The sequence below is a fragment of the Homarus americanus genome, unplaced genomic scaffold (genome assembly GCF_018991925.1).
Source record: "Homarus americanus isolate GMGI-L3 unplaced genomic scaffold, GMGI_Hamer_2.0 scaffold33176, whole genome shotgun sequence".
NCBI lineage: Eukaryota > Metazoa > Arthropoda > Malacostraca > Decapoda > Nephropidae > Homarus > Homarus americanus.
Genome location: NW_024747148.1, coordinates 30,252 through 102,340, shown reverse-complemented (window position 1 = coordinate 102,340; position 72,089 = coordinate 30,252). Strand labels below are relative to the sequence as shown.

Sequence of the window (72,089 nt, the reverse complement as noted above, 5' to 3'; positions counted from 1 at the left end):
CCAGCCTTGACCTCCTAATCCTCACAACCTTGACCTCTTCCTCCCAGCCTTGACCTTTTAATCCTCACAACGTTGACCTCTTCCCTCCCAGCCTTGACCTCTAATCCTCACAACCTTGACCTCTATGCTACAGGTAAACAAGTTAATGAGCTCGTTCAATCACCAGGTGTTCCTCAAATATACATGAAAGTTTGACTCACTTTACTTCTCTTTCATCAATGTATGTATGTATGTATGTATGTATGTATGATTTGTTTGGTTTAGTTTGATTTAGTTTGGTTAGAGTTTAAGAAAGGTTAGGTTAGGTTAGGTTAGGTTAAGATTCCTTTTCATTTTAAGTTATTTATACTATAATATTATGGTCAAATTACGTGATTCTCCAGATAAACATAACATCTGGTTTTCCTTTTTTTTTTTGGTGTTAATGAACTTGGTTGAGGATTCACGGCCTTGTATATGATGGATCACCTGTTGGTATGTCCTCATTAAATTCATTAACACAGCTAGTCTATTAAAAGTTATCTAGTAAATGATAGAGTTCTTTCTCCTGTCGGTTCTGTGTGTGTGTGTGTGTGTGTGTGTGTGTGTGTGTGTGTGTGTGTGTGTGTGTGTTGTAGCCTTCACCCAAACAAAATGATACTCTCCTTAACCTATACAACACTCTAGGTCCTTCCACTAACAGGAATAACTCTTATGAATCACTCAATATAAAATACGACTAAAATAAGTATTACCAAAACACAATCTTGAGAATAATCTTATTTTTCCTCTATGGTTTATATCAATCAAACAGAGTACCATTAAAACTGTAAGTAGAATTTTAGTTAATATTAATCTGCGTGACGCCATCAATTGTGACCTTCAGGTGACTCGTTAATTAGGTACCTGAGTGAGAATTTACTTCCGATTTACACACATTATGTTATAAACGTATTGTTCCTCTCTCTCTCTCTCTCTCTCTCTCTCTCTCTCTCTCTCTCTTTTCTCTTCATCGTCATCATACAACATGTAAACAAACTCACTAAAACACCTGAGTCTTCGTGTTATATATTACCTAATTAGTTATTGTAATGTATATAATTATGCAAAATTACCTTCGTTATCATCATCATCATCTCATCACCATCATCACCATCATCATCATCATCATCACCATCATCATCCATCATCACCACCATCATCATCATCACCATCATCATCATCACCATCATCACCATCAATATCATCGTCATCCTCATCATCATCACCATCATCATCCCCACCATCATATCACCACCTCATCATCATCCATCATATCATCATCATCATCATCCATCCATCATCACCATCATCATCATCATCATCATCATCACCATCATCATCATCACCATCATCATCATCACCACCATCATCATCACTCATCATCATCACCACCATCATCATCATCCATCACATATCATCATACCATCATCATTATCATCATCACCATCATCATCATCACCATCATCATCACCATCCATCATCATCATCATCATCATCATCACCACCATCCATCATCATCACCATCACCATCATCATCACCATCATCATACCATCATCATCATCATCATCACCATCACCATCATCATCTCATCATCATCACCATCATCACCATCATCATCATCCATCATCATCACCACCATCATCATCATCACCATCATCATCACCATCATCACCATCATCATCATCACATCATCATCACCACCATCATCATATCACCACCATCACCATCAATCATCACCATCACCATCATCACCATCATCATCACGACCATCATCATCATCACCACCATCATCACCACCATCATCATCACCATCATCATCACCATCATCTCATCTACCATCATCATCATCACCACCATCACCATCATCATCATCACCATCATCATCATCACCACCATCATCATCATACCACCATCATCATCACCATCATCATCATCATCATCATCACCATCATCATCATCATCATCATCACCATCATCATCATCACCATCATCATCATCATCATCATCATCATCATCATCATCACCACCATCATCATCACCATCACCATCATCATCACCATCATCACCATCATCATCATCATACCATCATCATCCATCATCATCATCATCATCATCTGTAATCATCATCATCAATATCACCATCATCACCATCATCATCACCACCATCATCATAATACTATGAGCAACTACATGTTTCTGGTGCGTCTTGTGTTGCTGAACCATTTAGTAAGCTGATGACGGGTGGGGAGGCGAGGGATGTTGGGGGAGCAAGGTGGGGAGGCGGGGATGTTGGGGGAGGAAGGGATGTTGGGGGAGGCAGAGGGTGGGGGAGGCAGGATGTTGGGGGAGGAGAAGGTGGGGAGGCAGGAGATGTTGGGGAGGCAGAGAGGGGGTGGGGGAGGCAGGGATGTTGGGAGGCAAAGTGGGGAGGAGGATGGGAGTTAGAGGTAGTTGGGAGGTGGGTAAGGCTGGGAGGTGGGAGGCAGCCTTCAGTGCTGACACGCTCTCTGCCTTCGTGTGCTCTGTGTGTGTGTGTGTGTGTGTGTGTGTGTGTGTGTGTGTGCCTCTGTGTGTGTGTGTGTGTGTGTGTGTGTGTGTGTGTGTGTGTGTGTGTGTGTGTGTGTGTGTGTGCCTCTGTGTGTGTGTGTGTGTGTGTGTGTGTGTGTGTGTGTGTGTGTGTGTGTGTGCCTCTGTGTGTGTGTGACCGATTTTTTGCCGCGACTGACCGAGTGGCAGAGTTTAGTCGGACAAAACCTGAAGTCTTGAACCTGTAGGGTGACACTGACGCCGACCTGCCTCCTCCCCTACTATGGATCTCCTCTCATGGTCTCCATACCACTGTGGTCCCAGGTCCTCACTGGTCCGCGTCTTTGAATGGACAGATCTACCGTCACTGGTCTACCCGGTGTTAGTGTGACGGGCCAGATGAATCCCCCCACCCGTCACTGGTCTACCCCGGTGTTAGTGTGACGGGCGGACAGTCCCCACCCGTCACTGGTCTACCGGGTGTTAGTGTGACGGGCCCGATCCCCCCACCGTCACTGGTCTACCCCGGTGTTAGTGTGACGGGCGGACAGTCCCCCACCCGTCACTGGTCTGCGGTGTTAGTGTGACGGCCCGGACAGTCCGTCCCCCCACCCGTGCTGGTCTACCCTGGTGTTAGTGTGACGGCCCGGACAATCCCCGTCACTGGTTGGTGGTGGACAGGCCTGGACAGTCCCACGCACTGCTGGTCTACGGTGTTGGTGTGACGGGCCGGACAGTCCCCGTCCCCCACCCGTCACTGGTCTACCCCGGTGTTAGTGTGATGACGGGCCTGGACAGTCCGTCCCCCACCGTCACTGGTCTACCCTGGTGTTAGTGTGACGGGCGGAAATCCCCGCACCGTCACTGGTCTACCCGGTGTTAGTGTGAGGGCCTGGACAGTCCCCCATCCGTCACTGGTCTTCCCCGGTGTTAGTGTGACGGGCCGGACAGTCCCCCACCCCGTCACTGGTCTACCCCGGTGTTAGTGTGACGGGCCGGGTCAATCCCCGACCCGTCACTGGTCTACCCGGTGTTGGTGTGACGGGCGGACAGTCCTCCCGCACCGTCACTGGTCCACCCCGGTGTTAGTGTGACGGGCGGATGATCCCCGCACCCGTCACTGGTCTACCCCGGGTGTTAGTGTGACGGGCCGGATAGTCCCCCCGACCCGTCACTGGTCTACCCCGGTGTTAGTGTGACGGGCGGACGATCCCCCTCGCACCGTCACTGGTCTACCCCGGTGTTAGTGTGACGGGCCTGGACAGTCCCCGTCCACCGTCACTGGTCTACCCCGGTGTTAGTGTGACGGGCCGGACAGTCCCCCACGTCACGGTCCCGGTGTTAGTGTGACGGGCCTGGACAGTCCCCCCGCATCCGTCACTGGTCTTCCCCGGTGTTGATGTGACGGGCCGGACAGTCCCCCGCGTCACTGGTCTACCCCGGTGTTAGTGTGACGGGCCGGACAGTCCCCCCGACCCGTCACTGGTCTACCCCGGTGTTAGTGTGACGGGCGGACAATCCTCCCCGCACCCGTCACTGGTCCAGTGTTAGTGTGACGGGCCGATAGTCCCCGCACCCGTCACTGGTCTACCGTGTTAGTGTGACGGGCGGACAATCCCCTCCCCGCACCCGTCACTGGTCTACCCCGGTGTTAGTGTGACGGGCTGATAATCCCCCCACCCGTCACTGGTCTACCCCGGTGTTAGATGTGACGGTTATTCAGGTGTTGTACGAATGGTCTTTGAGACTTAACAGGAAAGTGGTTCTCTCCTCCTCCCTCTTATTTCTTCTTCTTTCTTCTCCAACTCTTCTTCCTCCTCCTCCCCTCCTTTTCCTTCTCCTTCTCCCCCTCCTTCCTTCTTCCTCTTTCTCCTCCTCCCCATACCGGACCAGGCAGGGTCTAGTAATTAACCTGATGAGATTATTTCAACTCTGGTACTAATGACGTTCGGGAATGTATCGCGTGTCCGATTTACCGGAGAATTATCTTACCGAGTTTATATATAGCCCTGTCTATGCGAGTGCCAGGCTAGGTTAGGTACAGTGTTAGGTTAGGTTAGGTTAGGTACAGTGTTAGGTTAGGTTAGGTTAGGTACAGTGTTATACGACGGTGCTGCTACTGACGAAGGAGGACCCATACTTCACTACTCACGTCATCAGGAAAAGTCATTCATTAATATATGTTAAAATAGAGGAGGAATGATCACCTTACACAAGCAACCTGGCTCGGAGGTAAAGTCCCCCCCCTGCAGCTGCGGTAAAAGTCACACCTGTTCCAATACTTCATAAATGACCACACTTTTATTTATCCGCAAATAACCTCAGTCTAGCCACCGCCACTTATCCCCGGTTGGTGGAGCGAACCTAACCTAACCTAACCTAACTAGTACAACGTCACTTAGACATTGACCTCTTGGGAACGATGACTTAAACCCTTGAAGACGATGTCTTAACCCCCTGAGATGATGTCTTAACCCCTTGAGGATGATGGCTTAACCCCTACAGGATGATGGCTTAACCCCCTGAGATGATGTCTTAACCCCTTGAGGATGATGGCTTAACCCCTACAGGATGATGGCTTAACCCCTAGAGAATGATGTCTTAACCCCCTGAGATGATGTCTTAACCCCCTGAGATGATGTCTTAACCCCTAGAGAATGATGGCTTCACCCCTAGAGAATGATGTCTTAACCCCCTGAGATGATGTCTTAACCCCCTGAGATGATGTCTTAACTCCCTGAGATGATGTCTTAACCCCTTGAGGATGATGGCTTAACCCCTAGAGGATGATGTCTTAACCCCTTGAGGATGATGGCTTAACCCCTAGAAAATGATGGCTTAACCCCTAGAGAATGATGTCTTAACCCCTTGAGATAATGTCTTAACCCCTTGAAAATAATGACTTAACCTCTTGAGGACGATGACTTAACCCCCTGAGGACGATGACTTAACCCCCTGAGGACGATGACTTAACCCCCTGAGGACGATGACTTAACCCCCTGAGGACGATGACTTAACCCCCTGAGGACGATGACTTAACCCCTGAGGACGATCACCTAATCGCTTGAGTATGATTACAACCACTTTATTACCAACAGTTTCCCACATCAGTTATCTCTACGGGCCCCACCCTCTCTCTCTCTCTCTCTCTCTTCTCACGCCCCCTCTCTCACGCCCCTCTCTTCTTATGACGGCCCCTCTCTCTTCACACGGCCCTCTCTCACACGGTCTCTCACACGGCCCCCTTCCCCCCACACACGGCTCCTCTCTCTCTCACACGGCCCCTCTCTTTCACACGGGCCCTCTCTCTCACACGGCCCCTCTCTCTCTCACACGGCCCCTCTCTCACACACACGGCCCCTCTCTTCACACACCTCTCTGACACGGCCCCTCTCTCACACGGCCCCTCTCTCACACGGGCCCCTCTCTTTCACACGGGCCCTCTCACACGGCCCCTCTCTCTCACACGGCCCCTCTCTCTCACACGGCCCCTCTCTCTCACACGGCCCTCTCTCTCTCTCACACCAGTTATTTCCTCGTTATTCTGTAAGGTTGCTCTAGTACCTCTAACTCTATACACCCAATACCAAAAGACAGACAGATAGACAGAAGTAGGGAGAGAGACAGACAGAGATAGAGAGAGATAGACGGAGATAGAGAGAGACAGAGAGAGATAGACAGAGATAGAGAGATAGAGACAGACAGAGATAGAGAGATAGAGACAGAGATAGAGAGAGATAGACAGAGATAGAGAGATAGAGACAGACAGAGATAGAGAGATAGAGACAGACAGAGATAGAGAGATAGAGACAGAGATAGAGAGAGATAGACAGAGATAGAGAGATAGAGACAGACAGAGATAGAGAGATAGAGACAGACAGAGATAGAGAGATAGAGACAGAGATAGAGAGATAGAGACAGACAGAGATAGAGAGAGATAGACAGAGATAGAGAGATAGAGACAGACAGAGATAGAGAGATAGAGACAGACAGAGATAGAGACAGAGATAGAGAGAGACAATACACCCACCCATTGACATAACTATTACGCTGGAATACTCGAAAAGTAGATATACCTGAGGACCTGTCGAGCGTCCACAGCAGCGGGGCACAGACACACAGTACACGGAACACCTTGCCTTGGGTACATCTGGGACCCCCTCACCACCAGCCCTCTCTCTACACACACACACATCTATCACTCTCTCACCCAGTTGTACAGGGTTTATCATGCAACGAAATTACATGTTAAGAGAATATTGGGAAGGGGTAAATGACCTAGTTACTTTATGTACTCATGCACGTGCACGTGTGTGTGTGCGTGTATGTGTGTGTGTGTGTGTGTGTGTGTGTGTGTGTGTGTGTGTGTGTGTGTGTGTGTGTGTGTGTGTGTGTGTGTGTGTGTGTGTGTGTGTGTGTATGTGTGTGTGTACCTAGGTAGTAGGTAGTAGACAGCTACCAAACAGGGAGGTCCTACCGCCTGGGAAGATATTGGCAGCATAATGTGTTGTCTAATGGTAGACCCTGCTGCCATATGGCATCACGAAAATTGTGACCAAGTCCCAGGTTGCTGATGTGACTTTCTGCCTCATTTACACACAGTTGCAGGGTCTCACTTGTTTCTCTTACCATCGTCAACACAACACACTGTACTGTACATACATCGTTTCTTACTATCGATTTTTATTATTTTATGGTTCTTTATTTTTATTACACTGTTATTATTATTATTATTATTATTATCATTATTTTTTATAAAAACAAATGTATTTTTATTAAAAAAATATTTACTATGAATTATTTTTATTTTATTTTTAATTTTGCACTTTATTTTAAATTTTACTTACTATGAATTATTATTATTATAATTATTATTATTATTATTATTATTATTATTATTATTATTATTATTGTTATTGTTATTATTATTATTGTTATTGTTATTATTGTTATTGTTATTATTGTTATTGTTATTATTGTTATTATTATTATTATTATTATTATTATTATTACATCTTCGCCCCCCAGGCCCCGATGTGGGTCAGTGACCTGTGCTCTGGTGGGCTGGTCCCTGTAAAAAAAAAAAAAAAATGTACAGCTGTAGTCTGCCAATATCATCTTGTACACAAACAGAAGCAGTGTACATCGTGACGTCACTTTAACATGTACATGAAGAGTGTACACAACCAGTGACTCAGTACCAGTGTATGTACTGTACGCAACCAGCCAGCTATACCGACCAGCATAGGACTTGTCGTGTGGTTCAGGGGTGCCGGCACATGAAACAGGGATGACGCAAAAATGAAGCAAATATGAAGCAAGTATGAAGCAAGTATGACGCAAGCATGACGCAACACTGAAGTTAGGAAAATGCAAGTACGATGTAAGAATAAAGCAAGGATGATGCAAGGTGTAGCGTGAAGATGAAGCGAGGGTGACTCAAGGTTGATTCATGAATAATAAGGTGATGTAATGATAATCCCTCATCTCTCCACTCCCCCTTCCTCACACCTCTCCCCTCACACCTCTCCCCACCTCTCACCCCACCCACACCCACACTCACCCACATCACGCCCTCGCCCTACTTAAACATAGCACATTCTTCTCCCCTCCAGGTCTTGTCTGGTGATCTGACCAGGTGGGAGAGAACACTCCCCCCTCTCTCCTTCCCCTCCTCCTCCTCCTCTTCTCCCTCTTCCCTCCTCCTTCCTCCTCTTCCTTCCTGTTGCCTCCTTCCCACCCCCTCCTCCTAATATACAATCAATATAACTTAGAAATTATACTTATCAAGAATTGACCTAACCTAACGTAACCAACCTAACCTAACTTAACCTAACTAATTAACCTAACTAATCTAAGCTAACCTAACAAACCTAAAATAACTTACCGAATTAACCTTACCTAACCAATCTCTCTCTCTCTCTCTCAACGAGGAGTAACGGGAGGGAATGTTGTCACCTGGATCAGTTCAACGAGGAGGCAACTTAATACGCATTAATTATCTCGTTACACACTCAGCGGAACACCCACTCAGGTAGAACACACCTGACGGACGGACGGACGGGTGGAGGGGCTGGTGAGGGGCTGACGAAGGGGCTGACGAAGGGACTAACAGAGGAGTTGACGGGGGTAGAATGAGGAGCAAACGGATAGGGGGGGTGGGGGTGGGGGGACGGAGGGGAACTGACAGAGGGGGACATAGGAGCTGACGGAGTGGGACAGAGAGGCTGAAGGAGGGGGGGAGCTACAGAGGGGGACATAGGAGCTGACGGAGTGGCTGAGAGGCTGAAGGAGGGGGGGGACATAGGAGCTGGTGACGGACAGAGAGGATGAAGGAGGAAGAGCTGACAGAGGGGGACATAGGAGCTGACGAGTGGCTGACAGAGAGGCTGAAGGAAGGGGGAGCTGACAGAGGGGGACATAGAGCTGACGGAGTGGCTGACAGAGAGGCTGAAGGAGGGGAGAGCTGACAGAGGGACATAGGAGCTGACAGGTGGATGACAGAGGGGAAGGACGACAGAGGGACATGGACTGACAGAGAAGGAGGATGGACAAATCAGGTAGGGGTGAGCAAGAGGCAATTATGACAGGTCGTTAATTGTTAAGGAGGTGGAGGCGTAGGTGGGGGGGGGTGTAGGGGTGGGTGGGGTGGTGTGTGGTGGGGGTGTAGGTGGTGTGGGTGTAGGTGTAGGGTGGGGTGAAGGCAAGGGTGGGGGGTGAAGGCAGGTGGGGGTGGGTGGGGGTGTAGGTAGGGTGGGGGGGGTAGGGTGGGGTGTGTAGGTGTAGGGTGGGGGTGTAGGTGTAGGGGTAGGGGTGGGCAGGGTGGGGTGCAGGTGTAGGGTGGGGGGTGCAGGGTGGTGTGGCAGGGGGGTGTGGGGTGTGGGAGTGGGGGTGTAGGGTGGGGTGAGGTGTAGGGTGGGGTGTTGGTGGGTGTAGCTGGGCTGTATGGAGGGTGGTGGGGTAGTGTGTGTGGTGATGGGTAGTGTGGGGGTGATGGGTGTAGTATGGAGGGTGGGTGTAGGTGTGTGTATGGTAGTGATGGGTGTGTGTGGGTGATGGGTGTGGTGGTGGGGTGATGGGTGTAGTGTGGGGTGATGGGTGTAGTGTGGAGTGATGGGTGTAGTGTGGGGTGATGGGTGTAGTGTGGGGTGATGGGTGTAGTGTGGGGTGATGGGTGTAGTGTGGAGTGATGGGTGTAGTGTGGGGTGATGGGTGTAGTGTGGGGTGATGGGTGTAGTGTGGGGTGATGGGTGTAGTGTGGAGTGATGGGTGTAGTTACCGAGAAACAGCACTACAAGGCAGCCTGGGCGGAGATAGAATCAATATGTCATCTCTCCATTCTAGTCAACCAAACCTAACCTAACCTAATCTAATTTAATCTAACCTAACCAAACTGAACCTAACCTAATCTAATGTAACCTAACCTAACCTAATCTAATTTAATCGAACCTAACCTAACCAAACCTCACGTGTCCGAACTTAAAGTTAGGGTTTAGGTTTAAGTAAGATTAGTTCAGGGAGATTAAAGAAAAACAATGGTATTTTGCCATGATAAAACCTTCCTGACGATGATGGTTTAATCTCTAAAGTAGGATGGTTTAGGATGTTAAACCACCATCCTTAAAGAGTTCAACCGTCATTCTCTGTGTAAAACTATAAACCATCGTTCTCCAAGGGTTAAACCTTCGTCGTCAAAAAGTTAAACCATCGTCCCCAAAGGGTTAAACCATCGTCCTAAAAGTGTTAAACCATCACACTCAAAGAGGTAACTCATCGTCCTCAAAGTGTTAAACCATCGTCCTCAAAGTGTAAACCATCATACTCAAATTGTTAAGCCACGGTCCTTAAAAAGTTAAACCATCGTCCCCAAAGGGTTAAACCATCATCCTAAAAGCGTTAAACCATCACACTCATAGAGGTAACTCATCGTCCTCAAAATGTTAAACCATCGTCCTCTAGTACTTAGGAAATTATGCTTTGAGGACGATGGTTTAAGCGATTAGCTCTTGAAGGATAATGATTTACGTTATAATCCTCAAAGAGTTAAACCATGGTTCCTAAAGAGTTAAACCATCGTCCTTAATGAGTTACACCATCGTCCTCAAAATGTTAAGCAATCGTCCTCAAAATGTTAAACCATCATCCTTAAAGAGTTAAACCATCGTCCTCAAAGAGTTAAACCATCGTTCTTAAAGAGTTAAACCATCGTCCTCAAAGAGTTAAACCATCGTCCTCAAAGAGTTAAACCATCGTCCTCAAAGAGTTAAACCATCGTTCTTAAAGAGTTAAACCATCGTTCTCAAAATGTTAGACCATCGCCCTCAAAGAGTTAAACCATCGTCCTCAAAGAGTTAAACCATCGTTCTTAAAGAGTTAAACCATCGTTCTCAAAATGTTAGACCATCGCCCTCAAAATGTTAAACCATCGTCCTTAAAGAGTTAAACCATCCTTCCTTAAAGAGTTAAACCATCGTCCTCAAAGAGTTAAACCATCGTCCTCAAAGAGTTAAACCATCGTCCTCAAAGAGTTAAACCATCGTTCTTAAAGAGTTAAACCATCGTTCTCAAAATGTTAGACCATCGCCCTCAAAGAGTTAAACCATCGTCCTCAAAGAGTTAAACCATCGTTCTTAAAGAGTTAAACCATCGTTCTCAAAATGTTAGACCATCGCCCTCAAAATGTTAAACCATCGTCCTTAAAGAGTTAAACCATCCTTCCTTAAAGAGTTAAACCATCCTTCCTTAAAGAGTTAAACCATCGTCCTCAAAGAGTTAAACCATCTTCCTCAAAGAGTTAATTAAACCATCGTCCTCGCAGTATAAACCTATCATCCTGGAAGAGTCAAGTCACAGTCAAGTTGGTCGTGATGGTGATGCCTCGCTGCTGTGCTTGCTGGCAGACCACAATCTGTCGCGTGTGTGTGTGTGTGTGTGTGTATCTGGTGGTTCAGGTGACGACACACAAGCACGAGTGTGTGTGTGTCTGTGTGTGTGAATATAACATTGTATGGCGGGTCGCAGTTCACCTCCCGAGGCTGGCGTCCGTCACGTCTGAATTGAAATGATATGTGAATATTGTGATTATCTGACACCCTCTGTGGCAGTCAATATCCTCTCTCTCTCTCTCTCTTTTAATTAAGTCCAAAAGCTGGTGAGTCGTGCCCTGGCAGCCTTGACTCCGCCTCTGATGAATTCTAGTTTATCACCGTGGGCCACGGAGACCAGCCACTTCATTTAGGGACGAGTATGTCAGCTGAAATGTCAAACATCGGCCACAAAACAATGTACTTTGTAACTCAATACACAGCTATTTGCATTCCAGAGTGCGACCGTGGCCAGTTGGTGGCTGCGGCGGGAAGCGGTGGTGACACGCGGGCACCGCCTCCCGGAGATGGTAAACCCGGGGACCTGTCCGACTCCGCCCACTCCGCGCTCTATTGGCGGACTACACTACTGTTAACAAATGAGCGCCGAGCGAGTAGCAGGGGCGGGGGAGCCGTGCACACCGCCACCAATGACCGCGCGGTCTCCAGTAAGGCCGGTGTGCAGCGCGAAGCTCCGCCCCACGTCACAGCTCCTCTCTCTACCTCACCGGGACTCCATTACTACCGCGAGAGGCGCGACAGCAACACGGTGAGCAGACTCTCGCAAGGACAGAAGCTGCTGCGCGTTGAGCATGACCACAGTAGTTACTGTTTAGTGAGTGTGGCGGTGAACTGCCGTGTAATTTGCAGTGGTGTAACGCAGTTGAGTGTGTGAGACACACAATGGTGCTCGGACTTGCAGCAAATGTTAGTGCTTCCTCAGGGAGCAGCGTAGGAGGCTCTGGCGGCCCTGTAGTACCCACTCCGATAGTGGCGCTACCCTCACTCTCCTTCACCGCCGCCCAGGTGGCCGCCGTCTGCGAAACTTTGGAAGAGAGTGGCGACATGGAGCGCCTTGGACGCTTCTTGTGGTCACTGCCGGTGGCTCACCCTCACCTTCACGACCTCAACAAGCACGAGGCGGTGCTACGAGCGCGGGCTCTTGTCTCCTTCCACGTGGGAAACTTCCGCGAGCTCTACGCTATCATGGAGTCACACAGATTTTCCAAACCTTCTCACGCGCGGCTGCAGGCGCTGTGGCTGGAGGCGCACTACCAAGAGGCAGAGCGTCTCCGCGGCCGCCCGCTTGGGCCCGTCGACAAGTACCGCGTCCGTAAGAAGTTCCCCTTCCCGAGGACCATCTGGGATGGCGAACAGAAGACCCACTGCTTCAAGGAACGCACAAGATCGCTGTTGAGAGAATGGTACCTGCAGGACCCTTACCCTAACCCCAGCAAGAAGAGGGAGTTGGCCTCGGCCACGGGTCTCACCCCCACACAGGTCGGCAACTGGTTCAAGAACCGTCGACAGCGTGACAGAGCAGCAGCCGCTAAGAACAGGTAAGCCAAGTTGTAAATTTGAAAGTAACTGCGGCGACCCGCCGGGTGTAGGGGCGAGAGTCCAGACCCAGCCGCGGGGAGGCGTCAGAGGGCAGCGCCATCCTGTCCGTTTCACTATAATCAGGCTCCTACGACCCTCAGGAGGTTCACCACAATTATGGACATCACCAAGAGTGTGACCAGCGGTAAATATTTGATCATAGCCGTAAAACAGCGGGTAAGGACAAGCGCCTTTATTGAAATGAGTAATTATCGGGTGTGGCCACAAATTAGACGTGCTGCAACACCGTGCTGAAGGAGCGTCTCATCGCTCATGGTTGTAACGAGACATAATGACTCGGGGCAGCCCAGTTAAAACTAACACGAGGGGCTGCGAGGCCCTTGATCAATACACTCCCCTAACACGAGAGATGACCCGGAAAATCCTCCTCACCCAACCCCGAGTTAATAACGGACGAGGTACGGTAATCCCTGTTAATGCTGCCCTACACAGTTGTGTGCACCTTCATGCCAAACACACGCTGATATTAAACATGAATATTAGCTGAATATTATTTTACACATCCCAATAATCCATTATAATTAAAAAAAATTAAATGGCGATATAGTTTCTGGTGATAACTTAACAGACAAACTGTGTAGAAGCACAAGTATAATAAATAAGACCCGTGTTCCCTTGTTACGGCTGTTGTCCCACCTCAGTCTCACACACTGCTCCGTCCCCTTCTGTAAGTACCTGAGTGTACCAACACCTCCTCATATGTATTTACACTTTTCAGAGTACATCCTTACCTTTACATTCTTCTTAGAGTACACCATTAAATCCCCCTGCGTATATGTACACTTGCAAGAGTACACCTTCATCACCAGCTCCCCTTATGTACAAGAGCGAAGCCTAAGTAACACACACACACACACACACACACACATCTCCGGGCCCCTCATTACGGGCCATATTGAATCGTTCAGCAAGAACAATAGCTGATTAGCGCTAAACACTCACCACCACCGCTTTTGTTCAACGCCCCGGCGCCAGAGAAACAACGCCGGCGGAGCGTTCATCAAGATCCCTGTCTGCGTTTCTGCGTTTATTCAGCCATCTTTTTTTTTATTTATTCTATTGCTCCTTATCCGATATTAATTATCCGGTCTACCAGTATGATGTGCGTGTGTGTATGGATGTATGTATGTGTGTATGTGTGTGTATGTATGTATGTATGTATGTGTGTGCATATACTAGCCATGTTTGAAGTATGAGCAAAGGATGAGCCCAATAGGTTATCTTTGAGCTCAGTCCTGATGGCTCCCAAGCGCTAATATGCTTACCAAACGACACACGATACTTGGCTCCTCAGCTCACTATACAGAGCTCACCAAACTTACTCTGCAGGGAAATGATCGCTAATCTCAGCCATATAAGCGTCATAAGCGGCGTGTACCAACGAGATTAATAATAGTGCGTCACAGTTGAGCTCAGAATATATCACTTAAGCTCGATCTCACTATGTCATTGATTAAACTGAGACTAACACCACCGATCACAAAGTATATTTCACTAAACTCATTCTCCAACTCACAGACAACACACTGAGCTCAATCTTGTCTCACACGGCACAGATACTAAGACCAGAAGCCATCGATGGACGCGGCCTGAGAGTATGAAATAAGAGAACTGCCTTACCCATATACTGTACACAAACCATACAATAATGAGACATCTACACCTTGCCGTCCCTATGCTTAAGTTAACAGGTGGCAAGAATTGTTATATACCTGTGATTATAACTAAAGACTCACCTGAGAGTTAGTTTACTGTTTATTTTTTGATGTGAATTAAGTTATTTATTTATTAATGTTATTCACTGTGTGTAATATAAATGATAATATTTATATTATATTATTATAATTATTGTTATTATTATTATTATTATTATTATTATTATTACCGTTAGAACTAATAGTAATAGTAATAAATCTACTAAAATAATAAACATAATAATATAGAAATAATAATAATTATAATATATTAATAATAACAATTATAATATTATAATAGTAATAATTATAATATAATGAGTGATAATAATAATAAAAATAATAATACCAGTAATGATATTGATTAAATTAATATTTTATTAGTAGTACTGTAGTAGTCGTATAAAAAATATTATCATTATTATTGTATCATCATGATGGCAACATAATTGTTAACAACACTTCATTAGTAGTATCATTATTACCAATATACCAAGACTCAGTATTTTCTTAAATAAAATTCAATAATATTTTTCGACATACAAAACCACATCCGTATATGACCTACAATTTCCGCTCTTCTCTAAAATAAATTATATGAACAATTATATATTATCGTTTGGTATAATCTTTGGCTACTGTGTACTAACGACCCTATAATTTATCGCTATTTTATATTCTTAAAAATAAACCAGGAAACACACTCTGGGAGGTTCTTACACGCACACTAATAATTAACATAATCACTTTATTATCTTGTTTAAGTGGTAGTTATAGTGTTATTACGTCTTGGTATTTGTGTGTTATTGATGGTCGGGTTATAGTAGATATCTTTATCATTTGTCTGTCGTTATGTCGTCGAGGTGTGTGTGTGTGATTCCATCGATAAATCGTTGTCTAGAAGTCTCTTATTTCATCTCCAACTTTTTTTCATATTTTGGTGACGAGAAAAAAATATTCTCTATTTAATTGAGTATAAATTAATCATTTTTTTATATAATATTAACTTTAGTGAAGAAAGACATAGATAGATAAAAAAATAATTGTTTTCTATATATTTACTAATATTCATCGCTCGTTCACGTAGTTTCTAAACATCTAAGTAAAACACACACACACACACACACACACACACACACACACACACACACACAGCAAGATGCGGACGAAACACTCCCTCACGCTGTCCGCCATCCGACCAACCGACCGACCGACCGACCGACCACACTCCAAGCGTTTAACTGGTAACCGGCCGCCCATCAATAACCGGATAAGTGAATAAATAACCAGCCTTAACGACGCGCGGTGTGATGGCGGAGCGATGGAGGCGTTATGTTATTGATGGTTTGAGTTATTGCGGGGAAAACTACGTTATTTAGTGTGAGTTATTGCAAGGAAAATTCTGTTATTTAGTGTGTTATTGCAAGGAAAATTTCGCTATTTAGTGTGATTTATGGCAGAGAAAACCACGTTACTTAGTGCGAGTTATTGCAGGGAAACCACTTTTGGCATCCTTCGTTATTGCAAGGGAATCCCCGTTATTTACACCCTTAGGTTTATCTAAGAGTTCTTCCTGGTTAGGTTAGGCTGGGACTTGAACCCATTAAGAGTGAGACCCATTAAGACTGGGCCCATTAGGACAACCCATTGAAACTGAAACCCGTTAGGACTCAAACCCACTCGGACCCATTAGGACTCAAACCCATTAGGACTAGGGCCCATTAGCACTGGGACCCATAAGGACTGAAACCCATTAGCACTGGGACCCATTAGAACTAGGACCCATTAGCACTGGGGCCCATTAGCACTGGGGCCCATTAGCAATAGGACCCATTAGCACTGGGACCCATTAGCACTGGGGCCCATTAGCACTGGGGCCCATTAGCAATAGGACCCATTAGCACTGGGGCCCATTGGGACTGAAACCCATTAGCACTAGGACCCATTAGCACTAGGACCCATTAGCACTAGGACCCATTAGGAATAGGACCCATTAGAATTCTGGACTTCCATTACAAGATTTAAGACTGAGGCAACGTTATATTTTCGCCGCAATTATAATAGTTAGGTTGAGGGTTTATATCTAAGGGTTTATTTTTAGGAAGCTTATCTAAAGGGGTTTATATTTTAGGTTTATTAAAGAGGTTTATTTCTGTGGGTTAACTTAGGGGGTCCATTTCGAAGCTAATTTCAGGAGATTTAACTAAGAATCTGTTTTATTTTGGTTTAACTACAGGTTTATACGATGGTTTAAGGGATATTACTTTATACTGATTGAAATAATTGACTTTAGGAACCATTATTAAACGGTTTTAATCTCACTCAACCGGATCTCCAACCTTCTCTTATTGGGGAAACCTTAAAATTCTCACCGATAGAAAACAGTCACGTGATTGTGGTAGGATATCTTTAAGGGCTTCGAGGGGACCTAAAAATATCCCCTGAGAAGAGTTTTGATTTTAAGGTGAAAGTTTAGGGTCAAGTGGTTTTTTTTTAAAGTATATCTCAGGCTGTAAATGGAGAACTGACCTATATACGATACCTTAATCCTGTAATGGGTGGAGAATAATCCTGTATTTTATGATATTTTAGGAATGTAATGGAGGTGTATTATGGTATACTGTATGTATATATATGACTGTAACGGAGGAATACAGTATACACACACACACACGCACACACACACACACACACACACGCACACATTACACAGTATAATAAATACAGTATTCTGAATTAACCTGATAATACAGAATATAACCCAAACTTAACTGTACTTACTGTAATATTTTACGATAAATTAATTGGTTGAAATACAATACAGACTTGTTGATTGGTTAACTGATGGCCGCTGATTGGTCAATTCATGGCAGAAAGCCGTTGATTGGACAAGTGATAGTAGAAGGTAGCTGATTGGTCAACTCATAGTATAGAAGGCCACTGATTGGTCAACTGATGATAGAAGGCCGCTAATTGGTCAACTCATGGTATAAGGACAGCTAATTGGTCAACTCATGGTATAAGGACAGCTAATTGGTTACCTCAAGTCAATTTCCGACGGACCGCACCAATCAGATCCCCTAAACCGCAAAATAAATATGACACTGACCGCTGCTACCCGATCGACCCAATCACAGCTAATCCGTACCACTTAAGTAAACAGATTAACACTCCAATCAGACTTTAAGTAAACAGATTAAAACTCCAATCAGACTTTAAGTAAACAGATTAACACTCCAATCAGACTTAAGTAACTTAGAAAAATAAAATAGAGGCGAAAATAAAATAAATATATTGTATGTAACCCGTAAATAAACGGCATTTTAACGAGTTTAGTTCAGGATGTTGTATATTGTATTATTTTGTGAGCTGTTGTATTGTGGGTATTGTAGGAAATATACAATTAAGTTATGTATTGTATTTTTAGATGGATATTTTAGGGTATTGTATAATGTATGCAGTGGAGGTGTATATATTGTATGATTTGGGATATTTATTGTATTTTAAGTCTAAGGTATTGTAGGAAATATTGTCCGTGAGTTATTAATTGTATTTTTAGTCAAGGTATTGTAGATGTTTATAAAATATCAATATATACAGTGATTTAATATAGCATAGATGTTTATAGTGGTTTAATATAGCATAGATGTTTATAGTGGTTTAATATAGCATAGATGTTTATAGTGGTTTAATATAGCATAGATGTTTATAGTGGTTTAATATAGCATAGATGTTTATAGTGGTTTAATATAGCATAGATGTTTATAGTGGTTTAATATAGCATAGATGTTTATAGTGGTTTAATATAGCATAGATGTTTATAGTGGTTTATATAGCATAGATGTTTATAGTGGTTTAATATAGCATAGATGTTTATAGTGGTTTAATATAGCATAGTGGTTTAATATAGCATAGATGTTTATAGTAGATGTTTATAAAATAGTAGGGAGCATAAAGAGGGGAGGGAATTGTAGCTAAATTACCCTATTAGAGGTACCCAAACGACCACTGTGGATAGTTAGTATTACGATGGTTCAACTTTTCTGTAGTTCGATTATATTATTATTATTAAAACAGGAAAATACTGAAAAATTAAAAAATTATTATTATTATTATTACAATATAATTATTATTATTATTATTACCTTCGTATTTAAATTAATTATATAATATTTTAAAAGCGATACAATACTACAACATAAAATGCCATGATACAAAAGTGTTCAATTATTTCTTGTTAAAAATACAAGAGCCGGAAGGGCGTGTGAACGATGACAAAATCTATGATAATCTTGATAATGTTATAGCGTTATGGGCTTAATAATTAATTAATCAGGTATTTCTATTTAATTCTTTAGTTATATTACGTGGGGATATTTGTGTCAATGTTGTAATTATTAGTTATTATTTTATTATTGTTTTTATTGTTTTTAAAATAATATTATCACGGTATTATTATTATTATTATTATTATTATTATTATTATTATTATTATTGATAACAGATACAGCCAAGAGTACAATATAACACAATATACAAATATATAATAAATGTCCATGAAAAATATAACGCAATCTATCTACTATATGATGCACGTCCATATAATAACAGAACAAGAGTGACCGTAATGGCTGGTTGAGTGAATGGGCTATAACGAAAGTAACGAAATAGTGACGTAACGAATTGCTTCCAGGAACAGAGGTAGTTATTAATAAACAAGAGCGGAGTGTAAACTAGCTGTATAAGTCATATAGAACTGAATGTGTAGTGGCAGTAATGTGTTTATGGTGTGAGTATATATATTAAATGGTGATATAGTGGACTTATAGTGACGTATTGTAAATATGATTACTTTAATACGCATAGGAGTTGAAGTCCTGGTGGTCTGTGTGTGTGACTCCCTCGTTCGCTATACAATATAAACGAAGTTACAGAGGATTACAGCCAAATACAGTCACACTAATACTTATTTACATCAAACGCTGTTACAGGAAAATACAGATTATACAGTTTAATACACAGTGCACGACACCGGTAACATTATATATACGCTACAGCACATACAGTAAATACAGCCGTAGCTAAATACAATAACAGTGTTTGGTAATATAGTTGTAGACAATACATAATACATATACTGTATTTTTCTCTGATATTTAACGGGAAGTGACGTTAAATCCCTTCCCTCCCTTCCCTTCCCTTCCTCTTTCTCCCCTTCTCTTCCTCTCCCTCCCCTTCCCTTCCTCTCCCTCCCCCCCCATCCCATCCTAGTGAGGGGAGGAAAAAGAGGTGATACTAAACGCCCCTCACCCCTTCCTATAGTGAGGTGAGGGGAAGAAAGAAGAAGGGTGATACTGGACGCCCCTTATCCCCTTACTCCCCCTCTCTTCATTCCATTTCTCACCCCTACCTCATCTCCCCTCGTTCGTCCCCTCGTGGCACCAGGAGCTGAGTAACGTAAATTATAACCAATATAGTGTTTGTTATTGTTCACCGCTATCATAACGCTGTGAAGTGCCGTAACAACATGACGCACGCACTCATACATACATACAGTTCTGTGTATATTATAATTCACAGTCTCTCCTTATATGCTATCTTGTCTTCCTTCCTCTCTCTCTCTCTCTCTCTCTCTCTCTCTCTCTTATTCCTCGTCACCTCTCCTTCATCCCCCTCTAGGGTAAAACAAGAGAGTGAGGGAAAAATGTAAAAAAAAAAAAAAAATCTGGCACTATGGATATAAATGTTATTTTTCACAGGCTGGTGTATAAGGCCGTTTATAGTCAATCAAATATCTCTCGGGGGAGGTCAACGGTGAAGTACTTTTTTTTTGCCAAACACAAACAAAACATTTAGCCATTATTTGGGGTTTTAACAAGACGTAGAGAAACATTAATAAATAACAATAACGCTGTGATTAGAATGTCGTGTTTTACTACTACTACTATTACTACTACTACTACTACTACTACTACTACTACTACTACTACTACTCTAATAATAATAATAATACACACAACACCAACTCCCTTTTACATAACACACACACACACACACACACACACACACACACACACAACAATTCCCACCATGATTTATATAACACTAGTACATGCAGGCGTGTCTACCAATACATTTACGGTAATGTGAGATATACCTGTGTGAAGAGATCAGTACCTGTGTTTAATACCTGGAGTCATTAGGTATATAGTGAGAGGAACATTGACCTTAATACCGAGTAAGTTAGTAATTAAAGACTTTGCCTGTACGACGTTAATATACCTGTGTATGTGTGTTATTATTATTATTATTATTCCCGTTTCTACTATTCCCATATTTATTCATCTTTCTATTAAATTACCCTTCGTTTTATCCTTCTCTACACTGCGTGGTTTGTAGTGTAATATATAGAGTGGTTCAGAAGTAAAAAAAAAAATGTTATCACCGTTGTATAAGAACAAAACACCAGACTTTAATAACAATTTATTAGAAGATAGATAATGCGCTATTACACACACCTAACCCGCTCAACCTGCACTGTTCACACACACACACACACACACACACACACACACACACACAACGATTTATATAACAGTATTGCCAATAATGAGAAACAATACGCGGCGATAATAGAATTGGTAATATTGTTTTGAATCACCCTGTATATTGAGGGGGGGGTGAAACGAGAGAGGGGAGAGGGGGGGTGGAATTTTTGGATCACCTGAAGATTAGACACCCTGGCTTATTTCATCGGCTGATTAAACTTTATCCTGACGCTTACTTGGGGAAGGGGGAGGGGAGGAGAGGGGGGGGGGTTAAGGGGGGAAGGGTAGGGAGGGGAGGCAGTTAAGTTACGTTATATTAGGTTAGGTTTAGTTAAATTATGTTAGGTCCGGTTACATTATGTTATAGGTTACATCGGGTTAGGTTAGGTTAAATTAAGTTAAGCTTGGTTAAATTAGGTAAGGTTAGATTATATTACGTTAAGTTATATCGGACTAAGTTAGGTTAGGTTATATTAGGTTAGGTTAAGTTATATTAGACTAATTTAAGTTAGAATAGATTAGCTTAGTTTAGCGTTAATCATAAGGTAAAAGAAATTAGTGGCTAATCTTCAAGTGATTCAAAATGTCTTACGATTCTTTATACAACTGGTAGAGAAAAATTCTACACTCACTCCATATAATATTACCCCATTGATCTTAAGTCTTATATTATCTTACGCTATATTAAACTTATCTTACAAGTTAAAGTAGAATCTCAGTGCAGTGTCGGTGCCATAATGGACGAGTGAGTCAAAATTATGAATACAATTTTAAACTTACGACTTTTATGTTAATCTTATTTTGCGTCGTAGCCTCAGGAACTCAACTAGTTAGGGGGAAAAAAATTCTTACTTACGATCTTATGTGAATTTATCTTTGTATCGTGGCTTAAGTAACTCAGGTAAGTGTGTCTCAGGTAAGTGTGTCCTCTATACATTTCAAGATACGAGGGAAAAAAATATTATCGTAAGGGACTTGGTAAATTTAGCTCCATGTTATACTGATCATCGCTGGAGTAAGATAGTTAAAATAATTACTTTATACTGATTTGGCGATGACAGACAGACATTCGCCGATTATACTCCAGTAGAATTGGCGATGGAAGATAAATATTTGGCGATTACTAAAGCAGATACGACTGGTAGATACAGATTTGGCGAATCGCTGAACTATCGATGGAAGACGGATATTTGGCGATGATCAACACACACACACACACACACACACTTGGCGATGACAGATAAACATTTGGCGGTTATACTACATTATAATTGGCGATGGCAGACAATTTGGCGGTTATACTACAGTAGTTGTGTTTGGCGGTTATCTAGGTAGAATTGGCGATGGCAGACAAATATTTGGCGTTTATACTACAGTAGAATTGACGATGGCAGACATTATCGGTTATCTACAGTAGATCGTGGAGAAAATTTGCGGTATTACGATGACGATGGAGACAAACTTGGCGACATGCGGACACAAAATGGCGATGGCAGACGCAGCAGAGATTTCGACGGTTGGTTAGCGGCGTGTGGACGACTGCCGGCGGATTTATTTCTCTCTTATCATCATCGTCATTATTATTATCATTATTATCATCATCATTATTAGTAGTATTAATATCAACGTCATTATTATTATTATCATCTTCGTCATTACCATCATTAATTAATCGTCATCATCATCATCATCATTAAATCATCATCGTCGTCCTCACTATTATTATCATCATTATTAATCGTCACATCATCGTCATTATTATCATCATTATTATTAATCGTCATCACCGTCGTCATTATTATCATCATCATCATCATCATCATCGCACAATGCATCTTCATCATTTAATCACAATTTCACCATAAGAATCAATATACCTGTACCGTATATTTAATAAGAATCAATATACCTGTACCGTATATTTAATAAGAATCAATATACCTGTACCGTATATTTAATAAGAATCAATATACCTGTACCGTATATTAATAAGAATCAATATACCTGTACCGTATATTAATAAGAATCAATATACCTGTACCGTATATTTAATAAGAATCAATATACCTGTACCGTATATTAATAAGAATCAATATACCTGTACCGTATATTTAATAAGAATCAATACACCTGTACCGTATATTTAATAAGAATCAATATACCTGTACCGTATATTAATAAGAATCAATATACCTGTACCGTATATTAATAAGAATCAATATACCTGTACCGTATATTAATAAGAATCAATACACCTGTACCGTATATTAATAAGAATCAATATACCTGTACCGTATATTAATAAGAATCAATATACCTGTACCGTATATTAATAAGAATCAATATACCTGTACCGTATATTTAATAAGAATCAATATACCTGTACCGTATATTTAATAAGAATCAATATACCTGTACCGTATATTAATAAGAATCAATACACCTGTACCGTATATTAATAAGAATCAATATACCTGTACCGTATATTTAATAAGAATCAATATACCTGTACCTTATATTTAATAAGAATCAATATACCTGTACCGTATATTAATAAGAATTGATTTATATATATACACCGTGTACTTAAAACATATACCGATACTCTAAATTCTATATAAAGCTACCGATTCTATTCACAAATACCGTACAGACTATATCAGCTACTCCCCGTGTACACTATACGGCCCCCTGCAGCCTGTCACCCCGCTCCCCCTTCAGTAGTGGTTGGTGGTGACAAAGGGGGCCGTTGTTTCCAGAGTGCAGGCAGGCGTCTCGTTGTGTGTCTCTGTGTCAGTGATAAGAGATAATGTGTTGGTCTTCAGGAGTATTATGTTTGTGGCTTGATAGCGACTCTCTCATCTCCCCTACAAACTTTTACTCTCCATCCCCACCCCCACCCCCCACCCCCCACCCCACTCCCCTGTCGCCCAAATTTCAGAGGGCCAAAATTTTGAGGAATCAGATTTTTGGGAAACACGGATTTTGATATGGTATTAATTTTGGGTGGACTGTACACAAACTGTATAGGATCTAATTTAACAGAAACTAATAATTTAGTGGACGTATATTTACAGAGCCTAAATTTGCATCACTAAAATGTGGAGAAGCAAATGATTTTGACTGTCAGATTTACTGAACGCGCGTAATAATTTAGACTTAATAGATTTACAGAACTGCAATTTAGAGAACATGATATTACAGGACTTAAATTCAGGTGTGTGTGTGTGAGTGTGTGTGTGTGTGTGTGTGTGTGCGGCCCCGACACACACACACACCATCAACGCCTGCGTCAAGTGTGGCCACAACACAACTAGAACCAACACTACTGGACAACCCACAAGTTCTAATTGCTGAAACTGACCAGCCAATCACGAGTTACATTCATGAATAACATGACAAACAGTTGTTACACAAACAGTCCACCAACGTTTATTCCCACACAAGCCGCTCTCACTCCCCGGCCTTACTGTCCGCTTTGTACTCTTATTAATTAAAAGATCTCTAGAATTAAACCCGTCTTTAAAAAAAAAAGCACTGGAATACTGAACTGTACTGGACACCCATGTTGAAAACGTTAGTAACTGTGAGAGATATTGAAACTCAAATACAAAATCCCCAGCCACTCAGCATCTGACCCGAAATCCGCCGGACCAATCATCGCCGCCGCCGTTGTACTGAGGCAGCCACTCAGCGTGTTTGTTTACTGTACATCATCCACCAATACCAGCAGCAGCAGCCGTCGCCACCATGGAGGGGTAAGGGGCCGCTGACACACTCCTAACACTGGGGTATAATGAATCGATTTTTGGAATACTGTTACAAGACTACGGCAAGTGAGGGTTAACTGAGCGCCAACCTGAGACACTCAACACACACGCACACACTCTCACACACACACACACACACACACTCAACACACCTCGCCACCACACACTCACTCAACACACCTCACCACCACACACACACACACACACACTCACACACCTGCCACCACACACTCACCAACACACCTCACCACCACGCACACACACATACACACACCTCGCCACCACACACACACTCAACACACCTCGCCACCACACACTCACTCCAACACCTCGCCACCACGCACACTCACTCACTCAACACCACACACATACACACACCTCGCCACCACACACTCACTCACACTAATTACTGTATCTACAGAATCAAAAGTTAAATCAGGTTTACACTTAGTTTACGACGGCCATAGAATCTTGACTTGCTATAGCTACAGGAGGCAGGCAGGCAGGTGGCAGTAGCAGGAACAGTAGCCCTCATATACTCCCTGCTACTGCTACTACTGCAGGAGGAGGATGTTAAAGGGTATTAAGTTATATATATTTACGGTGAGGTGATGACTCAAGTGTTGACCAGGGCAAGGCAAGGCTCCCTCATGACCCTAATTCCGCGCGCTACCATATTTACCTTCTAAAAAGATGAATACTTTTTTTTTACACACTATATGACCTCTGTATGTATGTATGTATGAATATAAATATGTATGTATGTATATAATTAGATATGCTAGTTAGTATGTATTTTCTATATATGTAATCAAGACTAATTACCAGCAGTACCTTAAGAAAGAATAAATGCTAATAAACCACATTGTCTAATTAATTACTCACACAAGATTAGGTGCAGCTTTGTACTATATATATAATTAAATTTACTCACCTCACAAAATGTATTAGAGGTTGGGGTGAGGTGTTGTTGTTGTGGTTGTGGTTGTTGCTGTGGTTGTGGTTGATGTTGTGGTTGTTGTTGTGGTTGTAGGTGTAGTTATGGTTGTAGTTATAGTGATAGTTGTGGTTGTAGTTGTGGTTGTAGTTGTTGTTGTGGTTGTAGGTGTAGTTATGGTTATAGTGATAGTTGTAGTGATAGTTGTAGTTATAGTTGTAGTTGTATCATCATAATGTTATTCCGGTCCGTCCAAGTAATAACAACAACAACAACATTAGGACCTGCACTGATTAATGAACGGTCATGGTTGTAATTACCAGAGACACCAACGAGGGGACGGAAAAATTATAGTGAGAAAAAACATATTATACATAACACAGACATACAGACATACAGACACACAGACATACAGACACACAGACATACAGACATACAGACATACAGACACACAGACATACAGACATACAGACACACAGACATACAGACACACAGACACACAGACATACAGACATACAGACACACAGACATACAGACACACAGACATACAGACATACAGACATACAGACATACAGACACACAGACATACAGACACACAGACACACAGACATACAGACACACAGACATACAGACATACAGACACACAGACATACAGACACACAGACATACAGACATACAGACATGCAGACACACAGACATACAGACACACAGACACACAGACATACATAACACAGACATACAGACACATACAGACACACAGACATACAGACATACAGACACATAGACATACAGACATACAGACACACAGACACACAGACATACAGACATACAGACATACAGACACACAGACATACAGACACACAGACATACAGACACATAGACATACAGACATACAGATATACAGACACAGACACACAGACATAGACACATAGACATACAAACACACAGACATAGACACAGCCATACAGACACATAGACATACAGACATACAGATATACAGACAGACATACAGACAGATATACAGACACATAGACATACAGACATACAGACGCATAGACATACAGACATACATACAGACTGACAGACATACAGACATTTGTATTATATCTCGGGGAGGAGGAGGTGATGATAATATTATTTGTTGTATTATTGTTGTGTATAAGAGAGACAGACATACAGGCAGACAGAGAAACGAACAGACACAGACAGAAAGCGGACAAGTAGACAGAGATACAGACAGACAGACAGACGGAAAGTGACAAATACAGAACGAGAGAAAAAGAGAGGGAGAAAGAGGAGAGGTAATTAAAATGCGAGACAGAGAGGAACACAGAGAGAGAGAGAGAGAGAGAGACAGAGAGAGAGGATGTCCGCCAGCACAGAGTTAGCGAACAAGACTTTGTGCTGGCAAGTGAGCACCAGCATCAGTATGTGTGTGTGGTCACCTGCCTTGTTCATAGACGACGTCGCACATGCAAACTTTGTTATTTTTTTTAACATCAGGATTCATTTATCTGTTGCTAAGAGGGAGGAGATTTGGGAAGAGGGGAAAGGGGGTGGGGAAAGGGGAAAAGGCAAGGGAAAAACTGCTACTACAGGTTTCCTGCTATAGAATCACAGATGGAAAGGTAGTGATGTCATTCTATCGTCTCATATCACAGGTATATTTTAATTTAACGTTAAATTAGTTTACCTGGAGTGACAATAGATGATGGAATTAGTCACCTGTTTTAGGGCGTTTTATTTAATCCATTCCTACTATGTTGTGAAGAGTTTGGGTAGTGGAGGAGAAGGAGGAAGAGCAGGAGGAGGAGGAGGATGGGGAGGTGGTGAAGGAGAAGGAGGAGGAAGAGCAGGAGGAGGAGGAGGAAGAGGAGAAGGAGGAGGAGGAAGAGCAGGAGGAGGAGGAGGATGGGGAGGTGGTGAAGGAGAAGGAGGAGCAGGAGGTGAACAGTTTTTAACGAAAAGATAATGAATGAATACCTATCTCCTCCTCCCTCCTCCTCATCCTTCTCTTCCTCCTCATCCTCCAACTCCCCCTCTCATCCTCCTCTTCATCCTCCTCCTCCTCCTCACTTCCGGTTCTTCAGTGGACGATGCAGGACAGAGGATAACAATGAAATTCAAATAGAGTAATAAAGACTGGTTAGAAACACTCTCTCTCTCTCTCTCTCTCTCTCTCTCTCTCTCTCTCACACACACATATACACATCCATATATATTTCCACTCCCCGACATACATACATACACGAACGGTCTCCAAGGTACACACAAAAGCTCTTCCTAAACACACACACACACGCACACATACACACACGCACACACACACACACACACACACAGTAAACTCCCATTAATAAAAAATAATTCTCCCAACCTGCCACAGCCGAGACCCAGAGACTAAAGCCCGTATATATTTACCTTCATTCTCTCTCTCTCTCTGTTTCTCTCACTTTCTCTGTTTATCTCTCTCTCTCTTTGTCTCTACCCCCCTCTCTCTCTCAACCCATTCATTTATCTTTCTCTACTCTCTCTCTCTCTCAACCCATCTCTCTCTCTCTACTCTCTCTCTCTAGCAATAATTTTCAGCCTCACGTAAAGGTAGATGAGAGTTTTCACGGTGATGGAGAGCATTTTTTTTTTTTTTGCCGACTCCAAATGGCATTTAACAAGCCAACCCCGTCATAGCCCCGAGCCATCATCTTTTCAGGGCTCGCTTTTTTAAAATTGCCACAATAATGTAATAGAACGCTTTTATTTCTTGGCTGGTCGGAGCGGCGGGGACCTAACTCATCAAATCTGGGGGATGATGTCGAGTGTTTTTCTCTAGTTTTTTTTATGTAGGTTTTTTTTTTTATATACAACACACACACATATATGCATACACACAGATATATACATATACGTACATACATATATATACATACATACACAGAGATAGATATACTGTACATGGTGGCGTTTTGTCATTTCACCATTGGGATTTTTATTTAACGTTTTCTATATATTGCATCTCTCTCTTCTCCTCTCCTCTCTCTCCCTGTCTCCCTACTACTACTACTTTTATTACCTCCCTCTCTACCTCCCTCTCCTCTCTCTCTCCCTGTCTCCCTACTACTGCTGCTACTTTTATTACCTCCCTCTCTACCTCCCTCTCCTCTCTCTCTCCCGTCTCCTACTATCACTACTTTTTATTACCTCCTCTCACCTCCCTCTCCTCTCTCTCCGTGTCTCCCTACTACTGCTACTTTTATTACTCCCCCACCTCCCTCCTCCTCTCTCTCTCCGTGTTCCCTACTACTACTTCACTTTATTACCTCCCCCACCTCCCTCTCTCTCTCTCCGTGTTCCTCATCATCATTACTTTTATTACTCCCCTTCACTCTCTCCTCTCTTCCGTCTCCCTACTACTACTACTACTAATACTAATATTTTATTACTCCCTCACTTCCTCTCCTTCTCTCTCGTTTTTTCTACACGGTGACTATGTATCCGATTTGTATTTTTTTTTTGAGGGGGAGAGTCTGAGAGGGGTGAGGGGGAGGAGGTCTGAGAGGGGTGAGCGGGGGAGGAGGTCTGAGAGGTGAGGGGGGGGGCGGGGTACGTTTATACGATTGATGCATTTGTTTGTTTGTTTTTTTTCTGCTTGTTTGTTTTCTCGTATAGGTAGTTGGAATGGGACAAATTAATCTACGAGTGATGATTGTGTGGAAGGAAATAAATCTATTCACTGACGCACTAGTTAAAAGCACACACCTATATATATATATAATCAAATATATATATATGCCGATTTATATATACAAACCTATTTATATATACAACCCGATTTTATATGCACCTTTTTATATACCGATAGATATAATAACCGATTTATATATATATACTGCACTGTACTGTACCTCACAGACTGACAAAGACACGGTCGGGACTCTATACCTGCAGGACTTTATTCCGTCGACATATGGTTCAACACAGCGCTAACCACCACAACCTCACTAAGGGTGGATCTTCCCTACATCAGACCACAGGAGTTTCGGCCGTAATGCCCCGGGTGGCTTTGAGCTGTCTTGTCCACAGTTTCATCCATCCCCCCGAGTCGCGGGAGATGAACAATTGTCCTCAAAAATTGTGGATTTGATGATTTAGTGGCTGGAAGTGCGCCTCTGGATACACGGAGGAAGGAACTGCGCCTCAAACTACACAAAGCTCAAGTAGAACTGCGCCAGGGTGACCGACGCCGCTGCCGCCTAAAACTACAGGGATAATTAGCGCTTTCTGGAACTACTGTACTGTACTCACCCCAGATGGCTAACAACCACAACTACACACCACTACTCACAATGTATACTTTTAGAATTACTTTCCCTTGAAGTTAAAACAATGCAGGAGGTGTTGCGCAGAATTTGAAACTGCGCTGGATAGTTGCGGAGTTGTTCACACTTTAACCCGTAAGTTACAACAGGTATGGTTGGGTGTACTGTACTCACGTTAGTAGGGGGAAGCTGCAGGTCGACTTACCTGGTGTGTACGATGTGTGGCGACTCATTATTATAAGGACGACCAGTTTGGGACGTGTGAACTACAGCCTGGAATAACGAAAATAACAACTTTATTATTACCACAATGTCTTGGATAAAATGACAAAAAACCTGTATCATGTCTTGTTGAATAATAATAATAATAATAATAATAATAAATACTTGGACCGTTCCCGAATCCACCACAGAAAGCTTCCTATAGATATTATTCTTAATATTTCACTTGAGAAATATTAAGAATACCATTTTCATAATAACATCATCAAGTATTGGAGAACATTCTGCATAAAAATAACAACCAATAATCTATAATTATAAAATAACAAAATGGGTTCCGATATTAGTCTATAAATTAAATTTTTTAAACAATTCTTCAAATAATTTGTCAGATAATTCATTTCCTGAAATACGAACCTTGTGATTATGTCAACACGATAGGAAGAGACGTGAGTTATTATAAGTGAATTATTGTTATTATTATTATTATTACTATTATTATTATTTTTATTATTATCATTATTATTATCATTATTATCATTTTTATTATTATCATTATTATCATTATTATTATTATCTTATTATTATTATCTTATTATTATTATTATTATTATCATTATCATTATTTTTATTATTTTATATTATTATTATTATTATATTATTATCATTATTATTATTATTTTATATTATTATTATTATATTATTATTATCATTATCATTATATTATTATTATTATTATAATTATCAATTAATTATTATTATTATTATCATTATTATTATTATTATCACCATCATTAGTTCCCTTCCTCTCTCCACTCCTTTATAAAACTTGAACCTTAAGTTTTAGGTCCAGAACACAACCAAACTCTACTGTGTGTTGTGATGAGGACACACCAGGGTACAGTAAGGTACACACACTTCCCTGTCTCTACCACAACTGTACCACTGTAAAATAAACACCAGTCTCTTGGTGGTAATAAATCAGACACTGAAAAAGACATTTATGATCATTATTATTTTGTCTCTGTCTGTCTAATTATCCCTTTAATTATCCCCTGACTTAAATGAAGGTTTTTTTTATTTTTATTTGTATGTCAATCTGTCTCAATGTCTGTCAATTACCGTCTCTTATTATCCATAGCTGTCTGTAGAGCTGTATTCAACTGTCTGGTCATTGGCTAATCTGTATATCGATTGGATTCTTTTTGTGTCCAATCCGTCGGCTGCTGTCCTGAGGGTAGACCAAGAAGTGATGATCTCAACTGGCCGGGAAAGTGTCAGCTTATAGTGATGGGTTAGAGTGTCAAGAAGTGAGACCTTTATGTGGGAAGTGTCGGCTTAAACTGGCGGCTTAAACTGGCGGCTTTAACTGGCGGGTACAATGGCGTCTTTAACTGGCGGGTACAATGGCGTCTTTAACTGGCGGGTACAATGGCGTCTTTAACTGGCGGGTACAATGGCGTCTTTAACTGGCGGGTACAATGGCGTCTTTAACTGGCGGGTACAATGGCGTCTTTAACTGGCGGGTACAATGGCGTCTTTAACTGGCGGGTACAATGGCGTCTTTAACTGGCGGATACAATGGCGGCTTAAACTGACGACTATAATGGCGGATTAAACTGGCAGCTACAATGGCGGCTTAAACTGACGACAACAATGGCGGCTTAAATTGGCGGCCGCATTGGGGGCTTCAACTGGCGGCCACATTGACGATTTAAACCGGCGGCCACAGATACTGGCGGCTACAGTGGCAAACTGACGGGTACAATGGCGGCCACATTGGCGGCTTCAACTGGCGGCTACAATGGCGTCTTTAACTGGCGGCTACAATGGCGGCAAACCGACGACTATAATGGCGGCTAAACTAGCAGCTACAATGGCGGCAAACTGGCGGCTACAATGGCGTCTTTAACTGGCGGCTTCAACTGGCGGCCACATTGACGATTTAAACTGGCGGCCACAGTGACTGCGAAAACTGGCGGCTACAATGGCAGCTTAAACTGGCGGATACAGTGTCGGCTTAAACTGGTAGCTACAATGGCAAACTGGCGGCTACAATGGCGGCTTAAACTGGCAGCTACAATGGCGGCTTGACCTGATATCTACAATGGCGGCAAACTGATAGCTAATGGCGGCAAACTGATAGCTACAATGGCGGCTTAAACTGATAGCTACAATGGCGGCAAATGATGCTACATGGCGGCAAACTGCCGGGGAGTGATGGAGGGAGAGGAGGATGGAGGGAGGAGGGAGGAGGAGGAGAGAGGAGGGAGGGAGGAGGAGAAGGACAAGTGTTGACTCGACTGGGTGAACGTGTATTGATTTTAATAATGAGTGAAATAAACTGTTGATTGAGAATTATTGATCTGAGGGAGAGGTCTCGACCATCACGCCTGGTTGATGGTGGTGGATGGTGTAGTTAGTGGTGGAGTGCGGTGGGTAGTGGTGATTTGGTGGTGGTGGGGGTAGTGGTGGTGATGGTGGTGGTGGTGGTTAGTGGTGAGAATGAAGTGGTGGTGGTAGTTGGTGGTGAGGTAAATGGTGGTGGTGGTGGTAGTTGGTGGTTAGTGGTGAGGTAAGTGGTGGTGGTAGTTGGTGATAGTGGTGGTAGTGGTGGTTGTGGTGATTAAATGGTTGTGGTGGTGAGTTGGTGGTGGTGGTTTGTTGGTGAGGGTAAATGGTGATTGGTGGTGGTGGTTATTAGTTGGTGAAATGGTGGTGGTGGTAGTTGGTGGTTGGTGGTGAGGTAAGTGAGTTTGGTAGTGGTAGGTTGGTGAGTGGGGTTGGTGGTGGTGGTGGTAGTTGGTGATGACAGTTTGATGGTGTGAGGAGTAAATGGTGGTGGTGGTAGTTATTAGTTGGTGGTGAAATTAATTGATTGTGTGGTGGTAGTTAGTTGGTTGGTGGTGAGGGTAATGGTGGTAGTGGTGGTAGAGTTAATTGGTTGGTGGTGGGTGGTAAATGGTAGCAGTGGTGGTAGTTGGTGGTTAGTGGTAGGGTAAATGGTTGCGGTGGTGGTAGTTGGTGGTTGGTGGTGATATGGTAATTGGTGGTGAGGTAGTAGTGGTTAGGTGGGTGAGGGTGAAGTGGTGGTGGTGGTGGTGGTGGTGGTAGTAGTTGGTGGTTGAGGTGGGTGAGGGTAAGTAAGTGGTTGTGAGTGGTTAGTGGTGAGGGTAAGTGGTGGTGGTGGTGGTGGTGGTAGTAGTTGGTGGTTGAGGTGGTGAGGGTGAAATTGGTGGTGGTGGTGGCGGTGAAGGTGATTGGTTTGGTAATGGTGGCTGTTAGTGGTGGTGGTGGTAGTTGGTGGTAATGGTTGTGATGGTGGTGGTAGCTGGTGATAATGGTTTGTGATGGTGGTGGTAGTTGGTGGTAATGGTTGTGATGGTGGTGGTAGTTGGTGATAATGGTTGTGATGGTGGTGGTAGTTGGTGGTAATGGTTGTGATGGTGGTGGTAGTTGGTAATGGTGTGATGGTGGTGGTAGTTGGTGATAATGGTTGTGATGGTGGTGGTAGTTGGTGTATTGTACAGTGGTAAATGTTTCTTCTCTACCATACACACACACAGACACACACACACACACACACACAGTAGCCCTGGGTTTATCTCTCGGCGTGGTCATCAGATTAAGTAAATTCTCTCTCTCTCTCTCTCTCTCTGTACTATCTTCCGCAGAGTTCATCAGACTAAGTAAATTTCCCTCAACCTTCCTAATAATTTCCCCATCAACTACTAATTAATTGCTCCTTATTAAGAGGCAAATCACGCCTATTAGGTCACTTCCTGTCTTCAACCAGACCTAACCATATTGAGAAGGGAGGGTGGAGGGGAGGGAAGGAAGGGGAGGGGTAGAGGGAGGGAGGAGAGAGAGAGATAGAGGATGGGATGAATGGGGGAGGCAAAGAGAGAGAGATAGGTGAAAGGGGAGAGAGGATATAAGTTGGTAGAAAGGGGTGGATAAGAGGGGTGAGAGGGGGAAGGGAGGGAGAGGGATAGAAAATTGAAGGTTGAGAAAGGAGGAGAGGAAGGTGCGATGGCAGGGAGAAAGGGAGGGAAGGGTGAGGGACGAGAGGAGAGAAAGGTGAGAGAAGGGAGGGAAAAAGGGTGAGAAAAGGGTGGGATGAAGGGTGATGGAATGAGGAAGGGAGGATAGGGTGGAAGGGAGATGGAAACCGGAGACAACATAAAAACTAGGTTAATATTATTATTTTTAATTATTACTGTTATTGTTCTTGAGTTATTGTTATTGATGTAGTTGTTGTTGTTGTTGTTGTAGTTTAAATTTTCCTGTCTGTATTGTTATTGTTTTCTTATTATTGTTGTTGTTATTATACAGTAAACCAAATTAAACTGAGTATATCTATGCCGATTCTCCACTTCAATAAGACACGAGAAAATATATAAACTAACCCATTATATATATTGTGGCCGAGGTGAAGTATATTGTGAGTGATCTGGCGGCGAGAGGTGAAAAATATTACCCGCGTGAAGTATGGATATCAACAAACTGTTATTGATATATATATATATTATATATATATATATATATATATATATATATATATATATATATATATATATATATATATATTATTGTTTATATGTTAGTTGAGTGACTTTACTAACACACACACACACGCACGCACGCACGCACACAAAACACATACATTCATACATACACACACACACAAAACACATACATCCATACATACACACACACAACATACATTCATACATACACACAGACGTAATACACAACACACACACACACACACACACACACACACCCAATCGCCCCCAGCGTCACTAATAAGAGAAATCTGTCGTGCTGGTCCTGTGACAAAACATGAATCGATAGTCACCACAACAGATGGACCAGCTCGAGGGGGGGCTTATCCTCCTGTTGTTGTCTGTTGGAGGGATGGTTTAGTTCACTGTTGTTGTCTGTTGGAGGGATGGTTTTAGTTCACTGTTGGTGTCTGTGGAGGGGATGGTTTAGTTCACTGTTGGTGTCTGTTGGAGGGATGGTTTAGTTCACTGTTGGTGGCTGTTGGAGGGATGGTTTAGTTCACTGTTGGTGTCTGTTGGAGGGATGGTTTAGTTCACTGTTGGTTTGTTGGAGGGGATGGTTTAGTTCACTGTTGGTGTCTGTTGGAGGGGATGGTTTAGTTCACTGTTGTTGTTGCTGTTGGAGGGATGGTTTAGTTCACTGTTGGTGTCTGTTGGAGGGATGGTTTAGTTCACTGTTGGTTGTCTGTTGGAGGATGGTTTAGTTCACTGTTGTTGTCTGTTGGAGGGATGGTTTGTTTCACTGCTGGTGTCTGTTGGAGGATGGTTTAGTTCACTGTTGGTGTCTGTTGTTGGAGGGGATGGTTTAGTTCACTGTTGGAGGGATGGTTTAGTTCACTGTTGGAGGATGGTTTGTTGTTCACTGTTGGAGGATGGTTTAGTTCACTGTTGGTGTCTTGTTGGAGGGGATGGTTTAGTTCACTGTTGGTGTCTGTTGGAGGATGGTTTAGTTCACTGTTGGTGTCTGTTGGAGGGATGGTTTAGTTCACTGTTGGTGTCTGTTGGAGGGATGGTTTTAGTTCACTGTTGGTGTCTGTTGGAGGGATGGTTTAGTTCTGCTGGTGTCTGTTGGAGGGATGGTTTAGTTCACTGTTGGTGTCTGTTGGAGGGATGGTTTAGTTCTGTTGGTGTCTGTTGGAGGGGATGGTTTAGTTCACTGTTGGTGTCTGTTGGTGAGGATGGTTTTGGTTCCTGTTGGTGTCTGTTGGAGGGGATGGTTTAGTTCACTGTTGTTGTCTGTTGGAGGGATGGTTTAGTTCACTGTTGGTGTCTGTTGGAGGGATGGTTTAGTTCACTGTTGGTGTCTGTTGGAGGGATGGTTTAGTTCACTGTTGGTGTCTGTTGGGGGATGGTTTTGGTTCACTGTTGGTGTCTGTTGGAGGGATGGTTTAGTTCACTGTTGTTGTCTGTTGGAGGATGGTTTAGTTCACTGTTGTCTGTTGGAGGGATGGTTTAGTTCACTGTTGGTGTCTGTTGGAGGGATGGTTTAGTTCACTGTTGATTGTCTGTTGGAGGATGGTTTAGTTCACTGCTGGTGTCTGTTGGAGGGATGGTTTAGTTCTGTTGGTGTCTGTGGAGGGATGGTTTAGTTCACTGTTGGTGTCTGTTGGAGGGGATGGTTTAGTTCACTGTTGGTGTCTGTTGGAGGGATGGTTTAGTTCACTGTTGGTGTCTGTTGGAGGATGGTTTAGTTCACTGTTGGTGTCTGTTGGAGGGGATGGTTTAGTTCACTGTTGGTGTCTGTTGGAGGGATGGTTTAGTTCACTGTTGGTGGCTGTTGGGAGGGATGGTTTAGTTCACTGTTGGTGTCTGTTGGAGGGATGGTTTAGTTCACTGTTGTCTGTTGGAGGATGTGGTTTAGTTCACTGCTGGTGTCTGTTGGAGGGATGGTTTAGTTCACTGTTGGTGTCTGTTGGAGGGATGGTTTAGTTCACTGTTGGTGTCTGTTGGAGGGATGGTTTAGTTCACTGTTGGTGTCTGTTGGAGGGATGGTTTAGTTCACTGTTGGTGCCTGTTGGAGGATGGTTTAGTTCACTGTTGGTGTTGGGATGGTTTAGTTCACTGCTGGTGTCTGTTGGAGGATGGTTTAGTTCACTGTTGGTGTCTGTTGAGGATGGTTTAATTACTGTTGTCTGTTGAGGATGGTTAGTTCACTGTTGGTTGGAGGGTGGTTAGTTCCTGGTGTCTGTTGGAGGGGGTTTATTCTGTTGTCTGTTGAGGGGATGGTTTAGTTCACTGTTGGTGTCTGTTGGAGGGATGGTTTAGTTCACTGTTGGTGTCTGTTGGAGGATGGTTTAGTTCACTGTTGGTGTCGTTGAGGGATGGTTTAGTTCACTGGTCTGTTGAGGGGATGGTTTAGTTCACTGTTGGTGTCTGTTGAGGGGATGGTTTAGTTCACTGTTGGTGTCTGTTGGAGGGGATGGTTTAGTTCACTGTTGGGGCTGTTGGAGGATGGTTTAGTTCACTGTTGTGTGTTGGAGGGGATGGTTTAGTTCACTGTTGAGTCTGTTGGAGGATGGTTTAGTTCACTGTTGGTGTCTGTTGGAGGGGATGGTTTAGTTCACTGTTGGTGTCTGTTGGAGGGATGGTTTAGTTCACTGTTGGTGTCTGTTGGAGGGATGGTTTAGTTCACTGTTGGTGTCTGTTGGAGGATGGTTTAGTTCACTGTTGGTGTCTGTTGAGGATGGTTTAGTTCACTGTTGGTGTCTGTTGGAGGATGGTTTAGTTCACTGTTGGTGTCTGTTGGAGGGGATGGTTTAGTTCACTGCTGGTGTCTGTTGGAGGATGGTTTAGTTCACTGCTGGTGTCTGTTGGAGGGATGGTTTATTCACTGTTGGTGTCTGTTGGAGGGATGGTTTAGTTCACTGTTGGTGTCTGTTGGAGGGATGGTTTAGTTCACTGTTGGTGTCTGTTGGAGGATGGTTTAGTTCACTGTTGTGTCTGTTGGAGGGGATGGTTTAGTTCACTGTTGGGTCTGTTGGAGGATGGTTATTCCTGTTGGTGTCTGTTGGAGGATGGTTTAGTTCATGTTGGTGTCTGTGGGGATGGTTTTTGAGGGATGGTTTTTCACTGGTGTGGGGTTTAGTTCACTGTTGGTGTCTGTTGGGGGATGGTTTAGTTCACGTTGGTGTCTGTTGGAGGGGATGGTTTGTCTACTGTTGTTGTCTGTTGGAGGGATGGTTTAGTTCACTGTTGGTGTCTGTTGAGGATGGTTTATCGTGTCTGCTGGAGGATGGTTTAACTTACTGTGGTGTCTGTTGGAGGATGGTTTAGTTCATGTTGGTGTCTGTTGGGGATGGTTTAACTTACTGTTGTCTGTTGGAGGGATGGTTTAGTTACTGCTGGTGTCTGTTGGAGGGCAGTTTAGTTTACTGTTGTTGTCTGTTGGAGGATGGTTTAGTTCACTGTTGGTGTCTGTTATACTGACTGACCTGCTTACACGTAAAAAAAAAATGTCATAAATCACGGAAATAGACACAAAAATAAAACAATAAATTAACGACAATAACTAACCCCTTCCTCCTCCCTCCTCCCGACCAGTGATGAGAACTCGGCGGGAAAGTCGCTAAATCGTGAACTTTCCAGCCTCTTTAACGGGTTGATTTTAGCGATAAATTTCAACGAATTATGGGTTGAATTTAGCGATTTTAGGTGATTTTTTGGAACTAAGCGAATTTGAGTTCAGATTTTGCGATTTATTTATTTTTTTAATAAAGATTTAGCGAATTTAAGCTTGGATTTAGTGACTTAATCGATAGGGTATTGAATATTAGTACTTTTGGCGTTGATGTTGGCGAATTTTAGCGATTTTACTCGATTTATAGATTAATTTAGTAAATATAGCGATTTTGAGAACGATATTACGGCATTGAATTTTTTTTTTTATTCTAAAAAAATATTACCAAATTTAACAACTTTTAATTATACTAATATAAAATTTCAGCTATTTTGAGGAGGTGGAGAAAAAAGGAGGAGGGGGAAGGAGGAGGAGGGAAGGGATAGAGAGGAGGAGGAGGAGGAAAGGAAGAAGGAAGGGAGGAGGAAGGAGGGGGGAAGGAGGACTTTTAATTAGCGAGTAGAGTATGCGATGATTTTAGCGATTTGTTTTTCATTCACCTAGCGACTTTGGCTTATGAGAGTTGGTAACACTGTCCTTGTCTCAACCCCCACCCCCACCTACATACCCCAATTCCCTCCACCCCCACCCCCACCCCAAGGCATTATGGGAGGAAACACTAACTCATCGGGATTTAAGTTTCACATACACGGGGAAAATGGAAACAAAAATCGGGTTAAAATCGGGTGATGTCTATTAAGTTAAAGGAGTAATAGTAAAATATTAAAGTTGCAATAAATCGGTGTAAAAATCGGGTGGCGACTATTATATTACTGGGAATATTCTTTGTAAATTTAAAATATAGAAAGTTACGAAAATCGGCATAAATCGGATCATACAAATCGGCTCAAAATCACCGGAAAATAAAGCTTTAAAAATGTCGACGACACTAAAAATATAGTGTAGCTTAAACAAATAAATAATCAAACAAATGAACAAATACAATCAAACGAAAAATCAAGTAAACAAACAAAAACAAGTAATTAAACAAACAAATAAAACAAGAACACAAACAAACAAACAAATTATCTCAAATCTGTTACGAGAATCAAGTAAAACAAAATAAGAAGAAATAAATATGAAAAAGACAAACAAAATAAAAAACTTAAATCGGACAAATTCTGAAAAATAGGGCGAAAATCGGACTTAAAATCGGGAAAACAAACTACATAAATCGGTAAAATTAGATATCGGGTAGGGAGTAAAGCAAAAAAAAAAGTAAATAAATTAAATGAACGAAAAAAATCGGACTAAAAATCGGGTGGAAGATAACGTAGATAAATCGAACGAACGAAAAAAATCGGACCAAAAATCGGCAGCGGCTCGCGAGGGTAACAAGCCCTATTGAATAAACGTCATCTTATTACACGTGTTTACTGTAAAGAGAGGGAGAGGAAGGGAAGAGGAAAGGGAGAGGAGGAGGAGGCGGAAGAGGAGAAGAAAGAGAAGGCGATGAGGATTAGGAGGTGAAGAAGGAGGAGGAGGGGAAAGGGAAGAGAGGGAGGACAGGAGAATTTGTAGGAGGAAGAGGAGAAAGGGGAAGGAAGGAGGAGGGGAGAAAGACTAGAAGAAAGGGAAGGAGGTGGAGGAAGAGACGAAGGAAAAAGGGAAGGAGGGGAAAAGAGAATACCGCAGCGGGTAGGGGAATTCTTCGTCCATTTTCCCCTAAACTTTCGTCCCATCATCTACACCTTAATACACTCTGGCTTTCATAGTGGCAGGGAAGGAAAAAAAAAATCCCCCTAGAATACAATATTTATTTCCCTAAACCTCCCTTCTAGGTATATATGGAAGGGGAATATATTTATTTATTTTTAGGTCCCACGTATCAATATATTTCAACATTATGGTCTACTTTTAGGGGAAATAAATTCATCTAGGGATATTTTTCTCCCCTAAAATCCTACCTTAGTGGTTGATTAATAAAGGGATAACATTTAATTTGGGGATATAAAGGGCTTAGCTTAAGGGCTATGGCGGGGAAATATTTTGTTGAACTTACAGGGAAAAATTTACATCGACTTTTTTCCCCTAAAACCCCTAGGCGATTGTATTAATAGGTAACTCATTAACAAACCTATTTTAACTGATATATACGATACCTTAGACATAAAAGGAGAATATGGCGGGGAAATTTTTCTTCATTGTCAGGGGAAAATGACTCCTTTTCCCCCCCTACAGGTAATGATAGTGAGTGACTAATTAATCAAGTGGTCTGATACCTGACGAGTATCACGGTGATTCGGGGGGATATTTTCCGTGATTCGAGATTATTTATTCAGGATTCAGATTTTTTTCCTCTCGATTCGGGGATTTTTTCTTAGGATTCGGGAATTACTGTGATTCGGGGATTTTTTCTTTTGGTTTATCTTGGAGTATCGAGGATATTTTCCGGCATATAGGTGGGATTTCTTCAGGAGATTTACTCGGAAATAACTAATTTATCCATAATCCTTAAACCACGGATTTACTTATTTTACAGATTTGGGGATTTTCTTCGGATTTCAGATTTTTTTTCCATCGGGACTTAATAATTTTTTCGGGGATTTAGTCGGCATGGAGATTTTTTGCCCCAGTATTTAGGGATATATTTGACATATTTTCCCTGGCGTTGAGAGCGTTGGTCCCTATAACAGGTGGCTGTGGTGAGCGTTGATAAGGCGTTTAGCGTTGACGAAGTGAGGATTTATCAGGGGTAAGAAAGTGTTATATTCGGGATGAAGGGAAAAAAATGCTATAACGGAGGAAGAAAGTGTTATAAAGGGGGAAAGAAAGTGCTACAGTGAGGAAGAAAGTGTTATAACGGGGAAGAAAGTGTTATAACGGGGAAGAAAGTGTCACAATGGGGGAAGAAAGTATTACAACGGGGGAAGAAAACACAGGGGAAGAAAGTGTCACAACGGGGGGAAGAAAGTGTTACAACAGGGGAAGAAAGTGTTACAACGGGGGAAGAAAGTGGGGGAAGAAAGTGTTACAGCGGGGGGAAGAAAGTGTTACAGGGGGAAGAAAGTGTCACAACAGGGAAGAAAGTGTTACAACGGGGAAGAAAGTGTTACAACGGGGGAAGAAGTGCTATAATAGGGGAAATTAATGACCATTTCGATGTTAGTGGCTCAAGGACATCCCCCCCCCCTTCCTATACACACTCACTTTACCCTCCGGGGATGGGTGGGGGAGGGGAGGGGGAAGAGAAGAAGAGGGGAGAGGTGTATGTATGTATGTACGTATGAATGCATGTATGAATGTATGTATGTATGTATGAATGTACTGTAGGTATGAATGTATGTATGTATGTTGTATGTATGAATGTATGTATGAATGTATGTTGTATGTATGTATGTATGTATGTATGAATGTATGTATGTATGTATGTTGTATGTATGTATGTATGAATGTATGTATTGTTACGCCGTCTCTTAATTTACTTAAATATCCAGGTTCTAGGCGTAACCAAACAAAAAGTGAAGTAAATTAAAAGAGAATAAAAATAAATAAAGTAAACCTTTAGGAATTTAATTAATTAAATATTAACACAATAAAGAGCCTCGTAGGCTGTCACAACAAACTGATTCACCATCGAAACTTTTAAGACACAAGTGATACAAAACATCGAAACATCAAAAGAATAAAAATAAAGCATTGGATTACGTTAACACTGCATAAACATATAAAAACTATCACTGAAATTAACTAACGTGAAACAACACTGAATTACTTGAATACAACTAGGCAAATACTGATGGACACAAACAGAGACATAAATAGGTACTCACATAGATATACCACATTGGTGGCGACAGGAACAACACAAATAAATTAAGTATAAGTAACAAGTGACACTCAAAGGATGTGGACTGTATGACAAGAGGACTGAACTGACTCAAGTCAGTTGGTGGGTCCTATATATAAGGTCGGCTCCCGCCATGCGACCCGCCGGTGGGTCGTTTAACGATGCAGATGGTCGTTAGAGAACAAAGAATGCTGGTTACAATACAAAATGGGTTTGAACAAATAATGACAGTTAAAACCTTAACAGCACAGGTTAAGGTGACTAGAATATATAATAGTAAATTTAACACATCATTACAGGAATAATATGGAACATGGGAGCATGTTATATATAAAAAAATAGAAAAAATTCGACACGGTCGTAACAGAATGTATGTATGTTGTATGTATGTATGTATGTATGTATGTATGCATGTATGTATTTTATCAATCAACTAATTACCTTCAACTCAAATTATATTTACAATGTAGTTATGCCCCATAGTTATACCTCAAATGACCTCTGACCTTTCATGGCGTCGTAATTACTCTGTGACCCCCCAAATGACCTCATAACACTTTATTTACCTTGTGACCTCATATGTGACCTCTCCCCGGCAGGATGATGAATGGTCAACAAGCGGGAGGAGGATCGTCACGGTCGTCAGAGTCCCGTGACCCCCACCAGGATGATGACGATGACGACCTCATCAATCCAGGCTCCCCCACCCCCCTCGACGACAGCGACGACGAGGATCTGTCTTTGGGTAAGTGGTCGTGCTGGAATGGTCGTGCTGGAATGGTCGTGCTGGAGTGGTCGTGCTGGAGTGGTCGTGCTGGAGTGGTCGTGCTGGAGTGATCGTGCTGGAATGGTCGTGCTGGAGTGGTCGTGCTGGAGTGGTCGTACTAGAGTGGTCGTGCTGGAATGGTCGTACTAGAGTGGTCGTACTAGAGTGGGCGTGCTGGAGTGGTCGTACTAGAGTGGTCGTGCTGGAGTGGTCGTACTAGAGTGGTCGTGCTGGAGTGGTCGTACTGGAGTGGTCGTGCTGGAGTGGTCGTACTAGAGTGGTCGTGCTGGAATGGTCGTACTAGAGTGGTCGTACTAGAGTGGTCGTACTAGAGTGGTCGTACTAGAGTGGTCGTGCTGGAATGGTCGTACTAGAGTGGTGGTACGGCCTTAAACATAGTCGTCCTTGTATACAGTATAGCATCATAAATATACATTTCCGCCATAAAGGTTTAACATAAAACACCTCCATATTTGCATAAAACAAATAAAGGCCGGGTTACCTTGCTCACGCGTTGCAAAGATAAATAACAGCGTTCATCGTTGCAAAAATTTACAACCAGATTGGATCATATTGCCAATAATTCACTCTTACACCAATTTACGGCCGGTTAGGTTTGCTTCTGTCAACAATTTCCACCCAAAGAATATTTTTCACACATATATATATATATATATATTTCACTGTTAGTCATTTAAAAACACGCTATTTATTTTTTATTTCAATTGAGAATGTTGGATATATATATAATTTCTAACAGTATTTTTTTTTTTATTTGTGTATTTTTGTGTCAGTTATGTAAAAACACACATATTTCTTTTGGTTTATTAACTGAGGAAATATATTACCCACTCACTCACTCACACAACCACCCACCAACTCACTCACTCACTCATCCACCCACCCACCCACCCACTCACCCACCCACCCACCCACTCCAACACTCAGCCTTGGGATCGCTGTCTGGAGGTCTCCCTTGAGTGTGTGTGTGTTTATGTTGGCGCTCAATGTGTTGTAAGCCCTTGAGGGACGGTGTTATGTCGGTGATATTACCACTAATATTCTCTCCACACCTTCTCCAGTAATATTCTCCCCACAGTGTTGCCGGTGATATTCCCCCACAGTGTTGCCAGTAATATTCCCCCACAGTGTTGCCAGTAATATTCCCCCACCAGTAATATTCCCCCACAGTGTTGCCGGTGATATTCCCCCACAGTGTTGCCAGTAATATTCCCCCACAGTGTTGCCAGTAATATTCCCCCACAGTGTTGCCAGTAATATTCCCCCACAGTGTTGCCAGTAATATTCCCCCACAGTGTTGCCAGTAATATTCCCCCACAGTATTTCCATCATTAACATCTGTCCCAAGCTTGGTTACTCCTCATTTCAGACTTAGGTTGATTTAATGACATTTAATTGGAATTCATTAAATGCTAATTAGTAACGCAACTTTTAATTTATCCCTACATCAATTATTGTTAATTGTTAACAGATGAATGGTTGATGGAGGTAATTATGTGTCCGTTGTCTCTCTCTCCCCCCTTCCCCCCTCTCTCTCCTCCCTCCTATCTCTCCTCCCCCCTCTCTCTCCTCCCTCCTATCTCTCCTCCCCCTCTCGATCCTCCCCCTATCTCTCCTCCCCCCTCTCTCTCTACCTATCCATTTATTTATTTTCCACCCTCATACCTACATCCTCACTCACTGTCTCACCCACCTCCCTCACTCACCTGTCTGCGACCTCCCCTCACTCACCTTCTCACCCACCTCCCTCACTCCACCTGTCTCACCTACCTCCTCCTCACCTGTCCTCCACCTACCTCCCTCACTCACCTGTCTCACCGACCTCCCTCACTCACCTGTCTCACCTTCTCCCTCACTCACCTGTCTCACTTTCTCCCCCTACAGGTACTCACTCTCCGCCGCCAGTAGCCGAGAGTCCGCTACCCACCGCCACCTCTACCGAAGGAGGGGTCATCTCTCCGGGTTCCAACAACACCTCCTCCCACCCACCCTCCGTCTCCCCTCACCCGGCCAGCATCTCCCCTCACCCGTCGTCTATCTCCCCTCACCCGTCGTCCATATCACCTCACCCATCGACGACACCTCCACAGAGCTCACCGTTACCGCTACTGAAGACTGGAGCGTCGACACCCACTTCCGATCACCAGATAATTTCATCCCTGGAGGTCACGAAGCCCTATTTGGTACCTCACATGTCGTCGCTGCCTCTCATGACCTCCTTAGCGACCTCCTTGGCCTCGCCTCTCTCCCTCTCATCCCTTCCTTTCTCCTCCATGGCCGCGGGGGAAGGTTTCAAGTTCCCCTCACACCCGTTCCTTCCCCATCCACATCCCCTCCTTCACCCTTTCTCTCTCCATCACCCCCTGCCCCTAGTCACCCCTCACACCCATCCCTTCTTCTCTGCTCTCCCCCCTCACAACCCCTCCGCTACGTAAACCTCCTCATCCTCCTCCTTCGTCTCTTCCTCTTCCTCTTCCTCCTCCCTGGCTCATAGATAATTAGCAAACCTACATGATAAATTATTTGATAAATCCCTCATCTAAATCCCCCGAGCGTGTACAGTTATCCTTAATTGTAATCCTACCATATCCCTCCTTGCTTCCTTCCTTCCTTCAGTCATGGATACCGGAAGGATCCTTTTTCCACCCGCTTCATCATGGCCAGATATAATATCCTCAGAGTCGATAATCCTCACCCAAACAGTCACCTGCAGTCTTCACCTAACAGTCAACAGTCATCACACAGTCACCTACCTACAGTCAACAGTCTCCAGTCATCACACAGTCATCTACCTCGAGTCAACAGTCTCCAGTCCTCACATAGTCGCCATCTACCGACAGTCAACAGTCTCCAGTCATCACACAGTCACCTATCTACAGTCAACAGTCTCCAGTCATCACACAGTCGTCATCTACCTCGAGTCAACAGTCTCCGGTTACTCACACAGTCACCTACCCACAGTCAACAGTCTCCAGTCATCACACAGTCACCTACCTACAGTCAACAGTCTCCAGTCATCACACAGTCGTCATCTACCTCGAGTGAACAGTCTCCAGTCATCACACAGTCGCCCTCTACCGACAGTCAACAGTCTCCAGTCCTCACACAGTTATCACCTACCTACAGTCAACAGTCTCCAGTCATCACACAGTCACCTATCTACAGTCAACAGTTTCCAGTCCTCACACAGTCTTCACCTACCTACAGTCAACCGTCTTCAGTCCTCACACAGTCGTCACCTACCTACAGTTAACAGTCTCCAGTTACTCACACAGTCAACAATAGTCTTGAAGCATTGGCTACACTCAGAAAAAAAACCACATTCATCATTGGCTGACACTATTTCCCCCTCCTCGCCCTATTGGTTATATCTCTCTCCTTCTAACCAATCAGCGTGAGAGGATGACGTCCACTAAGAAATCTCTCTGGGGAGCCAATGAGAGACTCCAACTCGACTATGAAATCTCTGAAGGCTTTGAGTCGATGGAGAATGAGATATCTCTTATGAATTCAACCACTGATTATTGTTTACAAGATGACTTAATCGCTTATTAATGAGAAAAAAATTGAATCTCTCGTCTTGCTGCCCAGTCCTCAAGGGGTTATGTCATCGTCCTTAAGGGGTTGTCATCGTCCTTAAGGGGTTAAGTCATCGTCCTCAAGGGGTTATGTCATTGTCATCAAGGGGTTAATTCATCGTCCTCAATGGGATGTCATCGTCCTCAAGGGGTTAAGTCATCGTCCTCAATGGGTTAAGTCATCGTCCTCGTCGTCCTCAATGGGTTAAGTCATCGTCCTCAAGGGGTTAAGTCATCGTCCTCAATGGTTAAGTCATCGTCCTCAATGTTGTCATCGTCCTCAATGGGTTAAGTCATCGTCCTCAAGGGGTTAAGTCATCGTCCTCAATAAGTCATCGTCCTCAAGTCATCGTCCTCAATGGTTGTCATCGTCCGTCATCGTCAATGGGTTAAGTCATCGTCCTCAAGGGGTTAAGTCATCGTCCTCAAGGGGTTAAGTCATCGTCCTCAAGGGGTTAAGTCATCGTCCTCAAGGCTGGACGAACTCTAACGCGACACAAGTTATAAATAAACATTACGAAGGGGAAATAATCCAAAGGATATATGACGTCATCCACTGTGTCCTTCATCCTCGACTCAGCTGCTAGTGTGACGCCACAACATTCTCACCCTAGATAATATCTCAAGTGTGACCTTATCTCCTTCTCTCACCCTCCATAACATCTCAAGTGTCACCCATTCCTACATTTTCTTGTTTTTTTTTCCCATGATGATCACCAGCAATGTAAGCCGCTTTGTTTTCTTTCGTACCATGAAAGATCCCGAAGAGTGGAACCCGCTTCACATTTTCTTTATCCTCAAGTAAAAAAAAACCCCCAAGAAGTGTAACCCCCTCCCCCCTTCCCCTTCCCCCCACACCACCCGTCATCATTTTCTTACCTGACACCCCCCTCCCTCCCCCACCCTACCCCATCAGATGACGTCAAGAAGCAATTTGTTGCTCTAACTTGGTCTTACGATAGAACAGTGTGCTAGCTCATTGTAAATACGGAGTCCTTAATACTAATTCATCTTGTTAGAATGACCCTTGACGTGACCTTGACCCGCCATGTGGACTACCCTACCCTCACACCCAACATCCGTGTAATAAATGTATCGCCCATTTGGGGAAGCTTAAAGCGAGGTGTGTGTGAAACTATGAATTCTGATTGGTTACCTTAATTAACAGTCCTTGAGGAACCAATTACGACACGCTATTCAGTAAATGACTTGACCAATCAAGAAGACAAGGTGATGATAAACAACCAATCATATATATTCCTAAGTGTCTATGAGTAATCTAATCAATCAGAAGACAATCAAATAACTTAATAATTCGCTATTGGCTGATTTCACATGAGGCCAACCAATCACATATCACGGTTTATACAAGTGTCTCAACCCTCGCTTGTGGCTTCAGTATTCGAATTGTTGTATGATATTTTGAAGAGCTCGATGGTGTTTCTGCTACTAAACCTTCTTCCCAGAGTTATTGTTGTATATACAGATTATTGTATCTATCATTATTGTGAATAATAAAAAATATTAATGAACACGCGAGTTTTCCTTTAACCTCTTAGTATAGTTAGTATGGTTGTTTCGTCTCACTATTATGATGAGTAGTAGTAGTAGTAGCCTAAAAATGAATTCAAAGATGATGCTAAATATAATGAAAAAAGTACGACTACTACTACTACTACTACTAATAATAATAATAACGGTACTGGCAATGGATTTTAAAGGTTAATCATTTGGGAAATTATACACACATAAACACACACCCACCCATTCCTAGACCCACCCACACCCACCCATCCATACACCCACCTACACCCACACACCCACCCATCCATACACCCACCCATCCACACACCCACCTGCACCCACACACCCACCCACACTCACCCATCCATACACCCACCCACCCACCCCACACCCCACACACCCACACCCACACACCCACACAAACAGCAGGTGAAATAAACTGGGTGATGGGATAGGTAGGGTTACTATTTAATTGCTCCTATTATAGTTTCAAATTAATGCTGATAATATACAATACAAACTCGAACTGTAATAGCATAGAAAGTTTAATACAGTTACATAAAGTAGCCGAAAATACGAAGAGACAACAACAGCTTCAAAATTTTCTTCAAGCTGTAATCATGAAGAGAGACAAAAAGAAAAAAAAAAGCTTTATTACAAACACGTACAATTAGTTACAGTCACATTGCACTCACACTGTAATCTGAGTTCCACAAGGTTACAAAAAAAATCAGAAGACATCATAGAGATATAAAATAAAATAAAATAATAAACGTGTTAAAAAATGACTCGTGCGACCCAAACTGATCTTCTCTGAGTGACGACCCAAACTGATCTTCTCTGAGTGACGACCCCAAACTGATCTTCTCTGAGTGACGACACTTATCATGGCGGCCCTTTAGTCCTCCAACACTCATGTAACTGAGACAATGGTGAGTGATTTTCATTGAGTGGTGGGGAGGAGGAGGAGGAGAGGAAGGAGGAGAGGAAGGAAGGAGGAGGGGAGGGCAGGATTGGTGAAGGGGTGAGGGATGGAGAAGGAAAGGGAAGAGATGAGGGAAGAGTGAGGGATGGATAAGGGAGGGAGGGACTGAGGGGGAAGGGGTGAGGGAGGGAGGATGAGGCAGGAAGAGGACGAAAGGGTTAGGGAGGAGAAATGGGGAAGGATAGTGGGAAGGGGAAAGGGAGGGAATGAGAGGATATAAGAGTGAAGGAGGACGAAAGGGTGAGGGAGGGAGGGGAAAGAGAGGGAGGGGGAAAGGAAGGACGAAAGAGTGAGGGAGGAGGGGGAAAGGGAGGACGAAAGAGTGAGGGAGGGAGGGAGGGAATCTGGGCCATCACCGCTCAGGGTTACACAGGTCCTAATGCACACACCCACCAGGCAGGGCGCGGTGGCACGGTGGATATTACACTCGCCTACGGCCCCACACCAGGTTCGAGTTCCGCGTTTGGCAAAAGAGTGGGACGCCCCTCGTCGACCCAGCGGCAGTATGGAGCACTTAACTTTAGAGCTGAAGAAATGAAAGTCAAAAGAGAGCAGTGATGGGCGTTCTTCCTCCTGGTAAACATAATGTTAAAGTCTTCAGTGTACTGTGTCCGCACTGCCCCGATCGGTTCGTCTGGTCTATGGAACCCACAACAGTACAGGTAAGTCGACCAGGTACCAGGTGTTGTTTACGGCGCTCTGAGGAACATGCGTGTGTGTGTGTGTGTGTGTGTGTGTGTGTGTGTGTGTGTGTGTGTGTGTGAGGGAGCAGGTCATAGACGAGGTACAACTCTTATCTTCAGTAAAAAATAAACAAATTCCTGAGACCTGATAAGAACAGGTAAACTGGACAATTAAGTCCAAGAGACAGGTGACACACACACACACACGCGGGGTAGAAGACAATGAGTATAACCAGTGTGTTCTCTTCAATAACTTTGTGGGGAAACTTGCAGAAACACATAACTCACACCTTAAGGCTTCCAATAACAGGTAAACTAGTCAATTAAGGCCAACTTTCAGGTGGGGGGGGGTTACTCAACTCCCCACAGCACACAGGGTAGAAAGTCATGGAGGTGTAGGAGGGGTGACGGGGACCATGGTCATAACAACACTACACAAGACACAGCAGCCATCAGCATGTTGTCTCACACAGCTCTTGACACACACGTCCGGTATCTCTTTAATCAACAGTGGTTACAATATACCTCGTCTTGATTAGCGAGTGTGTTAATACCTGTGTGTGTGTGTGTGTGTGTTTTGCGTCTCACCTACAGGAGGATATATTGATCACTGCCTCACCAACCTCTGCCTTATAACAGTGTCCGCCCCCAGCACCTGTCACTCTACCGCCTAATTGGGCTTTGCCGCACCTGCTGCCGTGTCTCTCTCCTCCCACAAAACCCACTGTTGCTGTTTCTCTTTCAAGTAAAACTCAAACATCAACAAGAACAATAAATAAAATACCATCCACAACTGTCAAAAACAAAAGACTCATTTCACAAGCGTCAGGAACACTATCAAATAATTACAATTAACAAAAAAAAAAAGAATTATTTGAATTTTTATCTTAATCACATTACCGTGTTAATTGTATATAATAGTTCGACACCAGGACTGACGCTCGTTTAGTTATATTTATCATTCAGTTGACAGTGAATTAATAACAACACTATTGTCTCTCATATACAACAGTTTTACTCATTAATAAAAGTTATCTCTCATAATCTTCGTCGCTTTTGTTAGGAGACAGACAGACAGACACAGATACAGACACAGACAGACACAGACAGACATAGACACAGACATAGACACAGACAGACACAGACAGACACAAACACAGACATAGACACAGGCTGGCTTTATTCCTTAACAAACCTATAGGAGATAACTAAACCCTAATTAGACCAACAATGTACACAAACACTATACTTACAGCCGTCTACACATACAGTAGTACAGGTAATAACATCACCCTCATGTGTACATCCCTTAGACACATAGCACTGTATACACACACACACACACACACACACACACACACACACCGAAATTATTATTATTATTATTATTATTATTATTATTATTATTATTATTATTATTATTATTATTATTATTATTATTATTAAAGGCGAAGAAAAGTATATAGATATATTAGTCTCGGTACAAATTCATAGATCAAGTATAGTTTACATAGTGGAACTCTTAACGTGTATTACGAGAGGAAACTATCGCTCAAGTCTTTGGGAATCCGCAACCTGAGTCTTAATAAGGTAAGATAGATCAGTGTTACCAGAGCCACACGTCTGCCAGTATTACCAGAGACAGGAGAACACACAAACACCCTAACACCACCCCCCCCCTACGTCAGTGTTACCAGAGCCACACGGGGAACATACAAACACCCTAACACCCCCTTACACCCGTCAGTGTTACCAGAGCCACACGGAACATACAACACCCTAACACCCCTTACCCGTCAGTGTTACCGGACAGGCCAAAACATACAAACACCCTACACCAGAGCCACACAGGAACATACAAACACTAACACCCGTCAGTGTTACCAGAACCACACGGAACAACACCCCCTTACCCCGTCAGTGTTACGAGACCACAGAACATACAACCCCCCCGTCTGCCACTGTTACCACACACACTCAATATTATTTGCTGCCGTGTTTACCCTCAACTGTGCCCACACGATGTTGTCCTGCTGGGGGGTGGAGAGGGTGAGGAGGGTGAGGGAAGGGTTGAGAGGAAGGGGTCAATGAGGAAAGAGGAGGGGGTGAGAGGAGGGAATAAGGGAAGAGGAGGAGGAGGAGGAAGGTAGGAGGCGTGAAAAGAAGGGAAGAAAGGAGGTTGTGAGAAAGGGAAAGGGGAAGGAGGGAAGGAGGAAGATGAGGTAGAGGGGAGGGAGGAGGAAGGGAGGCATGATGAGGGGAAGGAGAGAAAAGGAAAAGGAAGGAAGATAGATGGGATGGGAAGAGGGGGAGAATAAAGAAGGGGGCGGGAAGAAGGGAAAGAAGAAAGGGAAGGGTAGAGATTAGACGAAGAGGGAAAGGAAATGGTCCCATTAGAAAGAAAGGGGAGATGGGATGGGAGACAGACTTACACTTGATAATGGTGGAAATAAACCAAAATATCACACACACACACACACACACACACACACACACACACACACACACACACACACACACACACCTATAAACCAGAGTAGTTGAAGGAAAACAATTTTGTGCATTGTAAAACTAAAAAACAAAAAACATAAGAAAACAAACAAGAAAAATTCTTATCTTCGTAAATTCATTGTAAAAACAAAACAGGAGAAAATACACAGGAAAATGGAATCTTTGTAAATGCACTGTGAAAAAAATGTAAAAAGAATCCACCTAAATGCATTGTAAAAAAAACCAGAAACTAAGGATCCGTGAAAAGCTTGTAAAAAAAAAAAGAAAATAAGAAATCACGTAAATGCATTATAAAACGAAACCAAGAATCACACGAAAATACATTGAAAAAAAACGAAAAAACAAGATTCCACGTAAATTAATGTAAAAAAACAAGAATCACGAAAATACATGGTACATGTGAGAGAGAGAGAAGAGAGAGGGAGAAAGGAAAGAGAGATGGGAGAGGAGGAGGAAAGGAAGAGAAGGAGGGAGAGAAAGGAAAGAGAGATAGGGAGAGGGGAGGGAAAGGGAAAAGAGAGATAGGGAAGGAGAGGAGGAGAAAGGGAAAGAAAGAAGGAGAGGGAGGGAAAAGGGGAAGAGATGGGGAAGGAGGGAGGAAAGGGAAAGAAAGAAAGGAGGGAGAAAAGGGGGGAGAAAGAAGGGGAGGGGGGAGAAAGGGAAAGAGATAGGGAGGAGGAGGGAAAGGGAAGAAAGAGAGGGGAGGGAAAAAGGAAAGTGAAGGAGGAGGGGGAAAAGGGAAAGAAGAAGGAAGGGGAGAGAGAGGGGAGGGGAGGGAAAAGGAAAGAGATGGGAAGGAGGGAGGGAAAAGGGGAAAGAAAGAAGGAGAGGGAGGGAAAGAGGGAAAAGAGAGATAGGGAGGAGGGAGGAAAGGGAAAGAAAGAGAGGGAGGGGAAAAGGGGAAAGAGAGATAAAAGGGGGAGGGAAAGGAAAGAGATAGGGAAGGAGGGGAAAGGAAAAAAAGAAGGAGGGGGAGGAAGAAGGGAAGGAGATAGGGAGAGGGAGGGAAAAAGAGGAAAGAGATAGGAGAGGGAGGAAAAGGGAAAGAGAGGGAGGGGGAGGGAAAGGGGGAAGAGGGACAGAAAAGAGGCAGGCAAAAAGGGAAAGTGAAAGTGAGAGAGAGGGAGAGAGGAGGAGAGAGAGGGAAAGGGGGAAAGATAGGAAGAGACAGAGAGGGAGGAAGGAAAAATGGAAACAGCGAGAGAATGAGAGGGGGAAGGAAAGAGAAAGAGAGAGAGAGAGAGAGGGGGAGAAAGGAAAGAAGTAGCGACCCCACCTCCCCGGCTCGTCTGAGGGCGACTTAGGCCAGGGTGGCGTAGAGGCGTTAAACCGTTTGTGTTGTGGCCATTGTGGCGTGGGCGGGGCGCGTCCATTGTGGTACGGGCGCTCCACCTTCCCCCACAGGACCATAATCTATACTACAGCTGTATTTTCTTCTATACTACAGCTGTATTTTCTTCTGATGGAGGTGACGGCCATGGGCTCCTGCCTCCCCAGACACTCGTGTATCACTGTGATGTGGGTGTGGTGTATGGCGTGGTGTATGGTGTGGTGTATGGTGCAGTGTGTAGTGTGGTGTATGGCGTGGTGTGGTGTAGTGTATGGTATATAGTGTGTAGTGTGGTGTATGGTGTGGTGTATGGTGTGGTGTATGGTGTATGGTACAGTGTGGTGTATAGTGTGGTGTATGGTGTATAGTGTGGTGTATGGTGTGGTGTATGGTGTAGTGTATGGTGTGTATGTACAGTGTAGTGTGTAAGTGTGGTGTATAATTCATGTATGGTGTATAGTTGTGATGTATATTATAGTGTGGTGTATAGTGTGGTGTAGTTTGGTGTATGGTATAGAGTGTGGTGTATGGTATATATAATGGTTGATATGGTGTATGGTGCAGTATGGTGTTGCATGTAGTGTAGTTGTATGGTGTATAGTGGTGTATGGTATGTGGAGTGTGGTGCATGGTGTGTAGTGTGGTGTATGGTGTGAAGTGTGGTGTATGAAGTGTGGTGTATGGTATGTGGTGTGGTGTATGGTGTATGGTATGTAGTGTGGTGTATGGTGTATGGTATGTAGTGTGGTGTATGGTGTATGGTATGTGGTGTGGTGTATGGTGTATGGTATGTAGTATGGTGTGTGGTATGTGTGTGGTGTGGTGTATAATTATGGTGTGGTGTATGGTGTGGTGTATGGCGTGAAGTGTGGTGTATGGTGTATAGTGTGGTGTATGGTGTATAGTGTGGTGTATGGTGTATAGTGTGGTGTATGGTGTGAAGTGTGGTGTGAAGTGTGAAGTGTGGTGGGTGGTGTATGGTGTGTAGTGTATGGTGTATAGTGTGGTGTATGTGTATAGTGTGGTGTATGGTGTGTGAAGTGTGGAAGAACAAATACTGACAATGTATACAGCCTTAACAACATCAACCTAGAGAAGTCGACTTGTGAAAGAGACCTAGGGGTACTTATGCCCGGACCTACGGTAGAAAACAGTGGTTAATGTTCGAAATAAGGCAAACAGAGTATTGGGTTTTATATCTAAGTGTAAGTAACAAGAGTGCAGAGGTCTTATTGTATATCTTGCGCTAGTCAGGCCGCACCTCGATTATGCGGTTCAGTTCTGGTGCCCTTATTATAGAATGGATATCAATTCACTAGAGTCAGTGCAGCGAAGAATGACGAAAATGATTCGGGACTTAAAACCTTCCATATCAGGATAGGTTAAAGAAACTTAACTCATTCCTAGAAAGACGAAGAGTGCGGGGAGATATGATGAAGTATTTAAGTGGGTGAAAGGAATCAATAAAGGGGATATAGATAAAGTTCTTATAGTATCCGAGCAGGATAGGACTCGGAACAAAGGATTTAAGTTGGATAAGTTTAGGTTTAGGAGGGAGATACGAAAGAAACTGGTTCACAAATAGTGGTGGACGAGTGGAACAAGCAGCAACTGTAGTAAGTACTGGAACTCTGGAAAGTTTCAAAAGGAGGCTAAGTAAATTCATGGATGATGAGAGTGGTAGTAACTCTCGACAGGAGCTGCCATGCACAGGCCAACCGGTCTATGCAGACTCCTTATTTTCTTATGTTCTTATGCATGGTGTATAGTATGGTGTATAATGTGGTGTATAGTGTGGTGTATAGTGTATAGTGTAGTTGGTGTATATGTGAGGTGTGGTGTATGGTGTGTAGTATGGTGTATGGTGTATAGTGTGTGTATGGTGTGTAGTGTGTGTATGGTGTATAGTGTGGTGTATGGGTGAAGTGTGGCGTGAAAGTGTGAAGTGTGATGTATGGTGTATGGTGTGTAGTGTATGGTGTATAGTGTGTATGGTGTATAGTGTGGTGTATGGTGTGTGAAGTGTGGTGTATGGTGTATAGTGTGTGGTGTATGGTGCAGGGTGTGTGGTGTATGGTGGAGTGTGGTGTGAAGTGTGGTGTGAAAGTGTGGTGTATGGTGTGTAGTGTGGTGTATAATTGCAGTGTATGGTGTGTAGTGTGGTGTATAGTGTATAGTATGGTGTATGGTGTGGTGTATATGGCGTAGTAGTGTAGAGTGTGGTGTATGGTGTATGGTGCGGTGTATGGTGTATGAGTGTGGTGTATAGTGTATAGTTGCATGGTGTATAGTGTGTAGTGTATAGTGTATGGTGCAGTGTATGGTATGTAGTGTGGTGCATGGTGTATGTATGTAGTGTAGTGTATGATGTATGGTGTGGTGTGTGAAGTGTGGTGTGAAGTGTGGTGTATGGTGCGGTGTATGGTGTGTGTAGTGTGGTGTATGGTGTATAGTGTGGTGCATGGTTAGTTAGTGTGGTGTATGGTTATGGTGCAGTGTATGGTATGTAGTGTGGTGCATGGTGTATGGTATGTAGTGTGGTGTATGATGTATGGTGTGTAGTGTGGCATGTGGTATGTAGTGTGTGTATAGTGTATGGTATGTAGTGTAGTTATGGTGTATGGTATGTAGTGTGGTGTATGGTGTATGGTATGTAGTGTGGTGTATGATGTATGGTATGTAGTGTGGTGTATAATTTTATGGTATGTAGTGTGGTGTATGATGTATGGTATGTAGTGTGGCGTATGGTATGTGTGAGTGTGGTGTATGGTGTATGGTATATATAGTGTAGTGTATGGTTGTATGGTATGTAGTGTGGTGTATGGTTATTATGGTATGTGATGTGGTGTATGGTATGTAGTGTGGTGTATGGTGTATGGTGTGAAGTGTGGTGTATGTTGTATGGTATGTAGTTAGGGTGTATATGTGTATGGTATGTAGTGTGGTGTATGGTGTATGGTATGTAGTTGGGTTTATATGGTGTAGTGTATGTTAGTGTGGGTGTATATAGTGTATGGGTGTATGGTATGTAGTGGGGTGTATATGTGTAGTGTATGTTAGTGTGGGTGTATGGTGTATGGTATGTAGTGTGGTGTATGGTATGTAGTGTGTGTAGTGTGGAAGTGTGGTGTATGGTGTATGGTATGTAGTCGGGTGTGTATATGTGGTGTAGTGTATGTTAGTGTGGGTGTATGGTGTGGTTTGGTGTGTGATATGTATGGTATGTGATGTATGGTAGTGGTGTGGTGTTGTGTGGTGTGTGGTATATGGTGTACAGTATGTGGTGTGGTATGGTGTGGTGTGTGGTGTATGGTATGTGGTAAGTGGTGTGGGGTATTGTTCGTGGTCAGGGGATGTGGTGTGGGGTATTGTTCGTGGTCAGGGGATGTGGTGTGGGTGTGGTGTGGATGTGTGTTGTGATGTGTAGTGTGGGTGTGGTGTGCAGTGTGGTAATGTAGTGTGGGTGTGGTGTGTTGTGAGGGTGCAGTTTATGTGTCTGGTAGTGTGTGTGGTGTGGGATATGGTGGTGTGTGGTAGTGTGTGGTAGTGTGGATGTGGCAGTGTGGTGATGGTGGCACATCATCCCTGAAAAAAGTGCAGAGGGCATGCATGAGTCAGGGCTAAACAAAGGGGACCTGGTACTCAAATTATAACCAGGGAGCGAACTCGTAACAATGGTTTTAATTTGACAAATTTAGATTTAGGCGCGAAATTAGGTAAACAATGGTTTTGAAATAGAGTAGTGGACGGAGTGGAACAGAACAAATATCATAGGATATCAAACATAGGTTGGATGGATATATGAACAATAGGGGTTGGGTGTAAACGGGACTGTCAGTATGGGTCAATAGGCCCTGCAGTTCCTCCATTCTTATGGAGGCTCACTGATAACGACGGAGAAATGAGCAATAATTTGAATAAATATTTTTCAACAGTTTTCACCACCGAAATTTACATGATACCAGGGGCACGACTCTATTCAGAGATAGTGAAAACAAATTAATCGAGATAGTAGTGACTAGTAACGATGTTAATAAGCAAATAGACAAACTGAAGCCTAATAAGTCACCTGGTCCAGATGAGATATTGCCAGAATATTAAAGGAATGTAAGGAAGAGCTTAGTATGCCCTTAGCAAAGTTGTTTAACATGTCACTAAAACCAGGTGTAGTACCAGAATCCTGGAGGATAGCATGTAATACCGATTTTTAGGAGGGGATAGATCACTATCCTCTAACTACCCAATCAGTCTAACATCAATAGTAGGAAAATTACTGGAAGCAATAATTTCAAACTCTATTCGAAAACCTGGAGAAGCACAGACAATGGCATGGCTACAAGCGGACGTTCTTGTCTAACTAATCTATTAACATTCTTTTCATCAGTTTTCGAATAGGTGGATGGGGGGCACAATTATGATGTGGTATATCTCGACTTTAGCAAAGCCTTCGACAGAGTCCCCACGAAAGACTAATTAGAAAGGTAGAAGAGCATGGCATCAAGGTAATATCCTTAAATGGATTAGGGAGTGGTTACAGGACAGGAAACAGTGAGTGAGCATTAACGGCACTAAGTCCCATGAACAACGTCACAAGTGCAAGGCTCAGTACTTGGACCATTATTGTTTATTATATACATAAACGACATAGATATCGGCATAGACAGCAACATAAGTAAATTTGCTGATGACACTAAAATAGGACGTGTTATTAAATCTGACGAGGACTCAGCAAAACTACAGGAAGATCTAAACAAATTTTTCGAATGGTCTGAAAAATGGCAGATGAAATTCAACGTGGACAAATGTAAAGTACTCAGTATAGGAGATGTAAACAGGGAAACCAGATACCAGATGAACAACGATGCCATAGAGAAATCCGACTGTTAGAGATCTAAGAATAATGATAAGTAGGAACCTTAAGCCAAGTAAACAACGTGTTTTTGCTCGTAACAAGGCTAATAAAGTACTTGGGTTCATACTAAGGAGTGTTAGTTACAAGACTAGCGAGGTCATTCTAAAACTGTATCATGAGTTTGTGAGACCACACCTGGATTAAGCAGTTCAGTTCTGGTCACCGTATTACAGAATGGATGTAGAATCCTTGGAAAGAATTCAGAGGAGAATGACAAGACTAATCCCGGGCATTAGGAACCTTGAGTACAGAGACAGGTTAAGGCATCTTAATTTGCACTCCCTCGAGAGACGTAGAGCAGGGGCGACCTGATAGGGTGTATAAGTGGAAGTCAGGGCTAAAGAAAGGGACATTACAAGGTACTCAAACTATCAACCAGGAGCGAACTCGTAACAATGGTTTTAAATTAGACAAATTTAGATTTAGGCGAGAAATAGGTAAACACTGGTTTGGAAACAAGTAGTGGATGAATGGAACAAGTTACCAAATATCATCAAAAACTCGAATACGCTGAATAGCTTCAAACATAGGTTGGATGCTTATATGAGCAATAGGGATTGGGTGTAAACGGGACTGCCCAGTATGGGCCAATAGGCCCGCTGCAGTTTCCTCCATTCTTATGTTATTTGTTCTTATGTTCTTACTTCCACCTGAGATTCCTCGTCCGCGAATTGCTGTTCGACACCACAACCGCATCCAGCCCATACGAGCACGTAGTGATTGCTATAAGAACAGCCCAGTCCCAACCATTGTAAAAATTATCAACAATTCGTAATCAACCAGTGTGTTCACTCCCAGTCAATCTTACCTTTTGCACTGTCACTTTGTTGAAATGCCTTGTGGTACCTGTATAACCATCATATTTGTATCACTTTGTGTTACTTGTATATTATTTGTCAATCAAGTGACTCATTCCCCAATTATGTAACTGTATATTTTCAGCCTTCTGGCTGCCATGCTTTCAATAAACCGTTAATTATTATTATTATTATTATTATTATTATTATTATTATTATTATTATTATTATTATTATTATTACCTAATCCCTGACACACACACACACTCTGTAATGATTTTGTATCAGACCAAAGCATACACCCAGAGAAGAACAACACATATAGCTTTAACTAGATGAGCAGGTGTACAGCCACTTAAGTCGACCCAGCCTACAGTAATTAAGTGAGATTAAGACCTGACCCAACGAAGGTCACAGTCACGAAAGAAAAAAGGAGTTCTCTTCACCGTGTGCTGGGAGACCAGGCGACATGATCTTATTAATTCAGGAAACTGCCCTCCAGCCATTACACCGACACCTGACCAAACACACCTGGCCAGACACACCCATGGTGGTAATTAGGAAGCATTACCGACTGGCGTACCCCGATAAGCGACATGACCCTGTAACCCAACACCACACCTGTGACCTCAGCTGGCCGAGTCTCCCACAGGGCCCGCCAGGACCACTCTCTCCAGCAGTACCAGGCTGGGCCTCCTTCAGCAGTGAATCCATTTCATTTTTGTGTCCAGGAGTCATTGCCTAGTAACGTCAATATAATGACCAAGTAATGTGTTCAGGCTATTCAGTTAACTAATAAATAGCTGTGCTTAGAATTGTTGTTTCTAAGATTTCCCCTAAGAATATGTAATACCAAGTCAAATAATTATTCGGCGACGCTACCAACTTTCTTCACTTTGCAACTCCTACAATAAATTTACTTTAAGTGTGATTTCTCTCACTATAAATCACACACACACACACACACACACACACACACACACACACACACACACACAGGTCACAAGAATGTTCACAAGACCAGCTCCCACAGTACCAGCTCTACAGTTAATCTCCATGTTGACTTTGTTTCTTATATTTTTGTATTGAAAGCTTTTGTCAATCAAGTGACCCACTCCCCGCTTCCACCATATGACACCTATCACCTCTGTTCATTGTATATTTTCAGCCTTCGGTCTGCCATGTTATCTTAATAAACCGTTAATTATTATTATTATTACACACACACACGGTCACGGTGCTTCCCCCACCACACACGCACACTAACACACACACACACACACACACACACACACACACACACACACACACACCATCAGCCAGACAGCCACACAGCGGCACAATAAAGAGGCCATATGACTAGAAATAGTCATTAACTAGCTGTCTAGCGAGGGCTACTTAACAAGCAGTTAGGCGTCTCTCGGTAGTTGGTGTATAAAGACGACCATTAGGGCTGTCAGGGGCTGGTTTTATATGTAGAGCCGTCTGAAAATCACACTCGTCTCCTTCGGTAATTAAAGCCTTTCCTGCTTGAACGACGCTGTTAGGTTGTTTGGAAGGGGTTGGGGGTCCGGGGAGGAGACAGGTGTTGTAACGAGCGTGTGGTAGTAGTTTGTGTCATGGACCTGAGGAGTGATGGCCTCTAATGGCCCTGGTGTTTGGTTCTCTTTATTGAAATATGGTGGAGAAGTGGTCCTGCCGGGTGTTAACTAATAAAAAGATTAATTACATTCTGGGTTGATGGTGCCATTATGGTGATGCATGGTGGCAGCAGGTTCCCTCCCTCCATGTCTACCTACAGCCATCAGGATACCAATGTTATTACCTTGGCAGGTAAGGGTATAGAACCTCACCTCTATCTTATACTTTACCTTACCTTGCCTCATCTCACCTCACCTCACCTCACTCACTTTCTCTCACCCTACCTCCGCACTTTCCTTCAGCTCACCTTATAAACACTCAATTGTCCTTCACTGGATGGCAATAAACTTATTCGCTGGTTGAGGTTAATTCGGTGATTAAGACATAACACGAAGTAAGGTACATTCCCGCCGTCAAGACACACACTAAGCCTTCGTTATAACGTTACGTAAACGCTGTTGAAGAAAGACGATTCTCAACATTACACAAGAGTTAACTTCTTCATCCGGGGCGAGACGGTGCCCGTGGGCTGGGTGCCATAAGACCCTCTCAATAGTGATATTAGTCTAATTTAGTCCATTTCAGCACCGGCAATTATGTAACCTGAAGCAATATCATGCAGAGCGAGTGTTGCAAATTGGCCAGTTTGTACCGCTTGTGGAGGCCCGCAGAGTTATTCGCCGCTGTAATCAGCCTCATGTAAAAGTCAGAATTATCATGAAAGATGGAGCTCGTGAACTTTACCTGCCAGATACCGCCGTTTTATGCCGCCGCTCACTGTTATATCGTATAATTTGTGGCGGTTTTATACGCGTCTGTGTGAGTTACACGCGGTCCCGGGCTGTGGCCACGGCAGCGGCTTCCACCTGCTGTCGGGTGGCCACGGCAGCGGCTTCCACCTGCTGTAGGGTGGCCACGGCGGCGGGTTCCACCTGCTGTAGGGTGGCCATGGCGGCGGCTTCAGCACCGTGGTGACTACTATAGGGTGACCAAGGCTGCTCGAACTAATGGGGTGGCCAGGGTGGCAGCTTCCAGCAGGTGTTGGTTGCAGGAGAGTGGCCAAGGCCACCACTTCCTGCTAGTGGCGGCCTGATGGGGTAGGATATATATACTACTGATGGCGGCTGCTGACAGTGGACAGGATGGCGGCTGCTGAAAGTGGACAGGATGGCGGCTGCTGAAAGTGGACAGGATGGCGGCGGCTGAAAGTGGACAGGATGGCGGCTACTGGATGTGGCGGCTGTTAAAAAGTTACAAAGACGGAGGCGTAAGCGGCTTCTTGACGGCGGCAGAGGCTGGGAGTGATGAGAGCGGAGGCGGCTGTGGGCGGTGGTGACGGCGGCGGCAGGTGGTGGCAAAGGCGGGCTGCAGTATTAACTTCACATTAACATCAAGATTTACACGATTCTCTCTCTCTCTCTCTCTCTCTCTCTCTCCTTCACCTGCGTTAACACAAGTAGGATGATATCACACCAAGCTAAGGAAAGGAATAGGATAATGACCTACAGGATGATAACACGTAAGGGAAGCTATGCAGACAGCAGAATGATAACACGGTATGAGGGATGATAACACGTGTAGTATAATAACAGACTTAGGAAGATAACATGTACGATGATCCCATATTGAAATAGATCCTAAACCTGACTGGGGAGACAACAAGATCACACACACACACACACACACACACACACACACACACACACACACACACACACACACACACACACACACAAGATGATCAATATGCATTCCTCATACCTCATGCCCTACATATTATCCCTCCTCTCCTTACTACATTACTCATTTGCCTCACCACCTCTCCTGTACTCTCGTGGACTTTTTGTTTTTTTTACTTATAATTATTAGGTTGTTGAATCAGAGGGCGGGGGGGTTAAGATTTCCAGCTAGTTTGCCAGATTGGAATTTCAAATTAGATCTTTATCCTCCCTCTCCTCCCTCCCTCATCCCTCCCTCCTCCTCACTCCCCCCTCCTCACCCCAAAAAAACACTATGTAGATTGTTTTTAGATGAGGTCGTAAGTTTTTTGTTCTATTTATATCAATTATTTTTATTTAGAGGGGAGGGTGTGGAGCAGGGGAGGGGTGTAAGGAGTTAAGGGGTAGGGGGGTAGGAGGGTGTGTGGAGGGGGGGAGGGGATGGAGAAAGGGAGGGGTGTAAGGAGTTAAGGGGTAGGGGTAGAGGGTGTGTGGGAGGGGGAGGGGTATGGAGAAAGGGAGAGGTATAAGAGTTAAGGGGTAGGGGATAGGGTGAGGGTGTGTGGGAGGGGAGGGATGGGTGGAGAAGGAGGTATAAGGAGTTAAGGGGTAGGGGTAGAGGGTGGGGAGGGGAGGGGTATGTATGGAAGGGGGATGGGTAAGGGAAGGTTCGAGAGGAGGAGAAAGGATAAGGGTAAGGGGAAGGGGCATGGGGAATAGTGAAGGGGAGAGTTGGGGTAAAAGGATTATATGGGGAATGGGGTAAGGGGTCGGGAGAAGGGAGGGAAGGGAAGGGGGCAGGTAGGTTAGGGAGGAGACAGGTATGGAGGGAGGCAGGTAGGAGAGGGATGGGAGTATGGGAGGGAAGGGAAGGGGGCAGGTAGGTTAGGTAGGGGAGACAGGTAAGGGAGGGAGGCAGGTAGGAGGGATGGGAGTATGGAGGAAGGAAGGGGGGGGGCAGGTAGGGTGAGGTAGGGGAGACAGGTAAGGGAGGGGAGGCAGGTAGGAGGGGGGGGAAGTGTGAGATATACCCACAAAATTATATATTATTAAAAAAAAAATCAGTTGAAGAAAACAAGATAATTATATAGTGATTATATAAGTCAAGCCAGAGATAAATAGTGGTGATAAAGATATACCAACTGATAAAAGTAAATAATGGCTGTTTTATAATACATAGTGTTAGTGATCAGGTTAGATACGTAAAAAAAAAGAACTTAGCATAAATACACACTAGGTTTAAGTGTAATTTATACATGAGTTTGTGAAGGTGTGGATACCTACCTGTAATCTAACATAACTTACCCTCACATAACTTAACCCAACCTAACCTAACCCAACCCAACCTACCCTCACTATACATAACATAACCTAACCTAACCTCACATAACCCAACCTAACCTACCCTTACTACATAACCTAACCCAACCTAACCTAACCGACCTCAATCCAACCTTACGCAGTCTAACTCAACCTAACCTAACCTAATCCCATGTCACCTCCTTAGAACAAACTTACACACTAAAAACCCTCCGTATAATTAATCGTCATAAAGCACACACTAGTAACACAACCTAACCACATCTCGGGAGTATTGTAGTTTACCTCATGAAATATCGACAGTATAGAAAACGGAGTGTGTTTAATGCTTAGTAATCGCTACTTCCTCAGTTTAATATAATAATAATAATAATAATAATAATAATAATAATAATAATAATAATAATAATAATAATGATAATAATAATAATAATATTAATAACAATAATAATAATAATAATAACAATAATAATAATAATAATAATAATAATAATAATAATAATAATAATAATAATAATAATATTAATAATAACAATAATAATAATAATAATAATAATAATAATAATAATAATAACAATAATAATAATAATAACAATAATAATAATAATAATAATAATAATAATAATAATAACAATAATAATAATAATAATAATAATAATAATAATAATAATAATAACATCAACAATACCAATAATAACAAAAATAATATTATAATAATAACAACAATAATAACGACAGCAACAATAACAACAACAACACTAATAATAATAACAACTATAACAACAACAATAATAATAATAATAACTAACAACTAACAATAACAACAACAAAACTAACAAAATCAAATACAAAAGAAAATATATTTAGTAACCTCTGACGCCATCAATGACACCACATAAAATACGGTACACAAAATATTAATAGAATCACCTCAAAAATACACTAATGACCAGACCTCTTAAAACAATCATTTAATAGCGGAGTTTCTCACAAATCATCGGTTATTCAACGCTCATAATATCGTAGAGAATCACCCTAATATATCATCACTTTCCCACAATGTTTCGTTCGTCTGATGATGACAGTAGAGAGGCGACTGAAAGTGTTAAGTGTCTGTACTCAAGTCATATTCTCTATCAGGTAAGTCATTCTCTCACAGCTAAGTCACTCTTTCACAGCTAAGACACATTCTCTCAAAGCTAAGTCATACTCTCTCTCACAGCTAAGTCATACTCTCTCGCAGCTAAGCCATACTCTCTCTCACAGCTAAGTCATACTCTCTCTCGCAGCTAAGTCACACTCTCTCACAGCTAAGCCATACTCTCTCTCACAGCTAAGTCATACTCTCTCTCACAGCTAAGTCACACTCTCTCACAGCTAAGTCAAACTCTCTCACAGCTAAGACACATTCTCTCACAGCTAAGTCACATTCTCTCACAGCTACGTCATACTCTCTCTCACAGCTAAGTCAAACTCTCTCACAGCTAAGTCACACTTTCTCACAGCTAAGTCATACTCTCTCACAGCTAAGTCATACTCTCTCACACCTAAGTCACACTGCTTCGACAACAGCACCAAATCATTATTTCCTCTCATATTCTGTTCAGGTGTCAGTGACCTCCCTCCAGCCCTGCAGGCCCCTCCCTCCAGCCTACCACGGCCCCTCCTCCAGCCTACCACAGTGACCTCCTCCAGCCTACAAGTGACCTCCCTTCCTTCTACAGTGACCCCTCCCTCCAAGCCTACCACAGTGACCCTCCCTCCAGCCTACAGTGACCCCTCCCTCCAGCTACCCAAAGTGACCCCTCCACTCCAGCCTACTACAGGCCTCCAGCCTACCAGGCCCTCCAGCCCAACCTACCACAGTGACCCTCCTCCAGCCTGCCAGTGACCCCACCCTTCCAACCTACCACAGTGACCCCTCCTCCAGCCTACAGTGACCCCTCCAGCCTGCCACAGTGACCCCTCCTCAGCCCCTACTACAATGACCCTCCCTCCTTCCTACAGTGATCCTCCTTCAACCTACCACAGTGACCTCCTTCCTTCAACCACCACAGTGACCCTCCTCCATTCAACCCCACCAGTGACCCCTCCCCTCCAGCCTACCACAAAGTGACCCTTTCTCAGCCTACCTGTGACCCTCCTTCAAACTACTACAGTGACCCCTCCTCCAGCCTACACGGTGGCCCTCCTCAGCCTACACAGGCCCTCCTCCAGCCTACCTGGCCCTCCTCAGCCTACCACAGTGATCCACTTCCTTCTAACCTACCACAGTGACCCTCTTTCCTTCAACCCTACAGTGACCCTCCCTCCTTCAGCCTACCACAGTGACCCTCCCTTCCTCAGCCTACTGATGATCCTCCCTTCCTACCACAGCCTTCTCTCCTTCCTTCAACTACAGTGATCTCTCCCTTCCTTCAACCTACCACAGTGACCCTCCCTCCCTTCAACCTACAGTGAGCCCCTCCCTTCCTTCAACCTACAGTGACTCTCCTTCAACCTACCCCCTCCTTCCTTCCTTCTCTACCAGTGACCCCTCCCTCCCTTCAACCCACCACAGTGACCCCTCCCTTCCTTCAACCTACCACAGTGATCCCTCCTTCCCTTCAACCTACCACAGTGACCCCTCCCTTCAGCCTATCACTTCCCATTTTCTGTTGATGAGGTTTAATAACGATCTAAAATTCCCTCCTCAGGTTTATGTTTATCAAATTCTACGATATTTTGCGATATTTTGTGGTATTAATCATTATCTTATGGGTTTTTTTTTAAGGGGATTACCGTTTAGGGGCGGTCGGTTTAGGAAAGTTCGGTTTAAGGGGTTCGGTTGAGATGGAATCGGTTTAGAGAACTTCGGTTTAGAAAGAGACAAGTTTAGTGGGGTTCAGTTAAAAAAAAAGATCGGTTTAGCGGGGTTCTGCTGAAGACCTGACGGCAATAATTGAGTTCCTGAAGTGACGGTGTGTGAGTGACGGGGTGTGAGTGGCGGGGTGTGAGTGGCGGGTTGTGAGTGGCGGGGTGTGAGTGGCGAATTGGGTGGCGGGGTGTGGTGGTGGGGTGTGGTGGTGGTGTGAGCGGAGTTGTGGTGGTGAAGGTGTGGTGGCGGGTGTGGTGACGGGTTGTTAGTGGCGGTGTGGTGGCGGGGTGTGGTGGCGGTATGAGTGGCTGGTGTGGTGGCGGGGTGTGGTGGCGAGGTGTGAGCGGGTTGTGGTGGTGGGGTGTGGTGGCGTGGTGCAGGTGGCGGGGTGTGGTGGCGGGGTGTGGTGGCGAAAGTGAGAGGCGGGTTTAGATGGTGGGGTGTGGTGGCGGGTGTGGTGGCGGGTGTGGTGACGGGTTGTTGTTAATGGCGAGTGTGAGGCAGGTTGTGGTGGTGGGGTGTGGTGGCGGGGTGTGGTGGCCAGGGGTGTGGTGGCAGGTTGTGGTGGCCGGGGTGTGGTGGCAGGTTGTGGTGGCTGGGTGTGGTGGCAGGTGTGGTGGGTTGGTGGCGGGTGTGAGTGGCAGGTTGTGAATGGCGGGTTGTGGTGGCAGGGGTGTGATGGCGGGTTGTGGTGGCAGGGGTGTGAGTAGCTCCTCTTCTTCAACCAAATGGAGATGGATGGTTCTGGCGTATTAGACTCATTTTTTGCCGCATAAACCACAGTGATGGGTAACCCAGGGCAGCGTGGGTGGCAGTGAAAGAGGAATAGGAGGTGGAAGTATTGGAGGAGAAGGAGAAGGAAGGAAGGAGGAAGTGGGGAGGAAGAAGTGGAGGGGAATGAAGGGAGAAAAGGAGAGAGAAAGTAGGGGAGGAGGAAAGAGGAAGAGGAAGGTACGGGGGAATATATAGTAATGATGAGAAAGCAGGGTGGAGAGGGGGTGTAGGTGTAGAGGTGTAGATGGGGATACTGTAACACACACACACACACACACACACACACACCTCACCCCTCCCGCTACACCCAGCTGCAGGTGTAAGAGGCACTACACACAGCAGAGGCCACAGTTTAGTAGCGGTCTTCACACCTCCCCACACCAGGGCAACACCTTTATATATGACGGTGAGGAGGGTTAAGAAGAGTGCTGAGGTGCCGCCCTAGGTGGTGAGAGAGTATACAAACACAAGTGGAGGAGAAGAGAACGAGACAAGGAAGGTGATGATGGAGAGAAACAGGTAAATGTAGATAAATACAGACCTATATATATATAAATTAATGTCTAAAGGTAATGTTTTATTTTTATCTTATCTTTACGTTCAACTTAAGATTTGGTATTTGATCCCATACTGTATATATATATACTGGAGGAACCTATTGTGAAATCCCGTCGGGTAACATCTTAAAACTCAAGGTGTCTATCGTAAAATACTGTCGGGAATCATTATAAACACCGAGGTAGGTAGGTAGGTCTCTTGCTACAAAAACATCGTCAGGGCGATTGATTAAAAGTCGAATTGAAATCATTAAAAATGCACGGACACACACACACATTCAGAAGGCTTTCCCCAAACAAGTTATCCAAAATCTGGCTGTGAATTGTTTTCTGGTAACTGAATGAGTGACCAGAAAAAAAAAAAAATTAAAAATAATAATATGAATAAATAAATTTGTCCCTCTATGAAATTACTAAACTTATCCCCAAAATGTCGCACACTGAAAACGGGGAGAGAATTATTTATTGAGTAACCCGCAAGGAATAGTTAATTAATCTGTGTTTTTTTTATATATAATTGGTGTTTTTAATTGGGAGGAGGACAGTTTTTGCATCAGGAAGGAGTGGGGTAGGGAAGGAGTGGGGAGTAGAGGGTAAGGGGGAAAGGGTCTAGTCTATAATGAGCCGTTGTGATGAACTGCGTTGTACTGTACATGTGTCTCATTGTCGGCCATAGATTGTCTTAAGAATGGGATGAACACACACACACACACACACACACACACACACACACACACACACACACACACACACACACACACACACACACACACACACACACACACACTAATAATAGAGTAGAAAGGTAACGTGTGCAACGACATACTTCACTATAGTCTTACAGAGCATACTTCACTATAGTCTTACAGAGCATACTTCACTATAGTCTTACAGAGCATACTTCACTATAGTCTTATAGAGCATACTTCATTGTACAGCCTAATAGGGTCTTACATAGAATACTTCATTGTTAAGTCTTACGGAGTCTTATAGAGCATATACCTCTCTCCAGTCTTATATAGTCTTACAGAGTTATACTTTACGCGCGACCCTATACCGTATATACGCCGCCTACCGCACACACTTCCGCCATAAAGAAGGAGAATAAGAAGCGCTAAAAAGAGATTTACCGTAATTGGATGTTTGTCGTAACGAAGGGAGGGAAGGGCAGGGGAAGGGCCCCTTCTGCCCTCACTCGGATCTTCACGAAATCTAATCAGGGTAACGATCCCCACCACCACCACCACCACCACCCAGGTCCTGTTGCTCCCTACCTGGGCACGATCTGAGGACGGGACCTACAGGCCAACCATCTGGCTACCTGAGGAGAACCTGGGAACGACTTGGTTAGCTGGAAATGACTTGGGCACGACATGGCTAGCTGAAGATGACCTGGGAATGTCCTGGTTAGCTGGGGATGACTTGGGAACGACCTGGCTTGCTGAAGATTATCTGGGCATGACCTGGCTAGCTGAGGATCACCTAGGCACGACCTAGGCTGTAACTGAGGAGGACCTGGGAAGTACATGGTTACCTGAAGAGGACCTAAGGACGATATGGCACCCTACCTGAGGACGACCTGGCTCCCTACCTGAGGACGACCTGGCACCCTACCTGAGGACGGCCTGGCACCCTACCTGAGGACGACCTGGCTCCCTACCTGAGGACGACCTGGCACCCTACCTGAGGACGGCCTGGCACCCTACCTGAGGACGACCTGGCACCCTACCTGAGGACGACCTGGCTGGGGTAAGTTACAGGATATTGGGGGAGACTGAGAGACTCAACTCTGTTAATACTGAGGAAATTAAGGGAGGTTAAGGTGTGTGTGTGTGTGTGTGAGTGTGTGTTTGTGTGTGTGTGTGTGTGTAACATTAAGAACAAGACGCCGTGGGCATAATGTCGTTTGAAGTCGAACACACGACATAGCCCCTGACATTGTAATTTCTTATACAAGTACCGCGGGACGCACACATTAAGTCCTAAAGGTCAGGTCAGGTTAGGTTAGGTTAGGTTAGGTTAGGTCTCCACATTTCCACAGCCTCATAGAACCAAATACTACTCCTGTTTTGGGGATATCTCATGAAAAAAAAAACCCCACCAAATAGTCAATTCTAATCGGGTCACGCCCATTATTGAACTCACCCAAACTCTTATAGTAATTAAAGTCTCTACCAAATTCCAACACAATCCACAAAAAGCTTGAGGAGTAATCAGGTGGACATAGCTGGACAAACCCACGGATGCGACTGTTGATCGGGTGAGCGGGCGCGACAGACGAGGTGCATCCCTGGCGCGCGCTCAACCAATACTCACCTCATAAACTAGTTCTAGGGAGACATATAATTAACCCTAACATGTCGAGTAATATCAACACTGTCTTTTGTATTAAATATTCACCATGTGACCCACCACCTTCCTCTCGGGGCTTCATAGTTCACCTACTTTAACCTGGGCTCATAGCTTGAATTAACACATTATTCTAATACGTCCACTGTCGTATAAAAAAAATATACACATATATATTAATTTAGTTTGTTAATCACGTAAGGGCAATTTATATTATGTTAATGTGGCGGAGGCAGATAATTCCAACGTAGTGGTGATGTTAATGGTGAATATTTTGATGGTGTGTTGGTTGTCGCTTTTTAGTTCTGAAACATTTACATAGTTAGGTTTGACGAGGCCAGATTCATGAATATACCGAGTGACGATATACAGGTGGTGCTGTCATATAATATATACTGTATATATACCTTGTTATACCACCACGTGCAGTATGAGCCATTACTGCTATACACTCCTATTATATAAAAAAGAACATAAGAATGGAGGAAATTGCAGCGGACCTATTGGCCTATAATGGGCAGTCCCATTTACACCCAACCCCTATCGCTCATATATCCATCCACCCTATGTTTGAAGCTATCCAGTGTATTCGAGTTAATGATGATGTTTGGTAACTTGTTCCACTCATCCACTACTCTATTTCCAAACCAATGTTTACCTATTTCGCGCCTAAATCTAAACTTGTCTAATTTAAAACCACTACAGCCATATTACCACACACTGCCCACTACAGCTATACATCTACTATACACTACCACTACAGCCATACACCTACTATATACACTACTACCACACACTCTTCACTACAGCCATACACCTACTATACTATATACACTACTACCACACACTCTTCACTACATCTATACACTATACACTACCACTACAGCCATACACTTGCTACATGCTACCACACCCAATACACAAATACCCTCCAACACTTAAGGCAAACTTCACGATCTTTCTAAAGGCTTGAAATCTGGTGCCGTAAATATACAGTGTATTTGAGACGAGCGAACTGTCAACACCAAGTCGCTGGATGAAAGAACATTAACAGCAACAAAACTAAAATGATAGAACTAATGAACAGAAAAAAAAACAGATGAACAATACTATCCCTACCTATCCCTTTCCTCCTTCTTCGTTAGTCTCTATTTAGGTTTGGTTAGGTTGGGTTAGGTTAGGTTGGGTTAGGTTGGGTTAGGTTAAGTTAGGTTGGGTTAAGTTAGGTTGGGTTAGGTTGGGTTTGAGTTGGGTTGAGTTGGGTTAGGTTGGG

At 43.5% G+C, this 72,089-nt stretch overlaps 2 protein-coding genes across 2 annotated transcripts; both read left to right on the top strand.

Annotated features, from left to right (window-relative positions):
• Positions 1–12,105: 12,105 nt before the first annotated feature.
• LOC121879483 (homeobox protein SIX3-like) lies at positions 12,106–45,716 on the top strand. The gene is made up of 3 exons (XM_042386130.1): positions 12,106–12,971; positions 43,093–43,238; positions 45,165–45,716. Exons 1-3 carry the CDS (start codon positions 12,316–12,318, stop codon positions 45,713–45,715), a joined length of 1,353 nt encoding a protein of 450 aa, XP_042242064.1. The 5' UTR covers positions 12,106–12,315; the 3' UTR covers position 45,716.
• Positions 45,717–45,936: 220 nt separating this feature from the next.
• LOC121879482 (DNA-directed RNA polymerase II subunit RPB1-like) lies at positions 45,937–46,533 on the top strand. The gene has a single exon (XM_042386129.1). It carries the CDS (start codon positions 45,937–45,939, stop codon positions 46,531–46,533), a length of 597 nt encoding a protein of 198 aa, XP_042242063.1.
• The last annotated feature ends 25,556 nt before the right edge of the window (positions 46,534–72,089 follow it).

Bases quoted from the DNA above. Each gene is read 5' to 3' on its own strand.
- LOC121879483 (XM_042386130.1), top strand. From the start codon at position 12,316: ATGGTGCTCGGACTTGCAGCAAATGTTAGTGCTTCCTCAGGGAGCAGC. The intron at 12,972-43,092 runs GTAAGCCAAGTT...TCTCCCCGGCAG, and splicing joins GCAGCAGCCGCTAAGAACAG to GATGATGAATGGTCAACAAG. The intron at 43,239-45,164 runs GTAAGTGGTCGT...CTCCCCCTACAG, and splicing joins CGACGAGGATCTGTCTTTGG to GTACTCACTCTCCGCCGCCA.
- LOC121879482 (XM_042386129.1), top strand. From the start codon at position 45,937: ATGGCCAGATATAATATCCTCAGAGTCGATAATCCTCACCCAAACAGT.